This window comes from Danio rerio, chromosome 2, assembly GCF_049306965.1.
Source record: "Danio rerio strain Tuebingen ecotype United States chromosome 2, GRCz12tu, whole genome shotgun sequence".
Taxonomy (NCBI): domain Eukaryota; kingdom Metazoa; phylum Chordata; class Actinopteri; order Cypriniformes; family Danionidae; genus Danio; species Danio rerio.
The window spans coordinates 31,169,866-31,241,954 of record NC_133177.1 but is presented as its reverse complement, the minus strand read 5'-3'; the positions used below and the strand labels follow the sequence as shown (position 1 = coordinate 31,241,954).

General features: G+C 36.4%; 4 protein-coding genes across 6 annotated transcripts in view; 2 read left to right on the top strand and 2 right to left on the bottom strand.

The window, feature by feature from the left end:
• gad3 (glutamate decarboxylase 3) overlaps nucleotides 1-12,232 on the top strand; it is a 23,948-nt gene extending 11,716 nt beyond the window's left edge. The window contains exons 11-15 of one of the 2 annotated variants that reach the window (XM_073910245.1): nucleotides 2,523-2,601; nucleotides 5,591-5,740; nucleotides 6,658-6,765; nucleotides 6,926-7,015; nucleotides 10,216-12,232. In XM_073910245.1, coding sequence (XP_073766346.1) covers nucleotides 2,523-2,601; nucleotides 5,591-5,740; nucleotides 6,658-6,765; nucleotides 6,926-7,015; nucleotides 10,216-10,389 — 601 coding nt within the window. In that variant the 3' untranslated portion in view covers nucleotides 10,390-12,232. The remainder of the gene's footprint in view (nucleotides 1-2,522; nucleotides 2,602-5,590; nucleotides 5,741-6,657; nucleotides 6,766-6,925; nucleotides 7,016-10,215) is intronic. The other variant, NM_001089570.2, reaches the window with a different exon arrangement.
• A 5,619-nt stretch (nucleotides 12,233-17,851) lies between these two features.
• rnf152 (ring finger protein 152) lies at nucleotides 17,852-28,885 on the bottom strand. The gene is made up of 3 exons (NM_001014358.2): nucleotides 28,740-28,885; nucleotides 21,004-21,097; nucleotides 17,852-19,218 (listed from the first exon to the last, which is right to left on the bottom strand). The coding sequence occupies exon 3, from the start codon at nucleotides 18,977-18,979 to the stop codon at nucleotides 18,359-18,361; it is 621 nt and encodes a 206-aa protein (NP_001014380.2). The 5' UTR covers nucleotides 18,980-19,218; nucleotides 21,004-21,097; nucleotides 28,740-28,885; the 3' UTR covers nucleotides 17,852-18,358.
• Nucleotides 28,886-29,739: 854 nt separating this feature from the next.
• On the bottom strand, nucleotides 29,740-33,825 carry buc (bucky ball). Its single transcript, NM_001256780.1, is given in 7 exon segments — nucleotides 29,740-30,285; nucleotides 30,377-30,487; nucleotides 30,556-30,657; nucleotides 30,727-32,238; nucleotides 32,313-32,468; nucleotides 33,530-33,587; nucleotides 33,703-33,825. Coding segments are annotated over 6 exon segments (1,920 nt in total). The 5' UTR covers nucleotides 33,537-33,587; nucleotides 33,703-33,825; the 3' UTR covers nucleotides 29,740-30,253.
• A 324-nt stretch (nucleotides 33,826-34,149) lies between these two features.
• rnf31 (ring finger protein 31) lies at nucleotides 34,150-68,581 on the top strand. 2 transcript variants are annotated; one of them, XM_073926377.1, is made up of 23 exons: nucleotides 34,150-34,216; nucleotides 34,906-35,105; nucleotides 36,889-37,035; nucleotides 37,116-37,271; nucleotides 37,354-37,410; nucleotides 39,042-39,198; nucleotides 39,324-39,483; nucleotides 40,390-40,535; nucleotides 40,696-40,838; nucleotides 42,730-42,963; nucleotides 43,039-43,341; nucleotides 44,538-44,723; nucleotides 44,930-45,136; nucleotides 47,356-47,529; nucleotides 47,683-47,781; nucleotides 50,905-50,994; nucleotides 55,816-55,930; nucleotides 58,041-58,153; nucleotides 58,369-58,479; nucleotides 58,632-58,680; nucleotides 62,340-62,436; nucleotides 67,758-67,923; nucleotides 68,017-68,581. In XM_073926377.1, exons 2-23 carry the CDS (start codon nucleotides 34,908-34,910, stop codon nucleotides 68,065-68,067), a joined length of 3,159 nt encoding a protein of 1,052 aa, XP_073782478.1. In that variant the 5' UTR covers nucleotides 34,150-34,216; nucleotides 34,906-34,907; the 3' UTR covers nucleotides 68,068-68,581. The 2 variants fall into 2 exon arrangements, with proteins under 2 accessions (XP_073782478.1, XP_073782487.1); XM_073926386.1 differs by having other exon boundaries at nucleotides 34,150-34,382.
• The last annotated feature ends 3,508 nt before the right edge of the window (nucleotides 68,582-72,089 follow it).

The window sequence follows — 72,089 nt, the reverse complement described above, 5'->3', positions numbered from 1 at the left end:
CAGCATCCAAATGTTTCGACACTTAGCACACATTGGTTCTTCGACACTTAGACAGTAACAAATGAGTGCTAGAGTTTCCCAATTATTGAAACAAGTCAGGACTTTAAAAACTTCACTCAAATTCAAACTAGTGACTGGGCTTTGTTATATCATTACTGTTTGAAACATTTGGAGAATTCATTGGTTGTCTACTGACGTCAACCGGATTTCACTAGGACATACTCCTGGACTAGCATCTATGTTGTTCCTAGAACAACATTCCAATCAGCCAGTCAGAATTAAGGGATATATTTACCATTTATGCTAAGGTTAGGCTTACAGTCAGCCAATCAGAATTAAGGGATACGTTTGCCATTTATGTTAAGTTTAGGCTTACGGTTAACCAATCAGAATTAAGGGATACATTTACAATTTGTTAAGTTTAGGCTTACAGTTAGGGAACTATTATTCCCCTCTGATTTTGGGAATAATTTACAGTTATGGTTGGGTTTAGGGGTAGGTAACTGGTATATATTACATTTTGAACAAAAATGATGTTCCATGATTAACATACAGTGGGTGACACTTTAAAATGAGCATAGTGCAGTACAGTACAGTATAGTAGATGTTAATTCAGGAATGGGTCATAGTTGGCAAAATTATGACGTACCTCTGCTGAGGGAGGATCTGAGAAATACAATTATGTGGGTTCACCCAAACAAAGGTGTAATTGTAAATGTGCAGGCAAGGAAAAGTCTAAGTGAAGACACACATGTAGTTAGTAAAAAAAATCCAAAATAGGAACAAAAACACAGCAAATCCGGGCTAGACAAAGGATGCCTACTTAGTAACACTGACTGAAACAGTAGGGCTTACAGTGTATACACAAGCCTAACAAGGGACAGAGACAGCCATGTTTCCAACCACATATTTTTATGCACATTTTGGAATAATGTATAAAAATACTTAAAAATCCAAGACTGCACATACATTTTTAAAATGTGCATAAATAAACATGTGAACAACTAAATTTCAATCCAAAAATTTGATTTATGAACAAAACTTCAATTTTGCATAAAACATCTGAAAATAAAGCATTGTTTTCAGAACAAAGTGATTATTTCTTGATGAAATGGTGGCAAATATCAAAACACAAACAAAAAAAGCACTGTGTACCTTTTTTCTTATCTAATAAATGACTTGTGCCGAAAAGACGAAAAGCAATGAATGTGCAATGGCTTTTAGAGGCTACTTGGGAGCACACTCAAAACAGTTTGGGAGATAATAATAATACTGAACCACTTTGATGACAGATTTGGCTGAGGCAGAATGACCAAAACAACATTTAAGATGTTTTACAATGTGGTGGATTTGGTTTGGTTTGCATCATAACAAGCTTGTTTTTGTTACCAAATGAACTGTAAAAACAAAATAACACTATTCTTTGATGCACATACACCGTTATGTAAAAGTTATTATGTAATTGTGTCTACATCGTGGTTAAGGCACCTTTGTTTTATCTGAAAAAATGTTATCCTAGCAACTGGAGCAAAGAACATGGGTAACTATATGCATTAACAAGGGTGTGACACAGACAGCACAATGACTAAACATAAACAGTGGGGCAAGACAAAAACATAAAAGAATCCAAAAGCACATAACAGAGGACACACAGGGAAACCGGGAACATGACAAGAGGATTGTTCCAGTAAAACAATGTGGTCACCCCACATAATCAATGTCCAGCTCCAAATAAAAATGTAATTATAAAATGGATTAAAAGACTTTTGCAAATTGTCTGTCATGGAACAACAATAAAGAAAGTATCTGCATAATAAAAGGCAAACAAACTCTTTAGTATCTGTACAGTATTTGTCATTTTGTTATAACTTCATGTTCATATTCCATATGCTAGCTTTCTATTAACTTTCTACCTTTCTAGTCTAGCCCGGTACTATGAAGGTTTACTTAATATGTATTTACCGAACATGCCATTTATTTTTGCTTGTTCATATTTCTTACGCTACTATTTTATTAACCAGTTGGAATCATCAGTTGCTTTTAAATCTTGTTGCATAGGCTGCTCTATCTATCTGAAATGTCAGCAGTCGATTCTCTGGATGCTTTATTTCATTTTCTTTTAATCAACACAAAGTGCAGCCTTCGATGCCATTACATTTGGCGTTCTCCAGGATAATTCAAGTAATTTCTCTACAATTTTAGCTGCAAAAGGAGTGTGGTAAAAGCACGTTGACATTTACTCTGTGAGACAGTGTTAAAATGTGTAACCCACTCAACCCTCGTCAGACTAGAAACTTTCTTACTCTCATTTCCTTTGAACTGATTGTTGGTCAGAACCTGCAATTACGGCACTGCTCCTAGGATACATCTATCGTGTAACAGTTTCAGTCTAATGGATTCTACCTCCACTTTCACCCCGAAAAGCATTATACATTTTTAACTTAATACAATGGACTTAAAATTGATGGAATTAATTCCACGTCTAACTGCTGACATCCTGCTGTTCATATGCTTTCATCCAGAGCCCATTCTGTGACCTGGAACCCACACAAGATGATGGGCGTTCCACTGCAATGCTCCACCATTCTAGTCAAGAGGAAGGTGAGCTGGGCTGGACAGTTTAATATGTAATGTTAAGCTCAATAAATAAAGATTTAGTCACACTTAAGGCCATTCATAACAGTTTTTGGCATTAAAAACTGCTACTAGGATTTACTTAAGGCATGCAGTGAAAAATTAGTGATGAAAAAATGTGGATTTTATTTGGAACATAGAGACCACCGAGGTGGTACAGGAAGAGCAATTTTCTACATTTGTGTTCATTTATTTTAAATACCTTAAGTCATCATCTGAAGCATATTATTCGGAATTTGTACTGCTCTTGGTAGACTACATTGGTCATTATGTAAATTAGATGCTGTGTCTACTGATCAGTGCTTGTTTCCGTATTCTTTAATTTGCATATTGTCAGTAAATCAACCAGCAGAAATGTTTACTCTCATCAGTACCTTTATGAGAAACATTAATGGAAAAAAAATATTAATGATTTATTTAAAGCTGATGCACACTGTAATGCATTTCATAATGTTATGAATAATTATTACTAAAGATGAAGAAATATTTATTAACAACACAAACCATTTCATTCCAAGTGTATATGTGAAATGATGACTTTTTAAAAGTTTCTATAATTAGATCTAAAGTATTGTAGGGCTATGTGGTTGTTAGGGTGTTATATGTGATTGAAAGGTACTTTTCAGGGTTTTCTATGTGGTTGCTAAGCTGTAGCTATGGTGCTATGGTGATCTACTGATTTCTGGTATGATGTTAGGCTGTTGCGCGCAAGATGGCCTCGCTGCAGTTTGCAGCTTGAAGATGTAGGCGATCATCAACTAAGTGCAGACCATGTACCACCCACTAAGGTAATGCCCATTGCTACTGTGATGGTTTGGTTTAGGGTAGAGGGAGGTGTAGGCGATTGTCAACTATTTAGCGGATCTTGTACCGTCCACTAAGGTAGCCCCCATGCAACTGTGACAGTTGGGTTTAGAGTAGGGGAGGTGTAGGCGATTGTCAACTATGTAGTGGACCTTTTACCGCCCGCTAAGGTAGCGCCCATGCTACTGTGACAGTTGGGTTTAGGGTAAAGGAAAGTGTAGGCTGTTGTCCTTGTACCACCCACTAAGGTAGCGCCCATGCTACTGTAATGGTTGGGTTTAGGGTTGGGGAAAGTGTAGGCGATTGTCCTTGTACCACCCACTAAGGTAGCGCCCATACTACTGTGACGATTGGGTTTAGGGTAAAGGAAAGTGTAGGCAGTTGTTCTTGTACCACCCACTAAGGTAGCGCCCATACTACTGTGATGGTTGGGTTTAGGGTAGAGGAGGTGTAGGCAATCGTCCTTGTACCACCCACTAAGGTAGCATGTTAGGGGGAGGTGTAAGCGATTGTCCTTGTACTGCCCACTACGGTAGCACCCATGGTACTCTGATTGTTGGGTTTAGTGTAGGGGGAGGTGTGGGCGATCTTAAACTACATAGTGGACTTTCTACTGCACACCAACATAGCACCCATGCTACTGTGACGGTTGGATTTAGGGTAAGGGGGGTGTAGGCAATCGTCAACTATTTAGTGGACCTTTTAACGCCCACTAAGGTAGCGCCCATGCTACTGTGGCGATTGGGTTTAGGGTAGGGGGAGGTATAGGCGATCGTCAACTACATAGGGCCTACTCACACTATGCTATTCGTAACGTGCCTAGGCCCATTTCCCGGATCGTTTGAGAAGTGTAAATGCGCTGAATCGGGCTCAGGCACAGTTCACTTGGCCGGCCCTGGCCCGGTGGGAAGAAGTGTGCTTTGTGTTGGGAGGTTGGGCTTTGGCGCGATATATTTGTGTGTGAGTGCAAAACGCGCCTAAGACCAAAACTGAAAGCGAGTCATGACTTTTAAGGGACTGTTTGATATGGATTAATTAATCATCCTTACTGTACAAAGCATCGATGAAGTAAGCATGCCCAGGCCTGATTGTAATGTGAGTGAAGGCCGTCGGGGAAGACGGGAGGGGGGACAAGCGTGCTTTGGCCCAGTTCAAGGCATCTGTACATAATGTGAATACGCCCATAGTGGACATTGTACCGCCCACTAAGGTAGCGTCCATGCTACTGTGACGGTTGGGTTTAGGGTAGGGGGAGGTGTAGGCGAACGTCAACTACGTAGTGGACCTGGTCAACTACGTCATCAAGCAGAGAGCTGCAGCGAGGACTGTCTTGTTGCATGTGCTTAGGCCTACTGTTTGGTTGTTAGGTTGTCAACAATGGTTGATAGACAGTTACTATTTGGTTGTTGGGATATTATGGGTTGTTGTCAATATGGTTGCTAGATAGCTTGCTAGAGGTTTGGCAGTTGCTAGGCTGTTGCAGGTGGTTACCATGCCATTACAGCTGGTTGTAGGTGGTTGCTATGGTAGTAAGGTTAGTGGCTAAGTGGTTATTACTTAGATGTTCCTTTTAAGATGCTAATAATGCCAATTGGCTCTTACTGAGAACATACAACATTTAATTTCGAATGGACTTATCATTTGATCTTATGACTCATTACTGTAGATTTTAATGTCTTTAGATTTTAGCATTTTCATTTACAAGTAAAAAATCTTTCTCCTAGGACATGTTAACCGAAAGGTTTTTTAGATAACAATGTCTTACATGGCATTACTTGAAAACACCCTTTTGGGAAACTTTATTTGTAGTTTACTTGTTGGGTGAAAACAAAAATAAATAATTTACTCAAATAACTGTGATCCAAAGGACAAATCCTTCCTCGACTATATGTGTTTTACCTCAGTCAGTCATTCAGGATAGTTGCAGTCGAGTCTCTCAGTTTTGATAAATATGAATATCAGAACACAAGCTTGCAGAATTCACAGCTTGCAATACAATCAGAAAACCCAGGGATCCAAAGGCTTTGTCATGAACATTACAACTTGACAGCTAAGGACAATATAGGGACTTGTTCACTTTCACAACAGACTGCAAACAGTCATTGATGCCTGAGGAGTTATTGAAAACCATGGTTATATGCGCTGTTCTCAGGGCCTCCTGCAGCAGTGTAATCAGCTGTGTGCCGAATATCTCTTCCAACCTGACAAGCACTACGAAGTGTCCTACGACACTGGGGACAAAAGCATTCAGTGCGGACGACACGTGGATATCTTTAAACTGTGGCTCATGTGGAAGGCGAAGGTAACCACAGTGACCTTCATACATATGTACAGTACATATATAGAGAGTAAATGAACTACCAGTCAAACGTTTGGGGATCAGTAGGATTTTTAAATATTTTAAAATCAGCTTCTCCTGCTCACCAAGGCTGCATTTATTTAATCATAAATACAGTATAAATTGTACAATTGTGAAATGTTATTGCACTATAAAATAACTGTTCAAAAGTAGTTTCTAATTTTATTTAATAACTTATCCCAGTGATTTGAATGATAAATTTTTTTAGCTTCATTACTTCGGTCTTTAGAGTCACATGATTCTTCAGAAATTACTCTAATATTAATTATTATTATTATTTATAATAATAATTTTAATAATACTATTAATATAATTCTTATTAATGGTAATAGTAATAAAAGCAATAACGACTGGAGTAACAATTTGACACAAAAAGTAATAAATCAATGTTTAATAAATAATTATTTGACAATTTAAAATTTTTTGTTCAATTAATTGATTTTTTTACATTTAATAAATGCCGCCTTGATGAACAGAATATTTTTTAAAATTATTTTTAAAAATTAATGAATAAAAAAATAAATAAAAAATTACCCTAAACCCAACTGTCATTATTGATAAGCAATTTGTACAAAATTGTACAAATGACATCATACAAATTCATATGACTTAGCCAATAAATCAAAAAGTTATGAATTGCCGTGCAATGTTCATTTATCTGTTTACATCAAGATTTACCTGTTGAATTATCTGTTTATTTCTTTTTTGCATTTTTGCCAAAATATCCAAAGGCCCTGCAATGCATTACTAAGGCATCTGTTCAGTTTGTGGAAAAAACAGCACATTGAAGAACAACCCCCAAAGACATTTTTCTTTTCTTATAGTAAAAAAAAAAAAGATGTTGAATAAATTCTTTTTAGGGCTCCGAGGGTTTTGAATCACAGGTCAACCACTGCCTGGAGAATGCAGAGTATCTTTACTACAAGCTGAAGAGAAGAACAGATTTTCAGCTCGTCTTCAAGGGAAAAGTAAGTGGCGTGTTCCTGTGCACTTTCAGCCTATTAAGATGGAAATTGCTGAATGATTTGAACAGTTGTTAGAGGTCATGGTGAATTGCCATGGTGAATCTGTGTACCTGCTAACTGCACATTTCTTGACAAAGTTTAAAGATTTCCTCCATTTTTTCAGCCTGAACACAGTAATGTGTGCTTTTGGTATCTCCCCAAACGAGTGCAAAACATTCCTCTAGGCCCAGAGCGAGAGAAAGAACTTCATATGGTGAGTCAAGAAATAAAGCTTTTTTTTTCTTAGTTGCTACATTCAGGAAGTGTGTTCTATGTTTTGTGTGATAAATAGTGTGGTTAATTTAAAGTGCAAATGCTGCCAAGATTCTATCCCTGTTTGTGTGGGTTTTCTCTGAGTTCTCTGGTTTACCTCATATGTTTGTTAATGAGTGTGTATGGATGTTTCCAAGTGATGGGTTGCAGCTGGAAGGGCATCTGCTGCGTAAAACATATGCTGGATAAGTTGACGGTTCATTCCACTGTGGCAACCCCAGGTTAATAAAGGGACTAAGCCGAAAAGAAAATGAATGAATGAATGAATGAATGATGCTGGCAAGGTTAAAGTCTAGATAAGATACAGCTGCAGATACTCAATTAATAAAGCATAATATTTGTGACACTATACAACAATAATTAATATTTTGTTGGGTTTAGGGTTGGGATATTGGCAGAAATAAAAAAATACAATTACAAAATTATAAAATAAAATTGGGGTTATATATATATATATACGCAGTGGCGGAGTGGGTAGCATGTTCACCTCACAGCAAAAAGGTCGCTGGTTCAAGCCTCGGCTTAGTTGGCGTTTCTGTGTGGAGTTTGTATGTTCTCCCTGTGTTCGCGTGGGTTTCCTCCGGGTGCTCCGGTTTCCCGCACAGTCCAAAAACATGCAGTACAGGTAAATTGGGTAGGCTAAATTGTCCGTAGTGTATGAGTGTGCGTGTGTTTTTGAATGAGTGTGTGGATATTTCCCAGAGATGGGTTGCAGCTGGAAGGGCATCCGCTGAGTAAAAACTTGCTGGATGATTTGGCGGTTCATTCCACTGTGGCGACCACGGACTAATAAAGGGACTAAGCCGACAAGAAAATGAATGAATGAATAAAATACAATTGAATGGGTATTTTAAAAAATAATATGAATAATACTGTGTAGAATTACTTTTTTACATGTGAGGATTGGGTTTAGGGTTAAAGTAGACGTTAATAAAATACATTGAAATTTAATTGATATAAATAGTTCTTGTTGGTACTGGGTTGCAGCTGTAAAGGCATCCGCTGTGTAAATCATATGCTGGATAAGCTGATGGTTCATTCAGCTTTGGCGACCCCTAATTAATAAAGGGACTAAGCCGAAGGAAAATGAATGAATTAATGAAATAATTTTTGTTAACTTCCTGTCATAGCTGTATCACATCTAGCAATACCCCTGTAAAAGTGGGACCACTTCCAAATGGACTCTGGTAAATTTTCATGAAAATATACATGACTGTATTCAAGACAAAACAAGCTGAGGGCAAATATGAAGTAATGAAGTGGTATTGTGTCTAATTTACATTTCAGCCAATGAGCATTTTTCAAAACATTAAAAAAACAATTATAGTGCTCAGAATGTTCAAGTTACACTCTACATTTTAGAAAAAAAAGGTTTAATGGGAGTGTGGAACAAAACTGCATAACAGTGAAGAAGCTGCATCAGCAGTTCATATGCATCCAAATAGCAGCTCTGGTAATGAAAACATTTTATGGTATGAAGGTATGGGTCCAATTCTGGGCATGTACATGTAAGTTATTTGAAGAGTCCACAAAGAACACTAGAGCAGACGTAGACAAATTCCACATTCTATACATTTATTTTGCTCCTGCAAACTTCAAACTTGTGAAATGTTTTTCTGATTAACACATTTGTCATGTTCTGACAATAAACGTTTTAAAAGTCTGGTTTCGACAACTTTCACTCAGGAGCAAATATTTCAGGGACCTTTTTTTTTTACTCTTCCTTCACTGGTTTCAAATGTTTATGATGATTTTTTTTAATTCTGCTAAACACAGAAGAAGATATTCTGACGATGAGAAAAACAAATACTAAGTCAATGTTTACAGGTTAACAGCATTAATCAAAATGTAGTTTTGTGTTTAACAGAAGAAAGAAACTCATAAATGTTTGAAACAAGGGTAAGCAAATGATGACAGAGTTTCCATTGTTAGCTGAACTATCACATTACACATTTTATGAACTGTTATGAAACCATGTGTGCTATCTTGTTTGGATATATTGGTTTACAATAGAACTAACTGAAGAGCATCTGCTGTGTCGTGGGCTAAACGTGTACTGTACATAATGTTATTTTTTTTCAGTTGTAAAATTGTGCAGAGCATAAATGATTTTTAAGAGTTCCCACTTAGCTAATGATTGATAATAAAGTGTGTTTGGCATGCAGGAGAGAACCCTGAGCTCAGAAGATGCTCGAGCCCGGGGCTCCCTCCTGTTTGAAGGGAGAGAGGGGAGCTTGAGCTCAGGTAGGTCTGGAGAACTCCCCTGCTTGTTATGGATAATGACGAGTTAGGAATTGCTAAGAAAGATATAGTACGGTTGACTACGAGTTCATCTATGGTGCCAGTTTGGATTAGTCAATTCACTTATGTTGTTTGTCTTTGGATGGCGGGAGGAAACCAGGGAACCCAGGGGAAACCCACACGAGCACAGGGAGAGCATGTATATTTGTCAGAAACAGAAACGTCAGCTGAACCGGTGACATTTGCTGTGAGGTAACAGTGCTAACCACTGGGCCGCCGTGTCATCTTATCTAGGAAAAGAGAGGAGGAGTGGGGTGGAAGGGGGGATTCTTCAAGACGAAGATTTTTGAGGTGAGAAACTGGTAATTTATAGTGAATCAGGATTTATCTGATTGGTGCATCATGTGTTAGCTGACGCAGGACCAGCTGTGGTCAATCATAAGCATGTGATCCTCTCAAAATTAGTTTATAAATAAACCACACAAAGGAGTCAAAACACCAAAAGGAATTAATTTGTCTGTGAGCAAACACATTTGTAAAGTCCGTTTTGAACTGTAATTGGGAACACTGTCACTATAATGAGGAAAAAACAGGTATGCTTGAGAATTTTGTCCTTTTATGGTCATATCTTCTGACATCATGCCATGTTTTGTTAAGTCTTTGAAATGTGTAGCATTTATTTTTTTAATCAAACATTTCAATCAGTCTCAGTATACTTCAACAGTGTTCAAATGGCAGTGTTCACACTTGGTCAAACAAACTGCACTAACAGAGCAATCACACCAGAGTTCTTTTTTTAGACATCCAAAACTGCAGAGTGTGAACACAGCCCTAGGGATTCACAAACCTGCTTCTGTTATCTGCTTGTAGTTTACACACTGACCTTATGAATTCCCACAGGTGGCTCCGAAGATCAAGACAAAGATGATGGAGGAAGGATTCACCATGATTGGCTATCAGCCTTTGGAAGACAAAGTGAATTTCTTCCGTTGCGTTTTCTCCAACCCAGCGACACAGAGGGAAGACGTCGACTTCCTGCTGGATGAAATCGTCCGTCTGGGCTGTGAACTCTAGGAAGACACATTTCTTTTAAAAAATCACTCTTTTTATGTGTGAAAGTTAATGTATGTTAGAAAAATATTTATTTATTTAAGGCTGATGCCAGTTGTTATTGCATAATAAGAGTGTAGCATTAACATTTTACAATTTATTAATGAGACCAGATAACTCTAGAAAAAGACAAACCTGAGCAGTGAAAATATATATAGCAAAGCCAAAGTTTGTTTATAACTGAAAAAAATCTAAATGTAGAGATATTTTTCATACTTAAGTTATTGGCATAAAAGCTTATGGGGGGAATATTCAACATTTTTGAAGTGTCTCCATTGACATGATGCATCAAAAACTAGCACATTTTATTAATACATCTGCCAATGTCCATGTATAATAAGTATGACACCATCTTTCTAAAGTCAATTTTTCCGCCTGTATAAATTTCAGGTGAACATTCCCATTTTGACCTCTGTAAATATACATCCATGACATTCATATGTGCTTTCTTTCACCTGAATAAATATGATAATAATTACAATTCTTAGCCAATATCTAACTCCTGGCTGAGCTGACATGAAATGACCCATCTCTTTTCTTAGTTTATCTTTATATTAGCCATTATTAATAATTTAGACTTCATCTCAGTAAACAGTGTGCTGTACGTGATCTCTTTTACTAACATACCGTTTGACTGATGAACATCTGAACTAAATTTTCAATCAGATTTGAAAGGCATAAGGTAAAGCCACACTCACCAAAAGGAATAAATGATCACTGATTTTCTTTAAACTGACATACACTTTTAAGATGAAGCATCCACTCGATACGTGACTAAATTGCACCTGGTTTTAATCTAGAAGCACTGACTGAGTGACTTTTGAGGGGAAAAAGTGCACTCACTCATGTCTTGCTAAACTTGTCGATTAGCCCGTTTGTTTTGCAGTCTACTAGCGCCTCCTGCTGGCAGGATTGTTAACGGATGAAGCTTTCATGATAAATTTGTTTGAATATTAAAAAAAATAAATAAATAAATAAATGACACCCCTATAAATAAGTAGGGAAAGTGGTATATAAATATAGACTTAGATTTGATTTACATTACCTTAAAGCAGAATTTATGTAATAATTAAATGATTAGTGACAGACAAAACTGAATTTTAGAATAGGCCTAAATAAGATTAATATGAAGTAACATTTTTAAGTTACATTTAATTTTCATTTATTTTCTATTGAAGATATTTCACAAAACAAGGCCTATTGCAGACTAAATGATGCACTGAATTTTAATGAAAATCTAAAACATTGATACCTGATTTCTGTATAAAATATTTATATATTTTATGTTATTTATAATACTCGTTGTTTTTAACGATTTACTCTTTGTACAACACATCACATTACAACACATTAATTTTCCTTTGGCTTGTCCCTTTATTCATCAGGGGTCGCCACAGCAGAATTAACCACCAGCTTATCCAGAACGTTTTACACAGTCCCCTTTCAGCTGCAACCCAGTGCTGGAAAACACACGTACGCACGCATTCACACACATACTAGCCAATACTTTAGTCGCCTATATTACAGCATGTCTTTGGACTGTGGGGAAACCGGAGCAACCAGAGGAAACCCATGCAAACACGGAGAAATGCCAATTGATCCAGCCGGGACTCGAACCAGCGATCTTCTAACTGTGAGGTGACAGTGCTAACGTACTTGTGAAATAATGTATACGTACTTGTTTATAATGTAAACGTACTTGTTTATAATGTAAACGTGATTTAAAACATTTATTTATGTGTTTATTTGTATACCACCTGCTGCTGTTCAAGCTCCATTGGTAATAAAACCATATATCATGCAGGTCCCTCTGAATTTTCTTTCCCGCACGACCTGCTTGCTGGGATTAATTTGTCCTCTAGTCCACAAATGACATTTATGACTGGAAATCGTTCAAACCTGATTTTTATTTATTTATTTATTTATACCCACTTTATCTTGAGTCTTGCTTCTGACATTTTTTTAAATTGATTTATTTTTTATTTATTTTTTTGCCCCGTTATTTCCCCAAATATAAATTTCGAAGGCAGGTGACAAGATCCTTGCGCGGAGGATTTGTGAGCTGTGTGACTGTAAAGATGGATTGTTGTCAGTGTTGTGTGTTAATGGCCTGTTAAAGGATAGGTGATTTACTAAAGTTGGAGAAGAAAGCGAGCCGTGGCCCGTGGACAACAGTATCAATCATGTACAGTGCGGCCTGATGTCAGCAAACGCAGCACTTCTGTGAAGTTGACAGATGCAGGTTGAGGTAAATGAGGTGTGCTCTTTTGCCGTTTTTGGGGTAGAGCTCTAAAACTAAACATGCCAAGAGTACGTGGAAAAACACGCAAAACACCGCACACCTGTCTTCTTCTCGAGCATTTTAATGGCCATTTGTTTCCTGCTCCTGTTGCCGTAACAGATCCGGCTTTGATAATTGTGGGTTCATTTATTTAAGGGTTCAACCAAATATGAAAATTACCTCATTTACTCTCCTTCATGTTAAATCGTTAAATCTTTACGAGTTTCTTTTTTTATTCCATATAAAAACAAATATTCCATTGAAAAATGGTTTGCTGTCATGCATATGACATAATATAATTATTGCATATTTACATTTGATCAATTTCATAACGATGGCATTAAATATTAAGCTGTATTTTGACTTTGTTCTTATTTATGGAGTGTGTGATACACTGAACTGTCATTTTTATATTCAAGTTTTGTAAAAAAAAAAAAAAAAAAAAAATCCTCTTTGGCTGAAATATGAGTTTTCATATTACCTTTTATTCCAATGTCATAAAGCGTTTTTATACTGCAATTTTTTTTAACCTTTTTCTTCCTTAAATATCTTTTCATCAAGCTTTTGGTCATAATGTTGACTTTTAAATTAGACTGGTTTTCAGCCTGGATGGTGGCTTCTTTATGTTTTATTCTAGATATTTTGAGAAAGAATTATGACTAAACTGTTTAAAAAACAGTATATAATATATATATATATATATATATATATATATATATATATATATATATATATATATATATATATATATATATATATATTTATATATATATATATATATATATATATATATATATATATATATATATATATATATATATATATATACACATACACACACACATTGAAATAAAAAATAAAAACATTATTATGAGATAAAACAACAAAATTTAATCTAAAAAAGTCATAATTATGTCCATTGAATCTTATGAAGAATGTTTTTACTTTTTATATATCTCTTCGTAAGTCATAATTGTGACATCTTATGTCTTAAAATGTCATAGTTTCAAAATATTGACTTTTTAAATATAATTATGATTCAAAGCATGCACTTGATGTTGCCTAATTATGGTGTTACATCAGTACAGGAAATCACATGATCAAATGATTGTAGTATTCTGATTGGCTCCAACGAGCAAGAAAATGATTACATTTGCATTACTTTCCAAAGAAGTAAATATATATCAAGTGAGTCCTAATTTATTCTCTCTCTGAACTGGACTAGAAGCTTCATTGTTGAACTTTTTTGTTAATTAATTCCAAATAAATAGGGGAGAGTGGGGTAAGTTGTCACACTTTTCATACTTTCTAACTTCTACGGAGCACTACATCACAATATAATAAATGACATTCCTAATGAAAGAAGGAAGTCTCAGGCGCATATTTTGTATTCATTAAATTTTCATATCTTATCTCATTACGGGACTGTTGAATGGAGAATGTACACTTGTGAAAATTTGCCCCATCGGCAAGTAAGTTGTCACACTAGATTATCTGAAAATAAGAACACAACTGCTTTATTAATAATTGATTATTGATTTAAATTTTTTAATTCAAAGCAAAACTTGAAATATAAACAATCATACCAAGAGGGTTTGAAAAAACTCAAATGTTCTCTGGCTTGCTCATAGATCTATGATAACTGAAGATAATTTGCATAGCTTAACATCTGTTTAACATACAAACAAATTGATGCCCTGTCTGATTAAGGGCAGAGTTGGTGCTGGGGCATGGCATGGTAGAGTTCATGCTGGGACCTGGCAGGATAGAGTTTATGCTGGGGCCTGGCAGGGTGTTGGTGCCTGGCTGGACAGTGTTCTGAATACGGTGATCTGTGACGTAGGATGGTGCAAACTCGGTTTCCAGAAATACATTTCTGTTGTAAGGTTGAATCCTAGCCACCGTAAAGTCAGCCTGAATGTTCAGAGGGGTTGTAGCCACATAGGCAATGGCTTAAGTACTGCCTTAATTCACATGTGACAACTTGCCCCAAACTAACATCTGTGCTAATGTTGGCTAAATGTCAGAGTAAGCCCAACATAGCATATCAGCAAATGTTTCAAAAGACAATATCGTCTCATCTATTTTATGCAAAATAATAATTTTTAAAATCCACCCATAACAATGTTGTACTGTATACAATTTAAAGTGATTTGTTTTTACTTTTTTGGCCAAAAGATAAGAAAAGTGTGCAAACCTCACTTAAGAGCAATCTTGAACACACGTGAACAGGAGGTTGACTATAGAAGAGGAGTCACACAGTGGCTATTTGATTTTTAAGATAGCACCTGTAGTGTTGGAGTTATGAACATTGTGACAAATTACTTCGCTCTCCCCTACTTTTAACTATTTAAGATTACCACATCATTTTTTATTTTATTTTAATTTATTTATTTTTTTTGTCAAGTTTTGCTGGAAAAGAAATGATACAACATATTCTATTGTAATAATAATAATAACATATAACTAAACTTAACTTTATTATAGGTAACAGGAAAGCGAAAACGTCAAACATGTAAACTGAAAAGTACAGCATGTACAATGTGTTTTGTATTCTGCCTGTCATTTATAACATGATATTTGGGATCCTTCAAGTATGTTGATCTCTTACATTTCACATACTTTTTTTATATACAGTGCCTATAGAAAACCATCACACTCTGTAAAAATTTATACCTTTACTCACATATACTCTGCTTTCAAAAGACCTATCAACAACTGGGATAAAGTTGTTGAAAGGCGTCTACAAAAACATATCAAAGGCTGGAAAATTGATTTGAAATGTGAACTAATTCCAGGCTCTATGAAAAATAAAGTCATTTTTAAAGGGGTATAATGATTTTCTATATAGGCACTGTATAATGTGCAGTCATAAATCACACCTACAAAAAGTCATAAAAAACTGCATTGTGTCAGAGCTTTTAATGAGTTTTCATGGGCCTCTATAATGAAAAAAATCTAATCAAAATCAGTATAGAGTGAAATAACTTGTCACCATTAATAATGTCAGGGAAGCAAGAGTGTGATAACATGTTACTGAATTGATTGTATTCATTAAATTATAGTAAAAACTGTAATATTCTGAAATATCAGTGGAACAGATTTTAATTTATTTTTTATATTTAATTTAGTCCTGTGGTGGTAAAACTGAATTTTGTTTTACCATAATTCCTCTAGTCATCAGTGTCAACTGATCCTTAAAAAATCGTTGTAATATGCTGATTTAATACATAATTTATTCATATTTATTTGTTATTTTTAAAACGAGGAAAACCACACCTAATAACAGATCTAAAAATGATTGACTGACCACCATTGCAACTCACAGAAGTCATATTGGAAGATAAATTTAGAACCTCACAACATACATTAATAAAAGTATACATCCATCACTCTGTAGTTTTATAGACAGCCATTTTCTCCACATTTTAGTATTTGTAATTATTAGCAATATTGCAAACAATTAAGCTGCTGAATGTTTTAATGGGCAAGGTTTATTTTAAGGATTATTAAGCACCAAGAAATATAAACAATCAAATGGTTAGGATATTTATATTTTAAGATTAAATTATGTTAAATTTAAATGAAACACACACACACACCACATAAAACCTCTGTTTATTTAACCAAACCAATCAGAGAGGTTTTCATTCGTTTAATCAAAGACAAAGTCAAAACACACAGGTGAAAAAAAGAGAAAAATATATCATTACAGATTGATACCAATGCAAACAATGGTGGTATTTTAAAATAAAACATTTGAATAAAACACTTAAAAACAACCACTCATTTTGAAATACAACAACGAACATTATTCAAAGGCAGTGCAGCTACATTTAATGTTAATTCGTTTTTACATTTTAGTGTTCAGTCACAATCTGCACAACTGTCGATATCGCACAAGTCTAGTTTAGCATTAGAGACTATGTTAAATCGTCAGTTCACCCAAAATTTAAAACAATGTTACTAATTACTCACCCTTACATGTCATTCTTTGGTACAATATATTTTAGATGAAATCTGAGAGCTCCCTCATCCTGCATAGTCAGCAAGACTCATTCGCAGTCCAGAAATAAAACATCCTCAAAACAGACCATACGCCTTCAGTGGTTCAATCTGAATATTATCAAGCTGAGAAAATGTTCTGCCCACAAAAAAAAAATAAAAAATACGACTTTATTTTATGGTTCTTCTCCTCAATGCCAGTATAGGGCAACATGTTCACGTCTCTGATTACCTTAGATGCACTTGTGGTTTTGTTTGAAACTAAGAAATGTATACATCAGTGCACAGTACTCATCAGTGTGCACCCTTTACTGACAGTGAGGAGAAGAAACATGGTTAATGAAGTTATTTTTGTTTTATGTGAACACAAAAGTGTTATTGGAGCTTGATTATATTCTCAATGAATCACTGAAGGCATTTTTTCTGGACTTTGAACAAGTCTGGAAGCTTGCAGTCTAGGGCAGGGGTGTCCAAACTCGGTCCTGGAGGGCCGGTGTCCTGCTGGGTTTAGCTCCAACTTGCTTCAACACACCTGCCAGAAAGTTTCTAGTATATCAAGCAAGAGCTTGATTAGATGATTCGGGTGTGTTTGATTAGGGTTGAAGCTAAACTCTCCAGGACACTGGCCCTCCAGGAACGAGTGTGGACACCCCTGGTCTAGGGTGAGGGAGCCCTCAGATTTCAGTCAAATGATTTTAATTTGTTTTCCAAAGACAAACGAAGATCTCAGGGGTTTAGAACTGCGTACAGGTAAGTAATTAATAACATAATTTTCATGTTTTTGGTGAACTGACACTTTAAATTTCCCACAGGTAAATACAAAACATGCAAATACATGAAACCAGATTCTGAACATTAATTGAACAAATTCCTACTCCAAAAAGGAAGACTGAATGAGGGCTTATATCAACATTACCCAACCCGAGGTAATTAAACAAGCTTTAAATTTGTACAATCCCAACTGTACAAATTGATATGATTTAAAAAAAAATAAACTCCACACATTACTGGATGCGAGTAAAACACGAGTACAATGAGCCTGTACAAATGTATACGAGTAAGCCACATAACTTAAAATACTGTAGATATGAAAAACTGTCATGAGACTGGCTTGAAATACAATAGGCTGCATAGATCTTACTCCTCTTTTATTTTTGCTCATCTGTATACAGCAGGGGTATCCAAGCTCCATCCTGGAGGGCCGGTGTCCAGCAAAGTTTATTTCCAACCCCAATCAGACACACCTGGGCTAGCTAATCAAGTTCTTGCCTTCTAGAAACATCTTTGCAGGAGAGTTGAGGTAAGTTGGAGCTAAAATCTGCAGGACACTGGCCCTCCATGGACCAAGTTTGGACATCCCTGGTATAAAGCCACCACATCAGGCATGTCCAAGCTCAGTCCTTGAGGGCCGGTGTCCAGCAAATTTTAGTTCCAACCATAATCAGACACACCTGGGCTAGCTAATCAAGCTCTTACTAGGCTTTCTAAAAACAACTTGCCTCAACGCACCTGCAAGGATGGAGCTAAAATCTGCAGGGCACCGGCCATCCAGGACCGAGTTTAGAAACCCCTGCACTACATACACAAAGTACGATTTCAAGATAGAGCCCAAATGGATGGTCCATTTCAATAGGTTTTTCATCCTTCTCATCCGCAGGAAATAATAGTGAAGCGTTTGGACACGCAGGACATGTTATGCAACACGATACCCAACAGAAAGATCAAAATGAATGCCACAAGTAGAACAGTGCAAACCCCAGTCCATGCAGTAGTCTTAACCACCACCACCTCCTCCTCCATCCCATCCCCAAGACTGTCATGTCCTAGAACATGATTCTGTCCATCCGAGACATCAAACACACCGATGCTTTTAGGGCCAACATGGCAGGTTGGTTGTCCAGGCAGCGGTGTCCCATCGGTGTCCAGAGAGACAGGCAGAAGGTAGCATCCATTGTTGGGTAAATGTATAAAGATGGGTGTGTGTTCGGAAGATTGGGAAACACTGATAACAGAAAGTACTTCCGGGTCATCTGGGAGATGGGAGACTGAAAGGCCAATGGGGATCTGGGTCACGCAGCGACACCAGGGACAGCGAATCTCCCTCTGGCTGAGCCTCATCTGGCTCAAACACACGGAGCAGCAGGTATGCTGGCAGTGCAAGAGTTTGGGAAGGCGCCGTTGGCTGAAGTAGTTGAAACATATTTGACACTCAAGTTTGGAGCTCTGGGACAAGCTATCCATCGTCTTTAAATCGCGGCTGTTGCACATAAACAGAAGCGGTTTGCTTGCTTTAATGACAGTTTCCTTTCCGATTTGTGTTGCCAATCCACTTGTTAAGTCTGTCAGTTTCCTTTCTGATTTGTGTTGCCAATCCACTTGTTAAGTCTGCCAGTATCCTTTCCGACTTGTCGCCCATCCACTTGTTAAGTCTGTCAGTATCCTTTCCGATTTGTGCCGCCAATCCACTTGTTAAGTCTGTCAGTGATTTAATCTACGTCTGCTTCTGCCTGTGGAAGCGAGACAGGACGTTGCGTCAAAAACAGACTGCCAAGAATGTAAAATTTTTGGCTGATGCACAAGCAGGCAGAGGGGGTTAATTTATTCTGCGCTAGCTATGAGCTGGATCTAAACTCTTGTCAGGCCTGACTTAGATGTAGACGTCCGGGATAAGTAAACAAATCAGCTGGGATTAGGACTGTCCACAGTCACCCTGAGCCTAGACATTGATCGTGAAGCATGCTGAGGCTAATGCGGTCTTAGGAAATGCTTTTTTTTTTTTTTGCTTTCCACTTCTGAAATCCTTATTACAAGTCATTTTCAAGTGCTGTCTTGTTATAAAGAATAGAATCATGGAAGACAACAGGATCAATCTGGTCTCACACTACAGGAGTTTAAGCTGATTTATCTCTTATTTTGCCCTTTGACAATTTGGGTTAAAAAAAAAATCTGGTTCTGATGTTCAGCCCAAATCTTCAATCTGTTCACAGACACATTAGGTCAACTCTGATCATATCAAACATGCCTTAAACTAGGCTGACTTTGTCAATTATGGGTGATTATGTAATTATAAGTATGTGAGCCAATGTGAGACAAACAAGCTGTGCAAAGATGAAGAAAAAGCTTGTGAACATGGTTAGAGCAATGTACCACTACCAGAAACACACAAGATGTTTCTATTATCATATAACCTGCATAATCATATAAGTTAAAATTGTAAAACCAAAACTCCAAATTATAGCAAAAGCTTTTTTTTTTTTTTTTGGTAAATTGAAAACAATATTTTGTGAAACTGCAATAGAAAATTAATTACAGATCACAAGTCATATGTAAAACATTATGATATTATGCAATTGTTTGTAGAAACTGCCTGTTTTGGATGTGATTCAGAAGGTGCAATAAGGCACAGTAGCATTGCACAAACAAAAAAAAAAAAAAGTTGTTTTGTTCGTCTGGAAATTCTGGATTATTATTTTCATAACCTCCCACAAACACCTCACATGTGGCCGAAGGACTTTTTCTTTCAAGTAAGTTTACTATAAACATTTACGAAACATAGCAAGAAATTCTAACATAAGTTTTGTGCAATAATCTTTATTAGAAACGATTATATAGACTGGGAGCTCAGGATGAATTGTAACCATGTACCAAGTGAGTGAAGAAAACTGCTGGCATGCTAGCTAGCAATGTAAACATGACTTGCTGAAAGGTCAATGTTGATGATCTTGTGTGATATCAAGTGAGATTCTCCGTCTGACTTGATAATCTTTATAAAAAGAATCTCTTATTTTGTTTTTGTGCCATGAATTTGGAAATGTGTGCAAGTTTGAGATTTGAGGGAGGAATATCTGGGAATATTTTCTATATATGCTTGATGCAACCAGAAAAAAATAATACATTTTAAAAACTCCTGTAGTTTGATCCAGTCATAAATTTGATATACAACCAATATATTTAGTCTCTTTTGTTGACAGTCATATAATCATTACTGCTACTCTTGTATACATTCACTAAGCTATAGACGGTCAATGTGCTAGTCATATTACGAAGTTGCAGTCAAATAAATGCTGTTTTCATTAAAATATAATTTGCATGAAATTACATACATAAGCATACATTACTGTAATCGGAACCACACTATAGAGAATATAAAAAAATAAAACCATCATTTAAAAACTATTCTACTTGAATTGCAATGTTTCCAGTGGTACATAACAGCAGCATGAATCATACAAAAGACAAACAGCGCACTGTGATTATTTTTAGGCCTTATTGCTTCAAGGAGTGATTCTTACCATACGTTTAGCACAGGTCCAATCATGCAGTGAGCACAGCTGGAAATAAAGGGAGTCTAAAGGAATATTCTTCTCCATCTAACGTGAAATAACTCTGTTAAAAAAAAAAAAAAAAAAAGTACACAGATAAATGTATCTATCGTTGATGACAGCAAAAAGTCTAATAATAGTTTATATTGCAACAAACTGTAAAAAAAAAAAAAGGTGTACATAAATATCTATCTATCTATCTATCTATCTATCTATCTATCTATCTATCTATCTATCTATCTATCTATCTATCTATCTATCTATTTTGTATTAGTACATACTGGTGCAGTTTACAGTAAATCATCTGACACACTTTACCCCACAACTGCGTGGGCCACAGCCAAGCCACATTGGCTTTAAAATTATTCATTTAAAAATTCAGGTCAGTTTACTTTCCTTTATTTGCACGGCATTCTTTACAGTTTTGACAAAGTAATTTTTAATTTTAAGCTTTTATTTAATCATAGTAGTTCAGGGTTATTTGATGAACTGACACACATTTGCATTTTGGATATACAGTTTTTTTTCTTCACCTTGAAAAGCAGTTTGTAATATATTACGCCATTTGAAGGTCTACCAAAATGTATTTTTAATTTGAGAAATACATTTTCTTTAAGCTGCTCTGCTTAAAATATACATTATGTAGTGATGTAACGCATCACAGCTGATCTGTGATTCGTAAGGATCGCAACCCACGGTTCGGAACACACGTGGCCTGCGGATTAATACATCTTTTTACTGGTAGACCAAGCCTAAATTTGTAATGATCACAAAGAGATTGTCTCTCACATCATTCAAATCACATGTATCAAAGTATTTAGACTTTCCTGTAAAAAAATAAAATAAAAAATCGTGGTGGTTATTCAAGATGTGATGGGTTTCATTAAAGGTGTTTTCTGTCACTACTCGTTTATTCAGTGTAAGCTGCACGATTAATCTTTAAAAGTTCAGGATCTCAACACCCACGCAACAAATCATAAACTATGGTGATTTGCATATGTTTATTGTTCCTTTGAATCGCTGCATTTAAATCTGTGTTTGGAAAAACACAAAAATTAAGAGATTGAGTCTTTAGTCTATTCGGTTAGTTATGAAGTTACAAACAATCAATTAATACAGAAGTACTAGGAAAACAGCTTATAGTTTAGATAAAACCACTGATGTTTATGGTATAGATTCAAAATCACTGACATATGCATTTAACGACGGCCAAAAATGAAAGTTGTAGGCAGCAATTACATTATTTAACCACAACCAGCCATTAAAAATATGCCACTGAATAATTCATTAAAATGACACATCTAGCAATGAAACGGGACATTTTGTTAGTGAATAACTGAATCATTTATTGAAAATGAGACTCAAAATAAATTTGGGTAGTACAAATTATAATGCTAGATTTATACATTTAGTCTTTTCAGCAACAGTAGTACACCCCACGTAGTAAAGCCCACGAGTCAACTTTATCAAATGAAATGAGTGTAGTTAACTCAAAATTTACTGAAGGTTTTAAAAGAGTTTTTTAACTCCGTGTTGAAGGTAATGAGTTAATTAATAAATACCTCATTACTTCAACTTCAGTTCTCTTCATTTATCGGGTTTTACTGTGCTCAAATTGCTTTGTTTACTAAAATGGATTAAGTTCACATTACTCATTAGGATTAGTTTTTGAACATAAATGGTTTTTTGCAATTGTTTCCTCAAATGGTCTGAGTTACCTTAAATTTTTTGGTTTTACAGTGTAAAGCCTCCTTTCCACTGCACACGACAAACGTTAAGCGACAGACTGGAAGTCATTCATTTCCAATGGAGAGCAGTCTGGGAGCTGCGTGGAGTTCCGATCATCTCCGTATGTGAAAAATTCGGATCCGAATTGAGCTGTAGATCCGTTAAAATGTTTGAGCTCCTGCGACTAGACCGTACGTTACCGGCTGTGATGTATTCCAGTGTTGTACAAGCAGGTCCGTGCGCGCGGGATGAGAAATAGGAGTTTATTTGGTTATTTTTTTAATTATAAAAAAGTCTATATTAACAAAAAAATAAAATGTTTATAAATGCAAGTAAGAAAGTAATAAAAATATATATTTTTAATGTTGTCTCCAAATTCCCTCCAATACTTGTAGCGGTCTATGAGTTTCTAGTATTCATTCCTTCATTAAATCATGTAAACGCACAGAGAATAAAGGCTCTTTCTTTTGCACTCCTTTATTTCGGACACTGCGAGAACAGCTTCTCTCCCATGGTGCACGAAAACACTGAAAATACTGTGCGACTGCCACAAGGGGCCATATTCCAACAGTCGAGTCCAAAAGTCGTGTGCAGTGGAAAGGCGGCTTTACAGTAAATTTTTCAAAGTAATGAATATTTTACAAAAAATTTTTTTCAGCTGATTTTTTTTCCATTTTATTTGTAATCACAAACAGAACTTAGAAAAGATCTGATTCGTGACATAAAAAAAAAAAAAATTATGTGATCCGAACTGTGAGATTTGTGATCTGTTACACCACTAACATTTAGCATATATTTATACCATTTTAAATAGGTTTATAGTTTTTGGAATAAATTTAAATATAAAACAAAACACAGAAAATAAAGTTCAGTTCTGAGAAACTGATCATTTTTCTCATGTGTATCCCTCATTTTAAAATTTATCACATTAAAAATGTCTAAGAGATATTGCTACTTCCAAATAACACACAAAGTCATACAGTAAGGGAGTGACATACAACCCTTCACCTACTGACACATCTAGTACTCCTCCACCCCTGACTGCTGATCCTCTTCTGTTTTGTTCTGCTTTTCTCTGCATTATATTCCACTTCTCTTTATGCATTGTTTGTTTTGACTACATTTACTGTTTTATATTTACAGTAATTACAATGAATTTAAAGTGACCTTAAGTTTGGAAGAACGCTATATAAATAAAAATGCATTATCATTAGGTTTTCTTTCATCAATGTAACCCTTTACTTAGCATTGTTTTATCGGCATAGATTATTGCTTACCTCAATAGGCAGAATAACATACTTACAGGGAGTATTTATGTGTGCACACAATGAGAGCACAAATTTTCACTGCATGAAAAAAAAAAAAATCCCCTTACAAGCAACAGCAAAATGTGACCTAGTTTGGTTGAGCCTGCAGGCAAAATTTCAGAAACCTGCATGACACATGGATATTTGCATGCACCAAGCTGACCAGTGAATGAGAGTTCAAAACCCCTCGGGCGCTCATGCTTCCTTCTGACCTTAACCAATTCAGGACTTAAAAATATTTCTTAACCTTGTCTAAAATTTATTTGCTGCCATTTGGTTTTCCTTCGGGTACCGTACAGCTTATATGCATTTTAATTGCTTGGCTCAATGCTTGTCACCAAGGAAGTAATATTCAAAGCAAAATGAAGTGTGCAGGCTACAGCAATGTCAATCACCTGAAGCCAAGAATGAACAGTTGTCAAGTTACTGGTGTTAAATGACTTGTGTCCACATTCTCAGCACTTCTGACATCCTTTTGTTACACTTAAACCAGCAACGTAATGATTTTCTCATGTGGCCGTGGCTTACAAAACAAAACAGTTATCGGATTGTGCTCTTCTCTTTCAAGTTCAAAGGTTTACACCATGCAAGTAATAGCTCATATAAGTATAATTCCTCTCTCTGTCCCTTGAGGTGAAAAATAATTGATAATGCAATTAAGCCTGCTATTGTGGCGTGAATGGACGGACGCCTCTGGGGGGTTATCTGTTATTACGTTAAAATTATCTTGTGATGGAGAAGTGGAAATATTTCCTTTCTCTTAGGGATTTCCAATCATAACACATTAGAAGTAATCTCATACAATGACTTAATAGGGACTTATACAACTTTGAATTTACCAATAAATCAAAGAAGTTTTTTGTTAAATGGGAGAAGTTTGATGTTAAGTCATAATTATTTTACAATATATACTGTAGATATATATTTGTAATTGTGACACTTTTATTCTCCACAGTATTTGGGAAAAAACAGCATTCTACACTTACTAAAGGAATGTAACTGTAATAATAATAATAATAATAATAATAATAATAATAATAATATTAGGGCTGCACGGTGGCGCAGTATTGCTGTTGCCTCAAAGCAAGAAGGTTGCTGGTTCAAGCCTTGGCTGGGTCAGTTGTCATTTCTGTGTGGAGTTTGCATGTTCTCTCCATGTTCGCGTTGGTTTTCTTCGGGTGCTCCGGTTTACCCCACTAGTCCAAATACGTGTCCTACAGGTGAATTGGGTAAGCTAAATTGTTCGTAGTGTATGTGTGTAAATGAGTGTGTATGCTTGCTTCCCTGTGATGGGTTGCAGCTGGAAGAGCACCCGCTATACCCGGATAACCCGGATAAGTTGGTGGTTCATTCCGCTTTGGCGACCCCAGATTAATAAAGGGACTAAGCCGAAAAGAAAATAATAATAATAATAATTCCTAACATTTATATAGCACTTTTCTGGACTCTCAAAGTGCTTAACACATTTTTGCGGGGGAATCTCCTCATCCACCACCAGTGTGCAGCATCCACTTGGATGCCATGATGGCAGCCATATTGCACAACACACACCAGCTGATTGGTGGAGAGGAGACAGAGTGATGAAGCCAACAGACTGGGATTTTTAACAATCATAGAAAGTCAGGACCTTGGTTTAACAGCACATTTGAAAGACAGCACTCACTGAACAGTATAGAGCCCCCTTCATTATACTGGTTAGGACCCACACAGACTGCAGGTTGAGTGCCCCCTGCTGGCCTCAACAACACCAATTCTGGTAGCAACCTAGCTTTCCCATCCAGATAATGACCGGGCGCAACCCTGCTTAGCTTCAGTGGGGAACCATGTGAGAGTTGCAGAGAGCTAGCTGCTGGTTGTAAGGTAAATGTAATCCATTACAGATTAGGCATTAGCTGGTATGTGATTCTGGCGGCATGATACCTTGGATAAAAAAACATCATTGCTTCACAATATTGTGATCAGTGCTCTAAAATATCTGCTTTATAAATGTCTGGGTAAAAAAACTAACTTTTTTCCCTTTTGAACACAATTTATTTTATTTTGAGAAACATTTGAAATATTTTGGAACAGTAAACATGTCAGGCTAAATAATTCAATTGAACAGTTGACTTCTGCTGTCTTCATTAGTTTCAAAAACACAGATTTCTATACATGTTAAAATGGCATCTTTGGATATATTTTCTGCTGGAGATACTGTTCTACTAAAAAAAAAAATAATAATAATAATACTAATAATAATTACAATTGTACATCCACCAAAATTTTCTTTTATATACCGTTCCTATGGTGTTTCTAAAACCTTAACTTTTCCAAACCACAGTATACCTTGCAAACGGTAATCGTCTCTTTATAAATTTATATACATCACTATATAAACTCAGACAGCAATCAGTATTAAGTGTTTCTATGTGGCTTTAAACAGTAATGTACAACAAGGTGGCTATAGTGGAAAAAAGGCAAGTACTTGAGAATTCTGTACTTTTTGCCACAAGTTTCAGTCCACTTTTCAAAGAAACACTAGAGTTAGTTTGGAAGTGGGTCAAAACTCAAGCTTTCAGAGGTTTTGGTCTGCTTTTTTGGTGTGCATCAAGGCTCAAATTTCAGCATTCTAACATATTTTTATGAAACACACTTACAAACCAATTTTTAACTGTTTGTCTTTAACGACCCAAAACACTGAACACACACTTGATCTCATATAAGCCACCATCTGTATTTGTAAATAAAATCTAAGGCTACACATTTGAAATTGTGTAGTGTATTGCACTACAAATCTATTTCACTGTGATAGAGAAGTCAAAGTGTTCTATAGTTTTCCAGTTACAGTGAAAACCACTCCAGCTCAATTTCACATTGCATAATTTCCTTCAGCAATTCTGGTACAGCACACTAGGGAGAAAATGTGCCAATCTATTAAACATCCTGTGGGCAAAATTTACTAAATCATATGAAATACTTGAGAAGGTGTAACCTTGAGAAAATGTCCTCCGAGTTTTCACTTTTGTACATCAATCTCTCATTTTATGCTGAGCAAGCTGTCTTTCATCTGCCACATTTTGCTACCCAGATTGGAAATATTAGCTTTTTTTTTTTACTTTTGCCTTTAAAAAAAAAGGGGGGGGGGGGGGGGGGGGGGTCAAGAGCATGACTAAAGAAATGCAATGGGATTAGCAGACTAGATGCACCTCACGAGATATTACCAAATGTGAAACTATTTCTCAGCTATAAAGAAATATGGTGGAAGCTTTGCTGAGGTCACCTATTAGTCTGACGTCTTAAAAACGAAGACAATGAAACAACCAAATAACAAAATGTCAGCTGCATGCTAGAGCAGAGCATCAACCTGATGGATGCAGCTGAATCAGGGGATTTGTCAGAAAGGGGGTAAAGAAAAAGGGGGAAATGAAAAACGTCACTTAAAAACTGAAGCTCTGTGCCATTCTCAAGGGCAATGCGCTGACTATGGTGGGGAGGGGCGCTATTCAAGCATGTCCTTGGCCTTTACTTTTTGATGCCTTTTTTTCCCCCATGCAACATAGGATGTTTGTTACAGCTCAGCACCTCCAGCGTTAACCTGTGTAAACAATGCAGAAATGTGAAACATCCCAAGGTAGCACATAATTTATGCGGCAAAGTGCCACGATCTTCATTAGTGTTTAATTTTGTAATGAACCCACTGGACTTCAAGTGAGCAAGGTGTGTTTGTGACACAATCCAGATAAGCATTTAACTTTGTACAGAAATGTTGTCAGAACGGTTGTCAAATTAACAGAACCTTCACACTGATTAAAGTACAATGCTGATCATCAACACAAACCTGTGTTAATAAGAAACCAAATGTATAGGGAAAAGGTCTCTCGAATACTGAGTGGATCAAGCAGCGTCTGATAGCAAAGCCCCTGAGATGAGATAATGTAAGATAATATCTGAGGAATTTACTAATCGGATCCCAAGGACACAGTAAAGTCAAAAACACCCTCTGATGTCAATATTTCTGTTTATGTCAAATAACACAAACAGACCGTGAGACAAAGATTGAGGGATTTTATAGGGATAACCTAAATATTTTGGAATGTTTGACATGCACAGGCATTATCAGGGCAAGTATGTTTTTAAACATAGGCATATTTAGACTAGTTGTCATTGTCTGTGCCTTAACTTTCAGATGGCTGCAGCTTAACGTTTCTGGGTATGATGGGTGCTTTTAAAGTCCAGTACACCTGTGCCACTCAGAAATGCTGCCTAGGTAGGAAGCTTGCTAGTTGACATGCGGCCATTGTGGCGTGCCTCTAAACAATCAAAACAAGACTTGAACCGGAAAAGAGACATAAAGCTCTTTCCGCAAAGTAAAAGGGCACGTTATACTGTGCTACACTGATGGATAACACAGCAAACACAAAACTGGGGAGAATAAGTTAAACTTGCTCTGAACATAAACACGACGCGCTCTAATTAAGTTCAACGTTAAATTTCTAAATTGCACGCTGTATAAGAAAACGTAATGCAGCAAATATGCAACAAAACAACGGAAAATTGGCGCGTTGTAAACTGTTTAACGTGCGAGTACAGTCGAGAAAACCCCAGAGCAAACTTGATGCGAATGCACAGACATAAAACTCCAAGTAATTTAGGTGTTGTGTCTTTGAAAGGAGAAAGCGGAAAAAAACTCACCTTTTATGTCGATAATCTTCTTTCATCTATGACAATGGTGAACATCACATGCAAAGCAGCCTCATCTGTCATACTTCACTCTGCCTTCTTCAAAGGCTGCTGTACTGTAAACGCTCTGTTACTCCCACAGGGCAGCCAGTAGCGGGAGACGCTTGCGAATGGAACAGCCAATAAGGAACCCCGCTAATCAGCTTGCCACGCCCTTGAACCAGCGCTGGTCGAGTCAAAACAGGTCTGCTCGTTAAAGTGGTTTAAGACGGATTATATTGGTTACAAAACAAACACTTTCATGCCTTTCATTTTTCACTGAACAAAACATCTTAAATCACGTAATCCAAAATTAAATTTAGCAGAAAATATTAACCATATAAATTAGTTTTTATAGCTAGAAAGACTTTATAGGATTTAAAGTTGTGTTTTATGAAGTAGAACGTAGTATCACATGTTGAACAACATCCTGGTGTTAAATAAGTCAACTTGGTTTATGTATTGATGCAATATAAGATATGCCTATTCCATTCCTTTAGGTAAAATTAGATCTATATTTAGAGTAAGCCTTCACACAGACCATTTTAATGTCAAAGTAGTCAAGTGATAAGACCTATCATAATGGTAAAAATAAAATCAGCTATAGTAATAGTAGCCCACTTTTGTTTAACACATAAATTGTCTGTTACAGATTTTTGTCTGTTACTGTCTTTGCAATATTTTACTTATTTTAACCCTTACTAGTAAAGAGTTCAACAGGTTTCTTAGTTTTCATGATTACATTTGAGCCTGGAATTAACAAAGCACTATACAGTCTTCTAGCTGAGATGCTGGAATTATGTCAAGTCCACACTAACGATCTAGGGCTCAAATTAAGAGCAGATGTGATGCATAACTGTTGCAAACAATTATAGACACACCTTAATGTGGAGCTTTTTCCACTATAAAAAGAACAGTAGTGAAAACAAACTGGGACACATGTCAAGTGCAATGCGGAAACTTTAATGACACAACACTGTATAGCCAAATTTATTTTTCTGCATGTTAACATTACACTGATGTATAAAACAGCACAGTAATAAAAACAAAGACACATCTGAACTAAGAGGCCGAATAGCCAGATTGTCCACTTAATTTCCCCATCTTTCCCTGCATCACCCCTTGAACCAGCTGCATCTCCAATGACCAACATTCGAAATTGGTCTCAATGAGCCAGTCCTTGATTATGCAAAGAGCCCCTTTTTCAGAAATGATCTACACCTCCCAGATCAAGACACATTAGAAAGGCCTTGTAGGCATAGGTCAAGGTCTGGTACAGTGAGACCAGTTTCAGCATAATATTAAGATGAATGCACAGCACCCAAAAAAAGTTAACTTGAGCACTGGAAATGCAGCAAGGTGTACATCACTGTCATACCTTTCATTTACATACAGTCAAGAACAGTGTCCATGTGTACATTTATAGTGAAGTGCATTTTACACAAGTTTAGGGTAATACATTAAGTATTACAGCAGTGCATAATGGTTTAGTATCTTGAGCCTCTTTTCTTCATAGAACCTGAAGGAACAATTTGCACAAATAAGAACAAAGAAGAAAAAAAAAAAGAAAAAAAAAAAAAAAGTTTAACATTTTAAACTGCTCAACATACCTCTGCCCCTCTGGCAGTAGGTAAATTCGGTCTCATCATAGTCATTGTATTCACTTCTTGGCCTTTGCTGGTGGATTGATTTACAAGTCGACCTTCTCAATGGAGTTCTCCCTTTGGGGAGAAAAAAAAAAAAAATAAAACAAAAGCATACTTCACACAGAGACACACACATATCCTACCTTGATCCTGAGGTCCAGTAACTTGCCTCCAAGACCTCGGTTTGGCACCACAGCTCGCCCAATTCTCTTGGTCAGACACAACCCCCTCTCTCCATTGTTGCTCTAAAAATAATTTTGCATGAGCTGACCACCTCATGACAGCATTAAAATGCAAAAATACAAAAACCTTACCAATACAAGGCCTGCACAAGGCACCCTTTTGAATTCTCTTATCTGCTTTAGCCAGAGCACCATACTCCTCACAGCACTCTCCTTTGGGATGCACTCGAGCCTGCTCACGTAGATCACAGCTCTCCTGGCCTTCACAAAGCAGCTTCCTGTGTCTGTGTTTGGCACAATGATGCCCACAAGAGGGCAGCGCATGCCTACTGCAACACTTCCTTTTGGACACTCTTGGAGACTCGCAGTTGCTCCGAACCTCTGCTTCGAGGTCATAATCACAGTCTTGATCTGACATCTCATCCCTTTCAGGATGGCTGTGTTCGGCCATTTTACACATTCCTACCTCATCCTGCAAGGTCGAACCACAGCATGCACATGTTTTCTGGCAAACAGAGCAAGTTTTATCTACACTTGGGAGCTCTTTTCGGGAGCGAACTGGCATGTCACTGGCTTCTGCCAGCCTACCACCACCAACATAAACATGCCCTGGAACAACTTCGAGATCCTCTACATCAGTGGAGAACATTTCATCTCTGGAGGAGAGCTCATCTATGGATGGACTTAAGACACTCTGGCGCTCTTGGGTCACTTGTGGGTAGTAGCTGTAGGAATAAGCACTGCCAATTGAGGACAAATAGTTTTGTGGGGGCAACAGAGTGGATGGAGAATCAAAGTAGACAAGTGGGTCAATCTCTCGTTCAAGACTGAGGCCAGTTGTTGTCTTATTGCAGGGCAGGCGAAGGATTTGATATGGCAGGTCAAAGTCTTCAGAAAGACTTATAAGAGGCTCTATAACTGCAGCAGCATCCGCAGATGGGATATCCTGCTTCTGCTCATCACCTAGTTTCTCCAAATCGTGGCATTCTGTTGGATCTGCAATGCTTTGAACACCACTACAGAACACATTGCTAGTTGTACTCGCAGACATTTCATTTTGGCTGCATATTTCATCAGCAACAGTCTGTGGTTCATCTTCCTCATTGACATCTTTCTCCTCTTCCTCCTCCTCCTCATGGACAGAGGAACTGTCAAGGGGCAGCACATCTGAGAACACACATTCATCCAATCTACCCTGGCTAGACTCTGCATCATATGCTGAGTCACTGTAGGTTGTGGGCCTTGTGACCGGATCCTCCTTGCATTCTTTAGTGGCAACCTCCAAATTAGAGTCTTCGTTTAAACGGGTCAATTTCTCTCCCTGCACCACATCAGGGGTAGAAGAGACTACATTGTTGGGACCCTTGTCACTGCCTAGTTCACAGGCCTTCAGACTCTCAATTTTGTCTATCAGTTTGTTGACTGAATCACTAGGATCTGTTTGGACCTCAGAACAGGCAGTTTCCCGATGCATCCCAGCATTTTGAAAGTGGTGACGAACACGCAGATCATAGGATGCAACTGAGGGGTAGTGGGGGTTAATTCTTCTGTAATCAATTGGCTGCATGGGTGCATGTGGAATCACATAGCCAGGATACTGCATAAACTGATAAGGGGCCATATAGGGACGGCCAAAGTGCAAAGCTAGAACAAAAAGGTAAGAAAATTAAATAGTGTAAATCTACGACACGTAGCATTACCGCAAACAGATAACTTACCCGGCCCGGGAAAACCGTAATGGCCATATGGATTCATGGGCCACTGATACATGAAATAAGGCTGAGATGGTGGCTGAACATAGAAAAATGGTCTTGTGTGGTTTACTGGGTGGTGAGGTTGCCCAACTCCCATTGGTTGTGAATTGTTATTTATTCCTAAAAACAAATTCCACAATTTCAAATTAACTTATTTGCATTTTCACTGTTATCTATTGCTAATATTATTTTTGTGTTTTAGGTTAATTGCAGATAGTGCCAAAGTAATTGGTTAAAAAGTTTACATCAATAGATGTAAACATAAGTGTTATTTCTATAGTACATCAAGCAAGGGTAGATGAGGAACACAGAATTGGCACTGGAGTCAAATGTATGGATACCCTACTTCAGTAGTAGGGTGAATTTACGTAATCTGGGACACTTTTTAATTTTGACTTCAGCGGTCTATTTCAACATCTAACAAAGTACATGTGTCAAAAAAATAAAATAAACAAAAAGCTGTTTGATAATTTGGCACGTGCATTTTGGGCTGAAAAGTATGCCACATTTATGCATGCCAAACACAATTTTACCAATTAAAAAAAAAAAAAAAAAAAAAAAAAAAAAGGAGTGAGTGTGAGAGAGAGAGACACGTGTATGTGTGGGTTTGAGTATTTGTGAAGGTATTGAAGGGAGTGTGTGGTGGAAGTGCAAGTAAGTGTGTATGTGTGTGTAGAACTTTGTACATTTCATCTCTGTAGTCATTAAAATGATAAAGTCTATAAATGCATATTTTTCCCATTTGAAGACTGTCCCAGGTTACCCAAACCATGCTGTCCCAATTTGATAATGTGGGACAATTTATGACAGGTTTAAGTCCTTAACATTAATCTAGTCAGAATGCCAAGTCCTTGTCATCCAATTTTGATGGGAGCTTCCTGATTAACAAGGTTAAGTTTAGGTGTCCCAGATTACCCAAATTCACCATATAAAGTCCTCAAATTCAAACTGCAATTTGTGAACATTTAACAGACCAACCAAAATCAAATTAAACTTGTTCAAAGTCGCATCAAACACTTCTCTCCTGCCTTTGAGCGGATTTATCCTTTTAAAAACTACATACAAACACAAAGCTACATTTTTAAGGTGAATAGTTAATCTGAACCGTACACACAGAATCCCTAAAAACAAGCAAAAATGTATTCAACTGCTTTAGCAGAATAAAAGTTTCTGAAGATTACCTTCCATTTCCTACGAGGAGACGAAGAAAATCAGCACAGGATACAAAACACCGCAATACTAGATAAAGTACAAAACTTAGATTAGACCAAACAATGTCAGTACACGGTGTTGTGACTGCAATACTTCATTAATTCAGATGTAGAGTGTTTTGACGACAGCAGAAGTGACTAACCTTAGATGTGAAAGTGACAAAGTGGACTTAAATGTGTAATATAGAGCGAGAGCGACTAACTCTGTTAGCTACAGCTTTGCACTTTAGATTTATAGGTTTCGTCTGTTTCCAGAGATCCACATTAATGCAATCAAATGGCGGGCAACAGGTGTACCCAATTTATTCTACCCAACAGGCCTATCGCGTCGGATTATTATTATTATTATTATTATTATAGCAGTTTTAAGTTTGCATTTCACTTTTAAAATTATATTACAGTATTTGTAAAATATTCCCCAAATGTTTACTCATCAATCAAACTGCGCAGCATCTTTCTGTTTATAACACTTGTTTACATTCCTGTAACATTTCCTGTCATTCATTCTTTCAGTTGTTGCCATATTTACTCGTTTATCCATTTACAAGAACTGTTTTGTTGATGAACTGCAGTGTCCTCACAGCGCCTCTGTGCGGTGGTCACGTGTGTTTCAGGTTTACGTATGAGTGAATGAGAGAGCTGCACTGTCAGTACGCGGTGAGTATGTTAATATTTATCGACAGCTCCTGGAAAACGTCAAACAGATTACATAAATCACAGATTTAGCGATGACAAGTTTAGACATTTAACTGTAATGTCGCTGACGAGTTTTTGACGCTAACGTTATTTCCTAAGCGTTAGCCTGCTAGCTTCAATGGAAACGGTAACGTTAGAGGGTTTTTAGTATCCCTGTAACGCTAAATGGCAGACAAATAACAACAAAGACTGCAAAACACAAGTTTACCTAGCTATTTAACTAGAATTTTACTTTTAATTTTAAAGAACGAAGTAGCTAACAAGCTTCGTGTGAGTTGTTATGGTTTCACTTTCCATTCTCTGGATGGCTAGCATATTAGCTAACGTGTATTTATATATAAATACATTTATATAGGCCTTTTAAATGTAATGACAGTCGTTTAAATATATACAACGTTAACAGTAACAGCAACTAAACGAGAAAATTAGTCTTTTTGTTTGATAAGAACGTGAATAAATGTTCTGTTGACTTGTTTAAGCTTCAAACAAAAAATCAATAACCCACCTTGTGTAATACCACCACATATACTAAATAAAGTTAACAATGAGTCAAACTACAATGAAGTTCTTTTGTGCCCTAGTGCTTCGACATGAGAAACAATGATCTTAATAGATGTAGGCCCTTTGTGACTTTTGTCTTTCACTTTCAGCTATGGCCTCTCTCACTGATCAGCTGGAGGAGGTGAGGGTGAATGCGGAGGGCAGTTTATCTTCTCCAAGTTCTGCCCAGGAGATGAGGGCAGGGGTGGAAGCTATGGCCAACATCCCCCTTCCACCCTCCAGCAAGTATCGCTGTATAGCTGCCGAAGTCATGTTGACAGAGAACGGTAGTGGCAATAACAGGAAGGAGGTAAGAGCTGGCGTAATGATTCATTTTCTTCAGAAGTTCAAAGAGTGTGTGATTATAGGGTAGGACTAGGAAGGAAACTTAACGTTATATAGGAACTATATAGTTGCACTAAAGGAAGTATCCCTGAAGATTGAGTGTGACCAATGCAGGGATAGCATTTTTTTTTCCTTTAGCTTAGTCCTTTTATTAATCAGGGGTTGCCACAGCATAATAAACCACCAAGTTATCCAGCAGTTTAGCTTATTCAGTTCACCTATAATGCATGTCTTCAGACCTGAAGATTGAGTGTGACTAATGTGGGGTATAGTAATTAGAGGGATTTGTATTTAAAAGAAGATACAGATTTAAAAGATGAGTCCACCTAAAACGTCAGTTGGAATCATAAACTTTTGTTTGTCTGCATTTATCAAAATATGTTCTAATAATACGTTTCTTATAAGAAGTCATATACAGTAGGTTTGAAATGATGTGAGGCTGAGTAATGGCTACTTTCATTTTAGGTGGACTATCCATTTAAAAGATTGTAGTTTACTTTTTTGTTTTGCTTCAGTAGAATATGAAAGATTTGTTTACACTACAACATTGTTGTGTTAGTTAATGATAGTTAATGAAATTAAAGCTGTTCGGTGTTAGTTTATGTTAACTCAAGTTGCATTTACTTATGTTAACAACAATTGATTTAGATCTTAATCATGTATTAGTAAATGCTGAATGATGATTAATAAATGATGCACAAGTATTGTTCATAATTTGTTTATTTTAGTAAATACATTAATCAATAGAGCAGGGTGTTTAATCGAAAAGTAATCAAAATTGAAATTTAGAACCTATAATCATTCAAAATTTTCCAGGTTAATTTTTAAAATTGGGAGTCACGGTGGAGCAGTGGGTAGCATAATCACCTCACAGGAAGAAGGTTGCTGGTTCGAGCCTCGGCTGGGTCAGTTGGCATTTCTGTGTGGAGTCTGCATTGTTCTTCCCATGTTTGCATGGGTTTCCTCCGGGTGCTTCGATTTCCCCATAAGTCCAAAGACATGCGGTACAGATGAGTTGAGTAAGCTAAATTGGGCGTAGTGTGTGAGTGTAAATGAGAGTGTATGGATGTTTCCCAGTGATGGGTTGCAGCTGAAAGGGCATCCACTGCGTAAAACATATGCTGGATAAGTTGGTGGTTCATTCCGCTGTGGCGACCCCTGATTAATAAAGGGACTGAGCCAGAAAAAAATGAATGAATTCATTTTCTTAAATTACTTTCCCTACCGTGTGTGGAGTCACTGTTTTTGTTTGTTGGGATCCACACTCTTGGTCAAAAATATAAAAATATGCATTAATACCGCAAGTTTATTTAATGTGGGTTTAGTGATTATCCTGTCATCTTTCAATTGACTGTCAATCATTTATCATTTAAATTAGAGCAAGACCTGTCTAAAACATATGCTACCAAATTTTGTCATTTTACACTGCAAAAAAATGTGTTTTAGAGTATGTTGGAAGGCCCGAAAGCAGCATCAAGTCTATTAAATATTGGATGGGTCACAGTTGACAGTTGCGTTTCTCTTCATATGTAGTGGAATGTATGGAGTTAAATAGGTCATGTGAATAAATGGTGTCAACTTAACATATTATATAGCACTGGGTAATCTTTCACAGCTTCTTCAGAAGTTTCCACTAATTTGTATGCACACAAAATTAAGTCTCAGTTCATTTTTATCCACTGATGTTGTTTCTGGGTTGTAAGGTCCACACTGTTTTGTTGTGCATTAATTTGTCTTGTTTGTTTTAGTCCCTAGCCCTTCTGCAGAAACTTTCTACTGCTCTTAACATTTTGGAGAAGTATGGCTCCAATCTTACCAACCCCAGCAGACCTAAGTACTGGCGAACAGTAAAGTACAACAATCCTGTCTTCAGGACCACCGTAGACTCTATTCAGGTGTGGCGGATGAGATTTGTGATGCTTTTTTTTTTTTGCATATAAATCTGTGTTTACATTAAACTGTCTTTCTCTTTCAGGGTGGCAGAGCAGTACTTAACCTGTACGGCTACACCAATCAGCAGCAGGATGGCTTAAGCTTTCCTGATGATGTTGTTGAGCCAGATGTTGGCAAGGTGGCGTCAGTAACTCTTGAGGTCATGTGTCTTCGAATGGAGCTGGACATGCTAACCAAGGTCTGAAACTGTAAAGTACAAGCAATCAGTGGGTCTATTACAAATAAATCATGAACTCAAACCGTCTGTTTCTCTCCTGTAGGGCACCCATCCTCATCCAGAGTTTTTTGAAAGACTTATTCCCTCTCTCACCGTGCAGGTAATGCTTTTTTTAATTGATTGATTTATTTTCTAAACCATTCTTCATTTAAAATTAACCTTAACATTACTTACAATATACTCCTCATTTGGCCACATAGTATACAAGTGAAATTTTATTATTAAGTACATCAATAAATAAGGTTTTAGCTAAAACTATGGTCTATAGCAGGAGAATTAGTTTGGCATGGGGGCCGGTTTATGAAAAGCATCCCAGTCGAAGGGCCGGAGAGATATAACTTGCTATATGAGTGATGACATAACAGCATATAAGAGCCAATATGCTGTAGATTTTTGCACCCACGTTGGCTTTTTCTACATTAAAATGTTGATGTATTTTGAAACTACATAATATCAGTGACATTGTACAATAGACTTTTTTTTTTTTTTTTTTTACAAACATTCAAATGTATTTCAGAGCACAACAAAAGCAGTGCATTGCTGAAGTAGGCTTCTTCTACATTCAGATACATTCATATGTTATGTTTTGAACTGCATAACAATTAGGAATACAACAGTAATATATTTTGGTTGTACAATTATATAGTCTGAAGAATAATCATGGTTTCACTGTTATCACGTCTATTGTAAATTCAAGCTTCATGTTAGGTAGGTAGCTATTTAGATTAACTGTTGTTGCCATCTGCATTCATTCATTTATTTTCTTGTCAGCTTAGTCCCTTTATTAATCCGGGGTCGCCACAGCGGAATGAACCGTCAACTTATCCAGCAGGTTTTACGCAGCGGATGCCCTTCCAGCTGCAACCCATCTCTGGGAAACATCCACACACACATTCACACACACACACTACTGACAATTTAGCCTACCCAATTCAACTGTACCGCATGTCTTTGGACTGTGAGGGAAACCGGAGCACCCGGAGCATACATAATTATTTTAATAATAATTCGTGAAACATATATTTTGTTTACATTGCACTGAAAGGCACGCACAACTCTCAAATGTGGGATGTTTTCTACTGCGTGCGCCCAGAAAGACACAAGCGTGTCGCTCCGCTGGCTCCCACATATTGTCATATATACTTTCATTAGAAAAAACAAACTTGCAAGCGTAAAAGACGTGATATGGGAACGGCCGCTGCTATAGTTAATCCTGTGTGCGTGCGTATTAGCCTCTGTGTACTTCAAACTTAAAACTGGCGCACAGGCAACTTGGCATTTTGCAGCGGTTTCGTTTCATTCCGTGCAACAGAAATGCGGCTTAGAGAAGACTTTACGATTAGTAAACTGTGGCCAATTAAAGCGCCGTTGATAGTAAAATTGGCTAATTGTTGCATCCCTATTAACGATATCAGTGCATTGTACAAATAGCCTTTTCTACAAACATGTTTTCGGCTGCCCGCAACACTCGCTTATGATGATTCAAGCTCTGTGCAGCCTTTACCTGCAGCTCGTGCTGTTATTGAAGACGCACGCAACTTCATAACTATAGCGGCCGTTTAACTAAATTTATTTTTGATGTCTTTGTCACACTGTTTGGACGGCCGGAACAAAGTGCATCGGGGGCCAGATTCGGCCCGCGGGCCGCCAATTGAATAGCCCTGGTCTATAGTCAATGGCTACCAGCATTCTGAGTGTCTAAAACCCCCTTTTTATGCAATGTCTCTACAGGAGGAAGAGGGACTCAGCACAGATGCAGTTGTCTTTGCTCCTAGTGAGAAAGTATGGGATAAACAAACTCCTTCACCTCTGTCTAGTCCTCCTCAGGCTAAATCCCCTTTCAGTCCAGCTCTCTCTCTCTCTTCTCTGGCCCCCTCTACACAAACAGGTAAAATCATCATGTTCAGCATACCACCTCTTATCTTTTAAGGACTATCTGAATTTGTCAGTGGCTACTATTAGGTTTTCCTTCTTCTTTCCAGTTCATTCCATTGATTTTCTGTTACTCTGCAGAGAACTGCACCATATGTGGCATCTTTCCAGTGTCCGCTCACTGTCCCACTTGTACCCAGAAGCTTTGCACAGAATGTGACAGACTCTATCACTCTCATTCTGGACGATCTACACACATAAGAATCCCTGTGACTTCCTCAAGACCCACAAAGCGACTCAGGTTAGCACTGCTGATCTAAAAGATTGAGAGAACATGTTTGGGTATATTTATAGGGATAGATGATATGAACTTAACAATATTTTCTGGTACTTCTTGCGATAACAGTTTTGTTATTACGATACTGTGTTTTTAAAAAGTATTAATTTTCATATATATTATTTAAATATTAACAGTGTTACATTTATTTATATATATATATATATATATATATATATATATATATATATATATATATATATATATATATATTTTTTTTTTTTTTTTTTTTTTTGTGATCATGATTTTCAAAAGTAATGCATCAATTTGTCCCATTTGTCTAGTCTCCACATACAGTTTGATAGAGCGATTTGATCCCGAAGTGCTTCTCGTGACGTCACACTTAACAAGAGGATTACTGCAGGGCAGAAAACCGATTAATGGATCAAACATGATACGATAAACAAATGCTTGCTCCAATATAGGATTACATGTGTTCTTCAAGCCATACTGGGTATTTTATAAGCATAAAGTATATTTCTAATGTAATTCTAATTGACACTCTCTTGATTGCAGTATTGAATACTCAAAAACAGCATGATTTGTTCTTCATTCTGTGATAATAAACCATGTCTGGTCACAAAATTGTTATTTTAAACACTCGACTGATGTTAGGAAGTTAATTTAGAGTGAAAGTATGGCAGTAATCTTCTTTTTGTAAACAGACTTAAACACACAACTAGCACATACATTCTACTGTAATATTTCACATTACATTGACGATTATAGGTTTTATCAGTATTAATATAATAAGTGAAATGTATTTATCGTGGGGAGAATCTACTGGTATATTACAAATGATAAGATATCACCCATCCCTAGTACATTACTTTGTTTAATAAGTTTGGACGTCTTTGTTTATATCTTTAGCTCATCACTGTCAACATGGCAGTGTTCATACTGCACTACAGTAAATTCGATGCTGCAGGTTTTGTGTGAAACCTGCGATCGCCCCCGTTTGTCCTCTGCTGCTCCATCACTACAGGAGGAGTCATCACAGCCCTCTACAATATCTGGTTTGTCTGTATTCCACCTTTTTCCTCACTAATACACCGTTACACCACTGCTTGACCTTTTGAAATGTCCAATTGGTAATTCAAAGCGACAAAACAAAGTCTAAATTTATTTGTCATTGTAATAATTCAGTTTTTTTTTGTTGCATCTTTTGTCAATTAGAGTGGCAGTGTAAAAGCTGCACAGTGGTGAATGCAGGTAGCAGTATTTTATGTGAGGTTTGCGAACGACCTCGTCTGGCCACCAGACCACCTGCTGTACCCCCACGAGCAACCCCTTCCTCCTCAGCACTAATGGACAGCCAGGTGACTCCTACTCCTAGATTTTAAATACGATGTGTATCATTTTTGTGCCAGTAAATCAAGTCACTTTTGATTTTTATATAGTGTTTTTGTAACAAGGACAATTTCAAAACCGAGTCACAGTAACAAACAAACAAAAAAAAAGTATTAATAGCTGTTTCCCTCTAATGTAAATAAATGTTTCATAAATTATTTGCAAATAAAACTGTATCAATCCTATGCATTCAAAAGAATGAAATTGACACTTTCTGGCAACCTGGGACAATAATGAATAGTAGAAATGAAATGTGCTGTAGGACTTTCTTCCTACTTTAAAAAATGACCGCCCTTTCAGAATGAACAAAAGACAAACATCATATTACATTGTCGTTTTAAATTGTGTTGAGCTTCAAAGGCAGATTCCTGATGTTTGGGAACAGTCTTCTTTGACAACTAAAGCAATTTTTGCACATTATTTTGATGACTGACTTTTTCATTTTAGAAAGATTGAACTAATATTTGAGATTGTGTTCAATGAGATCTGCTGGTTTGTCCAGTTATCCTCTTAAATAATCTGCTGAGACAAGTTGAGACAAATTCATGTCAGTGTTATTGGTTTAATGCGTTTCCCCATTTTTTTATTTTATGTCCTCTACGTCCTTCCTCCATGTATTGTGTAGAAATATGTTGAAACTGGCTTCCGTTTGAAGCAAATACTAATTCTGTTGTAAAGTAACTCCCAAAGATAATTGTCTCAGCTTGCCTGAACTCGGGTTTGCTGAGTAAGTTTTGGGATTAAAAACCAAATAATCCAACCTGGTTAAGATCTGATTAAGTGATTTCACAATGCTTAATATGAACTTTCTCTGTGTTTTTATTTATTTATTTATTTATTTTTTCGTGATTATGGATTTGGTAATTAACTCTTGTTTGTTAATTTGGACTGAATGCTGCTGAATGTGTAACATGCGCAATCAACCTAAACAGCCTATTACATGAAATGTAAGAGAGCCCATTTGGTTCATTTGTCACGAGAGAGAAATTATTAACCACAACAGAAAACTTTGAATAAAAATGCTTTGTGTAAAACGCTTTTGGAGCAAAAATGTTGCCCATGGACTGGGAATGGTTTTATTACATTAGATATCTTTTTCACTTTTCTCATAATTGATTGGTCCAATTTGTATTAGCCATGTAGTGTAAGTTAAGACAATGGAACCTGATTGAAACCTACACATCTTATTGTGCCCACCTAAAAATGAGCTTTAACTGAATGGAAACATCTTTGTAAAAACCCTTGCTTTGTGCAACAGGCCTACAGTATGGTCAGTTCTGCTCTAACAAGGGGCCTGTACCATGAAAGTGGATTGCCTAGCCATCTAGTTTCAGTTTAGTTTGCACCAATCTTGTTTTTAGGTAAAAGGCTGCTCAACTTTAATCACGCTTTGTTGCCATAGTATTATGGAGTAGCTGAGCTCCTTTTATGGAACCTAAATCCCAGAATTGGTGCAAACTAAACTGGATAGCCAGCTAATCTGGCTTTATGGTTTAAGCCCCACTCTACAGAAAGCAAAAGTGTCATTATCGGTCCCAATTCAGTTCATTCTTGATTTTGTTCTGTTCAGTGTCAATGTAAATCAGAAAAAAAGCAGTTCTACAGTGGTCACAGTGTCATCATCATCCAACAAAGTTCAGTTCAAGATTTGTTTTTCTCCAATAGTGTCAGTGCAACTGAATTGATTTAATTAACGATTAACATACTGTGAACTGTTGCAAAACCATCTGAACATTCCATTTAGTAAATGTTTTTAAAACATACAATGAATCAACATACTTGTGCTGCTAATCATATGCAGATTTACAATGCAAACATCTCATTTTGAATCAAGTCGACTTTTTCTCTTCTGTCATTCAGTGGATATGCCAGTTTTGTACATACGTCAACCGGACACCATCGACCGTATGTGACATGTGTTGTCTATCAAGACCAGAGCCTTCCATATCACCCTCTAAGCCCCTCCCACTATCACCAGTCAAGGACCTTCTACCTCCTGCAGCCACAACCAAAGCCACGCCCACTGAAGACCCTGATTTAAAGCGACAGAGACTGATGAAGGAGGACGGGCTCAAACTTATTCAGCTCATTCGAGTAAGTCTGATATATTTATTGTCATTGTGGCTTAGGCACCATCAGAACTTATTAAGCATCCTTATATTTTCTCAGGAGGGAGAGAAGAAAGGAGTGAGCCCAGAGGAGGTTTACACCAGCATGCGAGTGTCAGGAAACAGTAACGTAACGCCGTATGATTGGCTGAAGACAGAGCTTCCTCATGTGCTTGATGAGATCTGTGTGATGGCTGCATCGTGTCAGCAGGAGCCCAACGGTTCAGGGGGGAACAATGGCCACGATGGACTAAAGGGCAACCCTGTGCCCCTGTCCAGAGCGGAAGCTAAACGTGCCTGGCTGGCAGCAGGGGGCGATAATGAAAAGGCCGTCAGACAGGCTCTCAGAGACCGCAGAGTTAAAGTGAGTTCTACATTCAGTCCCAGCAAAGAAAGCTCCCGATGGACCATGTGGCTTTAATTTAGGAGGAATTTATTTGTTTCTTCTAGACTTTCCAAAATAGGCAGTTATATAACTTTAATAGGCTACTATTAAAGTCGGGGGGAAATGGACTGCAAAAAAGCTGCGTTTCAGCCAAGCTTAAAGTAATGATATTTTGTTAAGATTTCATACAATAGTTGTAATAATATTAAATCAATGTTATCGCTGTTCTAGTAAACATACGTTTGCTGTTCAAAGTTAAAATAGAATATACAGGTAAAAATTATCATTTTAATTTTATTGAATCAACTGAAACTGCGTGTTTATTTATGCATACACTTTCATTAAAATACTTTTACTATCATCAAAGGCACACTTAAAGTGAATCTTTAAAATGACTAATATTATATTATTATAATAATAATAATTGTTATTACTAAATTATAATATTTGACATTACTGTATATTATTATATTAATTGATGAATCTTTTTAAGATCTCAAAATGAATATCTGTAATTTATGCTTGACAAAATAACTTTTCATTTTTCATTCAGTACAGACCATGGGTGTCCAAACTCGGTCCTGGAGGGCCGGTGTTCTAGAGAATTTAGCTCTGACCCTAATCAAACACATCTGAATCAGCTAATCAAGCTCTTACTAGATACAGTACTAGAAACTTCCTTGCAGGTGTGTTGAAGCAAGTTGAAGATAAACTCTCCAGGACACCGGCCCTCCAGGACCGAGTTTGGGTTTTGAGGGATTTAAACAAAAACAATGGTCCCAACACAATTTCTGTTTTATATTTTTAATTTACATAGCTTTAGAGAATCAAAAAAGAGCCATATATTGATAAATAATGTTATGATAGCTCTATTAACATTAGGTTATTATTGAATTGCCTCTTGTTACAGTTATGAAAAAAATTTTCATGGGCCAATGACATCACATTGAAGTGGTCTACAGTGTTTTACTTTATTTTATTTTGAAAAAAATGTTGTTGAATTTTATCATTTCAATTTTAATATTTTAATATTTATTATTACATAACCTGATACTATTTATTGACTTATCAGTATCAGCCAATTCTTGATAGTATTGATGCATTCCTAGTAAATGTAAAAAAAATCATTCAGTTTAAAATTCAATTGTATAATTTTGCTTGATTTTGTTTGTTAGGTAAAAGAGCTTGGCTCTTTGGGCTTTAATGATGCAACCCGCTGTGAAGAAGCACTGAGGCAGAGTGGAGGCGATGTAAGGGGGGCTCTAGTCCTGCTGCAGCGCCCTTTGCTGGAGCCCTTCCATCAGCGCATGTGGAGCGAAGAACCAGAGCCCCCCATCGACATCAACCACCCAGATAAACAGGTGAACGCCCTTTAACCTTAATGCAGCTTTCTCTGAGACACTGCAGTACTTTCACATTGCAATTCAAAACAGTCTTTGCTTTTTAGTCTGTATCATATTTTGTGTGATATATTTTTTCCTGGCTGCCAAAGATATTGATGGTGGTCAGGGTTGAATTGAATGTAATGTTATTAAACATAACCTGGGTTTTCTTATCTTTTGTTTAGCATGTTTGCCGTAGGCTGCTAGCAGTGTTTGATCTGCCCAGCTGGGGGCGCTGTGAGCTGATTTTGTCTTTGCTACGGGACCCTGCAGCCAATTACACACTGGAAGACGTGGTTCAGGCTGTGCGTGAATCACCTGACCGAGACTTCATTCGGCGCGTGCTGAACAAAGAATGCCCCATCTGCCTGTCAGTTTTTCCCCACAGCAAGGTACTTTGCGTCAGCTGCTTCAAATCTTGCACTTTTTATGTGGGTCTCATTACCTTGTATGTCCTCGTACTGTTAAAAAAAAGATTTCCCCTAGAAATCATCATCAAGCTCTCATTTACTTGCCATCGAGTTGTCTACAGCTGTATGACGTACAGGTCACTAACATACAGTAGGTCACTTTTTTGCACTTGTATATCCTTCATACTGAAGGATTGTGGATCATTATTTCAACATGGTATTTGATATTTAAGACATACAGGTAGATGCTTGTATCTAATGAGCATTTTATGTCAAATCTTTTTTCTAAATTTAATTTGTTGTTAAAATGGTTGTGTTAGACCTCATCTGGTGGATAAAGTGATGTGATTTTTTTAACATTATATATATATATATATATATATATATATATATATATATATATATATATATATATATATATATATATATTGAATAAGAAACTAATGTCGTCGTGGCGGGAATGAATTTTGGTGTGGCACCCCACCAGGGAAGAATGATTGTAGTAGAAATATATATATATATTTCTACTACAATCATTCTTCCCTGGCGGGGCGCCACACCAAAATTCATTCCCGCCACGACGACATTAGTTTCTTATTTAAAATCTTCTGTTGTTGCTGTTATTTTCTTTTATAGTGGCTTATAATAACACCAAAATGTATTAAAATGTAAGTATAATATAATTCAGCAAACTTTTCTGTAATCGCAGTAGTGCTGTGCATTATTTGTTTAGCCTTTTAAGGTTATATGCAGACTGGCAAACTGACTGACAGGCATGCAAATACGACATAGCTTACAGTTATGATAAGCACAGTTCATCATACAGTTTCCATAATTATACTTTATTTATAGATAAAGGTCTATTGTTCTGCATACAATTACTACTATCTTGCTTGAGTTTATGGCCATTTCACTTTACTTCAGGATGCATCAATGCCATTCTGTAGGTCTGTTGGAGAAATTTCAGGTCCGTAGCCTTTTATTTATCAAATAGGGGATCTTTTTGCAGTTCTATGCCCCATTTTCTATTTAACCATAAGATTTAAATACTCTATTGTAGTGACATTTTAAGCAGTATTTCTTTTTTGCTGGATTAGCTCTGCGGATATCATCATAACCACACTATTTGATGTACTAAAATATTTCCTAAAGATTTGCAAAAAAGAAAAACGAAAATCAAAACTTGTTTTTAAAATACAAATTTATTACATCATATATCATTAGGAAAAAATAGGAATCTGTTTAAGTTTTAATATAAAAACTGTAGTCTATTGTCATTTATTAGACCATTTATTTATCAGATTAAAAATCTGACCAGTACATTCAACTGTCCTTAGTCAGAATTTGGCCATTTCAATCAAAAAATTATAAAACATGATAATAATAATATAATGTAGAGCTTCAGGAGCTCTTTTTATAGATTTTTTTTTATCCATTTGAAAAATCATGGCTAACATTTAATTTGGTTCACTTTTGGTGCTTCACACATTTTTACTTCATTTTAGTTTACATGTTATGTAATGTTAAAAACAATACATCAGCAAGAAATGACTTCTTTAACATCAGATTATAAAATTAAAATAATTGTTATCATTAGCCAAAACTGATTAGGTAAAGTCATGCTAAAGCGACAGCCAACAGAGGATTCTGCTTGGTCTTAAATCCTTTTTCAATAGGCTATTTTCACTGTTTACAAAGGCATAGCATTCAAAATAGAACAAATGAGCTCATGTACGGGACAAATTCTGGACCTTTGTCAGTGAGGGGTGGGTCTTCCAGGCCACTTAGATCCCGCTGGCTACATGCAAGTATGTAAGTATGCATGTATGCATGTATGTATGTATATATATATATATATATATATATATATATATATATATATATATATATATATATATATATATATATATATATATATATATATATATATATATATATACATATATATATACATATATATATACATATATATATACATACATACATATATATATATATATATATATATATATATATATATATATATATACACACACACAACAGTAAAGTCATACATGTTTTCTTACAACATGACTAACGGTGACTGAAAAGACTGAAGACTCATTTTAACAATCCCTATATGCAAACATGTTGTGAATCTTCCTGAGTCAGGATTACGATTTTTATTTTACAGTTTCTTTACTTTTAACTGTCTTTCTCAGATGCGGTCTCTGACATCATGCCAGTGCTCAGTGTGCTGTGGATGTTTCCAGCAGCATTTTACCATAGCGGTGAGAGACAAACACATCAGAGACATGGTGTGTCCTGTCTGCACAGAGCCTGACATCAACGACCCAGAGCACCTTAACAGCTACTTCTCTACACTGGACATACAGGTACTGCACAAGAGCCAAAAATACAACAGTAAAGATGACCAGCGCTGTACTGCTTCATGATTATACCAGGGTATAACTGGACTTAAAGCTTCTCACCATAATGTCTGAAGTAATCTTTTGTGCATTTGCGTTTGTGTGTTTCTGACTGGCCAGCTCAGGGATTGTCTTGAACAAGAGGTGTACGAGCTCTTCCACAAGAAGCTAACTGAGCAGGCTCTCATCAAGGACCCAAAGTTTCTGTGGTGCAGTCATGTGAGTGATCCCTCACATCTGCTTGTTACGTTTTGATGGATGAAATGCTGTTTTAGGCTTCCAAGCCTCTACTTATTGGAATCTCACTTGCAGCCGCTATTACTGACCACTGTTAAGTTATACCACACATTAAAGAGATACTTTGAGAAAAACAGATGCCAAAATGTTAACCACTTATAAAAGGTAAATCATCTTGTGATCATCTGAGATTATTGCAGAACACAGTTGAAGGCAAAATTGTTAGCTCTCTTCATTTAAATTCTTGCTCAAATATGTTTAACAGAGCAAGGAAATTTTCACAACCTATTATATTATATTTTTTCTTCTGGAGAAAGTATTTAAGTTTGGCATGAAATAAAAGCAGGTTTTAAATTTGTAAAAAAAATTTTAAAGGGTACATATTTGACCTCTTTTACAATATTCGGAGACACTTTGGTGTCTCCAGTAAGTGTCTGTAAAGGTTTATCTCAAAATACCCATCAGATTATTTATTATATAATGTAGAATACACCTTAACTCTTTATCTTACCCCTGCCCCTCGTTTTGCGTGTTCACGTTAAGGGGTAGGGGTGTCCCAGTTCTTTTTAGGTTGAAGGCGTAGAATCAAGGGGAAGGGCTAAATAGCCCTTGAAACTAAAATTTTTCAGGGTACGAAAATTTCCCAGAATACACCAGCTATAATTGCAGAATTACTGCACAAATTAGTATTTTTTAATTATTATTACAATTTTTTACTACAAACAAACATATGTTTTAATACATTCATAACGGTGTTCGTGTTTTACCATCATGCTTTAAAAAAACAAAAGTTAAAATAAAAAATGCTATCTGCTATCTATAATACATAATAATAACTTCTTTATAGCTGCGCCACAACATTGACTGTTGAGAGACAGACACGGATGAAGCTGAAAGAAGGTCACTAGTTTAAAATATCAAGTAAGTTTATTTGATGTATCTGTGGTGGAATCTATTCAAGCTTTTCTGATACGATGAGTCACACATGAATGTTGTCTGCAGTACACTCTCACACACGCGTGCACACACACACATATGCGCGTTTACTGACACCATGCGATCGTGGTGATTATATCGGTTAAGAATTTTATAGCGATTTTACTGTCTTTATTACAAACATGAGAGTTGGACCATATGTTTTAATCCCAGTTTCTTTGCAAAAAATGTTCTTTGGACATGTGTACAGTGGTCCGTTGTTATTCGTGGCAGTTACATTCTAAAAATGACCCACAATAGACAAAAGTAGTCCTTTTTATTTTTTACAATTATTATAGATGTTTTTGGGGCTGTCTCACTACACGCTTTGTAAACTTTTCTCAGACAGGCATTAACATTTTCACACTTTCCCCCCTTGTTTAAACATTTAATGTTCAAGCCTTCGAAAAATATGTAGAAGGAAACCAAAGATCAAAAACATTTGGTCTTTATTTTTTAATTCTGTAATGGTGCCCTAAAGCCACGTAACTTCTGGACATGCTAAAGGAAGGTAGAAGTTCAACTTTTTGTGCGATGGTTAGCATGTTTCTTTGTCTTTTGGGTGCTACCGCAGGTGCCTTTGAGGGTGCAGAACGTTTCGTCGACACTGTAAAAATAAATTTGCAAACATACAGTACAGCACTTCAAAGTCACACTGCTAACGATCAAAGATTTTTGTAAATTTGGCAAGCTGAAAGCATTCTGAACTGTACAGGAGACACAGCAAGGAGAAGATTGATTGACAGTGGTCTACAGCCAGTCAGGACACAGAATACAATGCGCTGTCGAAAAAAGCATGTCAAATTACACAAAAAAAAAAATCCAGAAAATTGCGAGACTACGAAAAGTGAACTGCGTTATAGCGAGGGATCACTGTATACATGTTATTATAGAGACATGGCACCTGTCAATTAATTCGGCGGGCGGGGAAAACTGCACTCCTACATCATGTTATGCTGGGCCTCAAAATCACATTGGATCCTATTTTAACGTCAGGAAATAAAAAAAAGAGACTTGTTATAAACACTTTATATCACCCCAATAAGACCGTGGACCCACTTTACCTATACACACAATTCTGTCCAAACAGCTTACAAAAGATGATTTTCACAGCTGCCCTTTAAAGATCGATTTTATCCCCTTAACATTTTTTGATTGACTACAGAAACGGAAATTAATGTTGTCCAATGTTTTTTCTAATTAAACTAGCTCTCCTAGTTAACTTAAGTAACCTAGTTAAACCTTTAAATATTGTAAAATAATTACCAAAATATGATATAATTTCATCATAACAAAAAAAACTAAATAATGTAATTATTGGAAATTAAAATTAAAACGGATGTTTAAAAATGTGTCCATTTATATGTGAATGTGTATATATACACTACCAGTGAAAAGTTTGGGGTCCGTTCTGTTTTTTACATGTTTTTATTATTATTATTATTTTTTTTAATAAAATTATTCTGTTTGTCATGAAGGCATTTTTTAAATGCAAAAAAGTTAAGTTAAATACTTATTTATTAAATGTTTATTTATTACTTATTGTATGTAGTTACTAATGAAATTATTACTCCAGTCATTATTGCTTTGTTTACTATTACTATTAATAATAATAATAACAATAATAATTAATATTAGAGAGATTTCTAAAGGATCATGTGACTCCGCTTCAGTACTCCAGTCTTCATTCAAATCACTGAAACTTTGAAAGTTATGGTATAGTGCAATAACATTTCACATTTTTACAATTTGTACTGTATTTTTGATTTAATAAACGCAGCCTTGGTGAGCCGGAGAAGCTTATTTTAAAACATTTAAAAATCTTACTGAACCCAAACTTTTGACCGTAATGTAAATTATGTTTAACAAAAATTTTACATTTTGTTTAAAAAAAAACTGCTAAACATCACTTTACAAATATTTTAAAAGAATTACATTTTCACAGCAGCAGGGCTAAGAATGTTGCCTTCAGTTGTGTAGTAGTACTATTTGTCATTAGCTTTTGGCATCTGATAGATCATTTGTGGACCCAGAACCTTAACAAATGGAATCAACAGCTTTCGACAGTGATATGAAAAGCAGTGTCTTTAAGTTTGCTGCTTGTGCATCACTCTCTTCTCTTTGCCACAGTGCTCATATGGCTTCATCTATGACGACGATCAACTCAAGGTCACCTGTAGCCAGTGCAGGAAAAGCTTTTGTGCTCAGTGCAAAAAAACAGTAAGTGTTTTGTTTTTTCCCCTGAAAGCATGAAACAGATCTGCAGTGAGTGTTTGGGAGTAAATTACTAGTGACACTCTTAAAGAAATCGCCATCCTCTGCGTACAGTATATGACTTTCTTTTTCAGGTGGACACAGTTGAAGTAGTTTTATCTTGGATCTTAAAAGCTGTATAATGGTGTTGGGTAGGGGTGCTTTATTTAAAGTTTTAAAAAGTCCATTGTAAAATTAACCCACAATCTCCAAGGGAGTTAACACATGTATTATGAAGAAATTGATATGTTTCTGTAACAAAAAATAGTTAACACTAACAAATCATTGACTACTGGTGGCTGGCAGATTTTTTACATTATGGCTGACCTTTGAGATGACATAAGATGCGTTCAAAGTGAAAACTTTAGTCAGTGACTGAATAAAGAGAACTAAATGAGGGTATGTTACGGTCCCTAAATTAAATAAGACTCGTGACCAAAAGACAACGTAACATAATAAACAACGGCCAAAGTTCTCCAGCTAAATTATTTATTAACATAACATAACCAACAAAACAATCCAAATTGACAAGAGATGGGGAGCCCAACAACATAATAAAGAACAACCAAACAAACCTAAAGCAGGTTGGAGGTCCCCACTCCAAACAAATATCAAAAGGAAAGCATAAAGGAGAACACAACAATAAAGCCGTCAAAGACTGTGGTGACGTGGAGGAATGAGGCCGTAGAAGTCCGCTTCCGTTCGTTTTAAAGGCCTGACGCCACCAGATTAACCAATAGAAAACTGAAAAGGGAAAAGGACAAACAAGATCAATTGAAAGTAATTATTAAGGGCAAAAGTGAACGCCACACTCAACAGGGTAACTAAACTAATTGACAGTGGAGAACGATATGTTAAAATATCTGAGGATTTCACTGGAAGAGAAGAAGAGCTCGAGTCACATCTGTGTTTGTTATTTGAACATCATTAAATATCGATCCAAGAAGTTGTCATCAATGAGCATTCAGCAGCCATCATAAGTCTGTGATTATAAACTGTGATTAAGTTTATAATTTTAAAAATGAGAAATGTTTTTTGTTACAAAATATCATCAAACCACTTCATAAGACAAACGTCACACTAGTTAGTTTTATGATGTATCTATTCACATTTAGAAGCTTGAAAAAAGGGCCACCATACTCAATACAGCATGGAAGAGCCAGGATTAAGTTTAAAACTACTCTGAGGACGTGCTCACACTAGGCACAGTTGGCTTGAACCATGCCAAAGCGCACTTGTCCCACTGCATTTTCCAAACCGGAGCACGCTTGCATCATTGATGATGCACTTGTTCAGTTTGACAGGAAGACAAGCCCTCTCGCTCAGTACAGTGGAGATTGGGATGCAGTGACGCAGTCAAATATTTTGCCGAACAGATCCACCACTTTTGACGCTCATTAATTATCATGCATTAGGAGTTTTGCTGAAGGTGCAGCTGACAGTTTTTAATAACTATGACATTTCGCTTTCATTGAAAAGTAAGAATGATTCATAAATTTAGATGAAACTGTTCCTTGAAAGTGAAATTGCGTCTTCAGTTTTGTGCTCATGCTTCAAGGCAGACCAACTGAAATGCGTCTGGGGCCGATTTGAAGCACTTACACTTGTCAAACAAACTGGGAAACACTCCCACGCACGGTTCGGATAGCCTAGTGTGAGAGCACCCTGACTGTGTTTATCTGAATAAAGAAATTGATACACAGAGGCTGACTTAAGGCTGAGTAAATTATGGGGTAATTTTCATTTTTGGGTGATCTGTGCCTCTAACTCTGTGGGTTTTTCAGTTGCATGATAGAAGTAAACCGATTCGAATTAGTGTCTCCTTTCCAATACTACAGTATATTTTTCATTGAAATCAAGACAAGCTGTAAATGCGCAATGACAGAGAAACTTTCAGTCTAGTAAATTGTTTATTCAAAACATATCTTATTTAGGTGTATTAATGAAAATTCTGATTCAGTCTAATGACTTGTTAATCCACAAAGAAATGTCTTAAATATACAGTGCCTATAGAAAATCATCATACCCCGTTTGTAATAATGACTGTATTTGTCATACAGCCTGAAATCACATCACATTCCAAACAACTTTTTCAGCGTTTGTAATGTTTTTGTAGCCTTCTCCTAACTTTGTCCCTCAGATTTTTTTAAATTACAGGATGTAATGGGGGTAAAGGTATAGATTTTTAGAGCGTATGATGACTGTATGACTTACTGTATGTGTAATGACAGAAAGAGAGCTTCATTCTGGCAAGTCATTAATCTGAATCTATTTTATATGTATGTGTGATAATAAAAAAAGAGTTTCATTCTGGGGAATTATCTTTATGAAACAAACTCTTGCATATGTACGTAGAATGATTGAAATCCTGTTTATTCTGGTGAATCGCTCATCCAAAACAAACATTCTCTACTGTTGGTGTAACAACAAAAAATAATTAATTTAATCTGAAACAACTTTTCTCATATATATGTGCAGCAACAGAAGCCTGATTCCTTCTAGTGAAATTTTTTTATCTGAAAAGAACTCTTTTATATCCATGTGTAATAACATGAAGTCTGATTCATTCAAGTCAGTTGTGCGTTAGAAGTGAACACGCTTATATGTATATGTAATGAAGGAAGCCTAATGCATTCCAGCAAATCATACATATGAAATTGAACTATCCCGTATGTATGTGTGTGCACTGAAAGCATTCCTGATTAAATCTGGTGAATCATTAATCTAAAACAACCTCATTCATTTTTCAAAAGAAAAATCTAATTTATTTTAGTGCATCTGAACTGACCAATATCTATATATGCATGTGGAGATTATTTCTGCCTAATTTTCTTTACGATCCAAACAGATTTGCGAAAAAGATTACTAATTTTCCTCCCTATGCATCTCAGTTCTATTATATATTTAGTGCAATAGTTAAATGCTTTTATTTCTTACAGTAGAATGTTTATAATCATTGGATGTTTTACAGTATGTCTTTATTATTTTTGCATATATATTTGTTAGTCTTTCATTCCATCAGCTTAAATGTACAGTATTTTTGTTGCTTGAAGCACTTTCACAACACAAAAAGATGTCAATTGAGTGTGGAATCACAGGAGTTGTCATCTTCATTATTATATCCTATAATGCTGCAGCAGAAATCATGTTCATGGATGAGCTAATATATTCAAAACTAATTAGGATGGTAGTATGAAGCAAAGTAAGACTGAAAGCTGTTGAAAGGAGAGTGCTGAAGCCAATGTTGATAGCACAAAAGCAGCAGAGCTTTTATTACACCACAGTCAGCTGCTTAAGGTTCTTCCAGTTGAGATCATTTGAGGAAGAAGCAGGGCTTTTTATCTAACTAAATACATTTTAGGACTTCTGTTATAATGCTGCTGTATGCAGTGTAATAAAACAAACTTTTCAGTCTGTGACTCTTAACCTCCACTGTCCACTGAAGTGGTTATAAACATGCAAACGTTGCGCACAACTGTGCACACACAGCAATACAACTATATAAACAAGCATATTGAAAACACACAAAAAAAGATGCAACAGTCTAACAGCCATATAATTTTTTTTATCATTTATTTATTGGTTTAATTTAATATTAACTTCCATCTAATGGGACTGGTGGGCACAATGTTTACTGCATAAGTTTATTCTATGTCATGATTTTTATTTATTTCTTTATTTTATCTTTTAAAAAAGCTTTAATTTTTTTGTTGTGTACATGAGTGTCGTAAAGGTATCAAAGTTTACCATAGTGCCGTAAAATCAATCTGCCGCTACTGGCGCTATTGATGTGTCATTAATATATTTGGCAAACACTCCAAGGGTCGCTATCCAAAGAAAAAAAATTTTAATTAAGCAAGTATGTATTTATGTAGCGCATTTATTATTGTGTGTGGCCATACACTCAAAGCGCTTCACAATCATGAGCGGGGTCTCATCACACCACCACCAGTGTGCAGCATCCACTTGAATAATATGACGGCAGCCACAGGACAATGGCGCCAGTGTGCTCACCACACACCAGCTATAGGGGGAGTGATAGAGCCAATTCAGTGGATGAGGATGTTTGGGAGGCCAGTAAGGGCTGATGGAGGGAATTTGGCCAGGACAATGGGGTTACACCTATACTCTTTATGAGAAGTGCCATGGGATTTTTTCAATGACCACAGAGGGTTTAACATCTCATCCGAAAGACAGTGTCCACTGACAGTATAGTGTCCCCTTCACTTTACTAGGACATTAGGACTCTCATAGACTGCAGGTTGAGCACCCCCTGCTGGCCTCACTAATACCACTTCCAACAGCAAAGGAAAAAAATGAAAGGCTGATGGCTTTCTATTTGGATGTGGTTGTTTTTTATGTAACTATTAAATACTATTTTTATCTTCTGTTGGTTATGGATAAAATATGGTAATTCTAATAGTTAATAAACTAATTAGATTTTTTCAAATTAGCAAAACGTTTCCGTTTTCTATAAAGCCAAACCAGAAATTAAAGATGTATGACATTAACATGGCATTAACATTAACATAGTCCATGTCACTAGTTAAAACTGGCTACTTTTCTGTATTCTTTTCTTTATTATTTTTTCAAACCTGGGCTGTTGTAAGCACATTATTCAGCAAAATATCTAACATTGTCATAGTGTTTTTTTTTTTTTTTTTTATATTTTAATGATTGAATCTCACATATCATGCCTTTGACCAAAACAAAAAACAAAAACTAATGTTTCATTGAATGAAGATGTGAATATCTTCTTCACTCTGTATGTGTTTTCTGTATCTGCAGTGGGAGCCACAGCACATGGGTCTTTCGTGTGAGCAATTCCAGCTATGGAAGCGAGAGAATGACCCTGAATACCAGAGGCAGGGTTTGGCCGGATACCTGCGTGACAACGGCATCAGTGAGTCACCTTTTGGTCTGCTCTAGAAGATTGTCAAACCTGTACTTTCAGTCTCTTATTACACAGCTAACAGTACCTTCACTGCCGCCCGCACCACTTTGACTAACAGATTTCATCCCGACAGAATTAACCTTAGGAAACATGTTGCCTTCTCATGCGATCTGTTTATTTGTTTTGTTATGTAATGTTTGGGTTTGGCCCAAAACCAAATGAAATATTAATGCTGGGTTTTTATAACTCGCCGACATTCTTATTCTGACTTATTCACACCTCGAAAGAGAGTGAGGAAGGGAGATTACTGATTACACAGAAGCTTCACTTAAGGCTCTCTCTCTTTCACTCTGTTTTCCTGAATCTACAGCTGTCAATTTATCGGTCTGAAATGTTCATCTATAGAAAGTAAGGTCTTATTATTATTATTATTATTATTATTATTATTATTATTATATGTATTAATTTTACATACTCTTTTTTTTATACTAAACTATCACTTTTATTAAGATAAGTATGTAAATATAAATGAAATATAAATAAAAGTAATTTTTCTTAAAACATTACATAGAAATAGTACAGGGTTAGGTAGATTAGGTGACACAGTGTCGCAGTGGGTAGCGCGATCACCTCACAGCAAAGAGGTCGCTGATTCAAGCCCCGGCTGGGTCAGTTGGCATTCTGTTTGGAGTTTTCATGTTCTTCCCGTGTTCTTGTGGGTTTTGTCCGGGTGCTCCGGTTTCTCCCACAGTCCAAAGACTTGCGCTTATAATATCAATAAGCTAAATTGGCTGTAGTGTGTGTGTTGGATTTGTGAGTGTATGGGTGTTTTCCAGTGTTGGGTTGCGGCTGGAAGAGCATCTGCTGCGTAAAACGTGCTTGATAAGTTGGCGATTCATTCCATTCTGGCACAAAAAAAAGTAAAAAAAAAAAAATTAATGAATGGATGAATAAATATGATTAAATAAGATAAACAATAAAAGATTGAAATTTTGTTTAAAATAAGTTTCAAAGATTGAAAACATTACTTAAACAATTGAAAACCCAATAGAATTTTTTTTAATTACAAATAATATTTTAGACCCATTTATAACTTAATCATATTTAAGTATATGCTTAAAAATGACTATACTAATTACTTAACTAAAAATCATCATAGACTTATTAATTCTCAAATATGTTGAAATAAGATTCAAATAAATAAATGATGTTGATTTAGTTTGAAATGAATACATATTTTAATCAAATTTGTAGCGTTAATTTCTTTTTCAAATAATATTTTAAATACATAATTTTTCATATAATATTTTAAGCCTATTTATAATTTAATAATAGCATTTATGTTTCTCATTTAGACACAGTGACTTTAGAAAAGATACTGCATAGTTGCCTTTTACATTTTACGATGGGATCCTTCATATCATATTTGGGAGTCTGTAGCATCTAAAAAATTGAAAGCCCCAGATGAATTCAACTATTCCCTCCAGTGTTTTGTATTTTGTTAAAGAGGTAAATCTAATTTCTTTGCAGCGTAAGGATCATTTGTTTTAGTTTTGTGTTGCCATGTCTATGTCCATGTCTTATCTTTCATCAGCACTCTCTGATTTAAAAATAAACTTTCTGATTCTCCTTAATTCCTACACATATAGCTTACTTTCAACAGTAACCATTTGATTATAGCCGCGACAGCAGACAAATACTAACACAGTTTTTAAATTATGTTTTTATGTTTATATAACGGCAGCTCAGTGGTTAGTACTGCCACCTCACAGCAAGAAGGGGTGCTGGTTCGAGTATCCAGTTGGCATTTCTGTTTGAATTTTGCATGTTCTCCCCATGTTTGTGTGGGTTTCCTTCGGGTGCTCCGGTTTCCCCCACAGTCCAAAGACATGAACTATAGGTGAATTGGATTAACTAAATTGGCTGTAATGAAATGTGTTTCCCAGTGCTGGGTTGTGGCTGGAAGGGCATCCGCTGCATTCCAGAATAGTTGGCGGTTCATGCCTCTGTGGTGACCCCTGATAAATAAGGGACTAACCCAAAGGAAATGACTGAATGTTTATATTATATGACAAAGTTCTGTTCTTCTAAGGAGTGTTTTATTCGTGTCTTTCTGTAGCTTGTCCTAACTGTAGGTTCCAGTATGCTCTGGCCAGGGGCGGCTGCATGCACTTCAGCTGTTCTCAGTGCAGATATCAGTTCTGCAGTGGATGTAACAACCCCTTCCACACAGTGAGTTCCTTTCTCTTCTTGTTGTCGAAGGATTATTTGTGTCTATTTGTAGCTCCATGCGCATGCTATACGGCGCTCCACACGACTGTGATATTCAGTTTTGAAGCCAGCTACGAACATGGCTAAAAGTAGCATCTTTCTCCAAAGCACAGATTCTTCGCTCCTTTTTATTCATCCTCTTTCCCTCACACTTTTGCTCACTCCTTCTCTGGCAGACATGTGCAGTGAACCAGTGTACTGTGACAGGTCTGCATGCCCATCACCCCAGAGACTGCCTCTTCTACCTCCGAGACTGGGAGCCTGCAAGGCTTCAGGCCTTACTGCAGGTACACGCACACACACGCACGCACACACACACACTTCCTCCTACACAGCCACGCTCACAGCACTCGTGTGCCAGGGTTGGTTGTGAAATATCACTTCTCATTGCCATCCTTTTATTTCAGAAACTTGTTTAAACGTCATTTTGTGTCCACAGAAAAAAGGGGTGAACTACAATACTGAAACTGCACCAGGAGCACAGACTGGTACGTGTTTATTTGTAAGAATGATAAAAGTTTAATGCGATAGTTCATCCAAAAATGAAAAAAAATGTAATCATTTACTCTTCTGTTGAATTCAAAACGTATACTGAAGAATAATAGAAAAAAACAGCCATTAGCTATGCTTCCATTCAAAAACGTGAATTAAATGAATGCGCAAAACTGGATATTTCATAAAAGACGTGTGAATAAAGCAGCAAGAGAAGCTGCGTGAATCTTTTTTTATTTAATAATGACATTCACCTCAGAAGATGATGCCGACACACAATGAAGGTTTGAAGTGGCGTTTAAAGGTGTAAGACGTGGAGCACAGGCGCTCTTGACAGTTCTGGTGGTAATTAATAATATAATAACACTAATATTGAAACTGTTAAGGCATTTTAGAATGATCAAAACAACATTTCAGATGTTTTACAATGCGGTCAGCCTGCTGGTTTGTCCATTCACACATACTTTTATCATTACATGATTTCTTATAACAAAATCACATGACCTTTTTAATGCGCAAACTGGAGTTTGGGAAAAGTGTTTCCATCATAGTTTATATGCATTTTTACCTATCAAATGAAAAGTTCATCCTACTCAGGTATGTGCATACGTTTTTTTAATGTGCATTTTCAAAATGTGCGCGCATCTTGGCGTTTCCATCAACCATTTTTTATGCGCATATCCAAAATGCGCATAAAAATAGTTGGATGGAAACATAGCTGTCGACTTCCATAGTATTTCTTGTTCCAACTATGGATGTCAACGGCTGCTTTTTCCAAACATGCTTCAGATTTTTATTTTTTGTTTTGTGTTCAATAAAAGAATGAAATTCAAAAAGGTTTAAAACCAGTTGAGTGTGAGTTAATGGTGAGAAAATGTTCATTTTTGGTTGAACTATTCCTTTAAGGCTTATTCTCATCAGGAATGACAACTGTGATACGATGTCCACACTAATAATATTCTGTTTACTGTGAGCATGCACTGCACTGTTGTTGTTTGCTGCTTTAATTGCTTGTACTCTTGAAATTTGTTTAGATTCTGTTTGATGTTTTTATCAGTCATGTGAAAAATAGGTTTTGGAAAGTGATTTCAAGGAACTGTGGCTCTACTTTTTTATTTATTAGTATTATTACTTTAGACTATAGCCCCTTTCACACATACAGACCTTTCCCGAAAATTGCTGGTAATTTTTTCAACCGGTAAATTCGTTCTGGCCATTTTCCGGAAAGAGAAGTTGTAACATTACCGGTAATTTGCCGGAATGCTGCACTGTGTGAACGCAAAAGGAAGATTGCCGGAAAGAGCGCGTGCATGTCTAGAACGTGCTGACGTGAGACGTCTGCTTTAGCCAATCAGAACAGTCAGACGCATTCACGTCCGCGCGGTTTATGAGAATAAAAGCCTTTAGAGCTTTTGCGCGTGCATGTCTAGAACGTGCTGACGTGAGACGTCTGCTTTAGCCAATCAGAACAGTCAGACGCATTCACGTCCGCGCGGTTTATGAGAATAAAAGCCTTTAAATATTTTTCCAGACACATTTAGCTGCTAGAAATTAGTCATATAACGTTTATATATTCATCTTAATGCCAACCGTGTAATTAATTATCGATAAGATGCTTATGATAAGCCATTGTTTGTTTACCTTCAAGCTTTGCGTGTGCCCATGAAACAGCCCATTAGCGCCAGCACACACACGTTTCATGTACATCTCGACATGCGAAAGTGTTTCTGTACATGTTTTCATCGAAGTTGTTCACAATACTGATCCATCCACAGAGTTTGTGATGTAATCAAATGTTTACAAACATAAGCGCAGCCGTTTAGAGGTCATTTCTGGTTAATGATGTCAGAATTTACCGGTATTTTGGAATGGATGTGTCAATGCTCTTTTCCGGAAAAATTCCGTAACGTCCTCGCCTGTGTGAACAGCGCTTTTTTGTATTTACCGGTAAAGTCGTTCCGGAAATTTTCCGGATATTTACCGGTATCACTGTGTGAAAGGGGCTATTGTCGCCTCATAGCAAGAAGGTTGCTGGTTTGAGTCCATACTGGGCCGGGTTTCCCCCACAGTCCAAAAACATGCGCTATAGGTGCATTAAATAAACAAAATGGTCTGTAGTGTATGTGTGTAAATTAGTGTGTATGAGTGTTTCCCAGTACTCGGGTGGAAGGGCATCCGCTGCATAGAACATATGCTGGAATAGTTGTCGGATCATTCCACTGTGTTGACCTTTGAAATAGAGACTAAGCCAAAGAAAAATTATTAAATGTCTTTTGGACATTTTGATTTCTAAAAAAAAAAAAATGATATGTTTCTTATGAATATTATCCACCTTTTCCCATGATGCTTTGTGTAAATCAGGGGAATAACTTCTGCCAAACTATAAACAATCAGATAAGTGTTTAAAAAATAACGGGAAATTAACTTTCAGCAGACCAGGAAAGCCCTAAAAACTTGAGACAAGTATGTTTGGGGCAATATTATGGATATTTTTAATATTGATGTACTGTATAGCTGCGGTTCCCAACAGGGGCTTCCCCGGCCCACAAGGGGACCTCAGCAAGTTCGGTGGGGATTCGTATCATATTTTAAAAACTTTTTTAGCAGTGTACAATTAGGGGAATGATCACGTTGTCTTAGTTAATTTTATTCTCTGGCTGACTTGTAATTTGTCCTCCACAAAAAAGACGGTCTCTGATTCTTCTTCAGTAGTTAAGTGTAATGACCCAAGCATGCTGGACCCAGGTGAGGATGCTCCAAACATTTTGGGTCACAGCTCTAGCAATACGGGAAACACAAAATGACCTAAAAATAAAAATTGTTTTTATTCCATTTTTTTAAGCAAAGAGTCCCTGACCCAGCCACAGTGCCTTATCTGCACCAAAGTTCTTGTTAGTGAATGCATGAGGCCATCCAAATTAGACTGTCGCAGGCAAATAAACGTTGGGAAACCAATGCTGTATGGAATACAAAGAGAACATATATTGTTTAGGAACAAAAAAGCAGTAAACTACAAGAAGATTTGACCCTTTAAAAAACTGAATGGGTCATTCACATGAATATGGAAACACAAAGCCAAATGTGCATCTCACACACTTTATACTGTGTATGGATTATTTATTTATCATATGAACTGATATGTTTAAGTTCTTTTGAGACTGAAGTTCTCCAAAATAGAAGTGGATTGTCCTTGGTGTGAAAGAGCCTTTATTAATTTAGTTAATTCTGACTGTGTAGCCACTAGCCATCTTATCGGTCTTATCTGCTTCTATAATCTGTCTGTCTGCGTCTGTCTCTTCATCTAATTTGTCTGTCTCCGTCTTAAAGTCTAGTTTGCTTCCAATTTTGCGCTTTATCTCAATTGCCCAGTGGAACAAAATTGCTTTTACTGTAATCAAAGCCTAAAAGCTGGACATCATAAAGCAAAGCACTGTTTTCCAACTAAAACTGCCATCCAATTACAGCTTCTCAGACCCAAAGCTATATTTGTACCATGAAATCATCGTGAAACACACACATACACCTACTCCATGCAGCTTTAGTTCACACTTTGATCCACTTTTTTCTCTTTCCTGAAAATATCTCCCTCGAAAACACTCTGCCTCTCCCCAGTGCATCTTTTGCTTTTATTTATTTATTTACTTTTTTGCGTCAGGTGTGTGTGGAGTGATCGAGCAGAAAGATGAAGGGCCTCGTCCGACCGATTCTCCGTGTGGTGCTCAGACTCAGCCGGGCCAGGCGGGACTCTGCGAGTGAGTGACTTCACTGTTATCATGTTGACTGCTCCCTGTACGCTCCAATCTCTCAAATGCATATCAGTGTTTTTTGTTATTTGTGTTGTTTTGCTTTTCCGGGATCAGAAAGAATACCTGAGTACTTGAAAATGACAGCACAATGACATGATTTAAATGATCGAAATGCAGTTACAACAAACAAACATGTCAAAACTGAGACTTCACCATTCATTTTGCTGTCAGCTATAACAGTTTTGGCAGGAACTGATCAAATTGAGGAATTGTTTGAATAAAGGGGCAATGATGTAGAGCACGGGTCACCAAACTTGTTCCTGGAGGGCCGATGTCCTTCAGATTTTAGCTCCAACCTCTAATCAAACACACCTGAACAAGCTAATCAAGGTTTTACTATGTATACTTGAAACACCCAGGCAGGTGTGTAAAGGCAAGTTGGAGCTAAACCCTGCAGGGACACTGGCCCTCCAGGACCGAGATTGGTGACCCCTGATGTAGAGGTAGGGCTTTATAATTTTTAAGCAATCATTTTGAAGCTTGCTTTCAATCGTTTTATTTATTTATTATTTTGGCTAACAAGATAGTTTTAAGTTGAAAAGACTTAAATGCAGTAGTAACTCATTGATACTAAAATAACACTGCTACCTAAGTTGTTTATGCATATGTAAGATCTGTAGAGTCCCAAAGACTAAAATTTCAAAGCCAAATTTAATATATATATATATATATATATATATATATATATATATATATATTAAGGGTGGAGCCGAACCCGAATACAGTTTTCGGAAAGGCACGAATAGCGTGTTTTTACGAATACTTGATTCGAACAAATACTTGAAAAATTATTTGTATTCGGGAGCAAGAAAAACACTATATCAAAAAGCAGCGTTTCCTCATGAGACCACAGTGCATGCCCGCGTGAGTGAGTGAGTGAGTGAGAGAGAGAGAGAGAGAGAGACAAAACGCGCCAAAGCCCGAAACTGAAAGCGAGACGTGACTTTTAAGGGGTTGTTTCATATGGATTTATTAATCATTCTTACTGTTCAGTGATCGCAAACTGCCGTAGTTTATTAAAGACGCAAACCTCTCACTGCACGTCAGCTGCGCGCCTTCAGCAGACCTCCTCATTCCTGCAGCACGAGAGCTTTATGATTGTTTATGCGCGCCAAAAGTGGCGGATCTGTCCGGTAAAATATCTGACTGCGTGTCACCGCATCCCTAAGGACTGTTTGGCGAAATATTTGACTGCATGTCACTGCATAACAAACGACTGAAAGGATATAACTAGAGAACTCTCCACTGTGCTGCTGGGTGAGAGCGTATGGCAAGCCGTTTTAGCATTTAAACCTTGTTCAGACTATCCATAAATATATTTAGAGATATCTCTAATTATATTTTGACTTGTCATAATTATAATTCGACTAGTCAGATTGGAAATATCTGCAAATATATTATGATAGACTAGTCATATTCCTCCATTGACTTCCATTGAAAAATATTTGCAGATATCTCTAAATAAGTTGACTAGTCACAATTGTAATTAGAGATATCTCTAAATGAATTTTGACTAGTCAAAAATCCAATTCAAGATATCTACAACTGTAATTAGACTTTTAGTAAATTAATTAGAGATATCTTCAAATATATTTGTAAATATCTCTAAATATGATGAATTAAAGATATCTCTAAATGTATTATGACTAGTAAAAACTCAGAGATATCAATTACAATTGTTACTAGTCAAAATTCATCTGATTTCGTACTAGTACAATTGTAATTGCAGATATGTCTAATTGTCATTCTGAGTAGTGGAATTATAATTATGACTAGTCAAAATATAATTAGAGATATCTCTAATATATTTATGGAGTCAGAACAAAGATTTAAATGCTAAAAAGGCTTGCCATAAAGAGCGCTTCTCACTGAACAGAGCACCGCGCAACCTTCTATGTAATGTATTATCACATGCACTAAAAGCATCCTAAAAGCATCAACACAGCCATATTCTGCCCCAGCAAGTCAGTTTCAAACATAAAAAAACAAACAAACAAACTTTGTGTCTTTTTTTGTGGCTGGCAGATGATAATAGCAGGGCTGTATCTTTTAGTATTATATAGAATACTTTTGTTCTGCCAGATCTCCCGGGCAGGGTTTTATTTAGATTTATTTAGTTAATTTTAGTTTTTGGAATTCTGTCCATTGGAAAAAAGTTCTTTCAGAAGAAGAACAGTTTTTTGAAGTATTATTTGTTTTTATTCTGTCTATTCAGTGTCCTTCAACAAGAACGGTGGTGGTGGGGTTCATAATATTCACAATGGTATTTTATTAGTTGTTGGTTTAACCATGGATGAGATAATGGCTTCTATGTTATTTTCTTTTCAATGACATTTCTTATCACATGTTCAAAAACAACAGCCAATATTGCATATCTTTAATTTATATAATGGGTATAATTAAACAATACTTTCACTATAACGTAAATTAGAAGTGTAATAGAAAAAATATATATTTTTGCACCATTTTGAATTTTACTCGAATACAAATACAAATACTTTTCCCCCCTCAACAAATACAAATACAAATACCGGCTGCTCCGCACATCCCTAATATATATACATACATACATATATATATATATATATATATATATATATATATATATATATATATATATATATATATATACATACATATATATATATATATATATATATATATATATATATATATATATATACATATATATATATATATATATATATATATATATATATATATATATATATATATATATATATATATATATATATATATATATATATATACACACACGTGTATATATACATGTTAATATGTGTGTATATATACATGTTAATATGTATGTATATATACATGTATATATGTATGTATGTATATATGTATATATATAAACTTTTTGTTCTTTAACTTGTAGTATTGTTGCTGCCCCCACTGTGTTGTGGTAGAGGCTGTGTTTCATAATGAAAGCAAAACTACTTAGCTTGTAAAATACAACAAAACTAAATTTGGATAAAAATAAAACAACAAGATAACATTATTATCGATCAATTTGGACATGCTTTTAAACTATCATTTTTGCGTTTAGCTAGAGTGAAAGCTGTCTTCTGAACTCGGGTACGCACCAACGAACTGTACCCGGGTCCGGCTGAAAGAGGTGGTTTGGGGTTGGTTCGTGTGAACTCTGGTCCAGTTCACTTCTGGTATGAGTGCAATCGTACCAAATAACAGAAGTGAACGGAAGTAATGGTTTTCATAATGTTCATTCGTGTGTGTGTTTGTCTGTGTATCACGTACTGTACCTTGCTGACAAGTGGGACTGGGCCAGGGCAAACACAGTGATAATGTCTGCTAGTCTTCTCCAAAAACAGCTTCTGCAGACATAACGTTATGTTCTAAACATTTTTATATTTTTCTGGCAGATGGGCGCGAGTTGCTTTCTGTATGTCCAAAACCGAAAGATTCAGAAAAAGCAGATCGACTGCGATGTGTGCATGACTTTTTGTTTTTGCTTTCGTGGCCATCACCTAGCCACAGCCATACACAACAGCAGCTAAACGAAGCAAGCGTACCGGGGTTCAGAAGGAAAAAAACAAAGTGTGAACACAAACCAGGCGAGAAGGTGGCAAGGAGGGGCAATCAAACTTTGGTTAAGTCCAGGCAATTGAAGCAAGTTTGAATGCACCCCAGATTCAAGATTGAATTGATAGGGGCATAGAATTTCTGTCACATGCTTGGTGTATTTGGCCAATCACAACGCACTGAAAGTCTGGCCAATCAGAGTGTACTATTTATACTTCAAAATGGCGTAGAATAGTGCATAAGAATGCGATTTGGGAAGCAACTTGAGCTTTGTTATGGATATGTTAAACATTACTATACTGTAAGGAATACAAAGAGAACATATTATTTAGGAACCAAAAAAAAAGTAAACTCCAAGAAGCTTTGACCCTTTTAAAAAGAATTGAAATGGTTAGGGGCACCACAGTGGCTCAGTGGTTAGCACTGTTGCCTCACAGCAAAAAGGTTGCTGGTTCAAGTCCGGCTGGGTCAGTTGGCATTACTGTGTGTATTGCGCTTTTTAGAACACTGAAGCTGCTTTCCAAATGGCAAAATATACACTACGCACTTATGCACTTACACAATCGAGCATAGTATATGTATGTAGTGTCATCCCAAATAGAACACTAACTTTTTTCACAATCCAAAATAAAAAGTCAAGTAATCCAACATCAGTGCCCGAAAGCTCTGCCCATTTCGCTATGTGAGCAAAGCTGCAAGTGTTGAGTGTGTGAAGTGTCCAACATTTCACACATGATTTTAACAGTTGAATAACAGCATCATTCGGGTATTTAAAGTGCACTTATTCTTTTTAGAATTTCAGTGTGAATGCACTACTTACACTATTCATACTACAAAATGGCATAGAATAGTGCATAAGTATGCGATTTGGGGCGCACCTTAAGCATTGTAAAAATCATAGTTTTTCAGGAAGTTGTGGCTGAGATTATAACAATAAAGTACAGTATATGGAATTTTTTATCTTAAACCATGTAAACTAGGCATGCTGTGATCAGCCAATAATCACGTTACGACTAGATTGGTACTCACTAATCTGGCTGATCTTGAGAACGGATCGTAAGTGTTTGTTTATGACTTTAAAAGCAGAGGAAGATGCACATGCACTCCTGAGTTATACATCAGCAGCGCTACAGCACATGAGCAGTGTTTCCAAATTGCATTGTTAGTCATCTTACCATATCTGTTTTCTCTATGATTGTTTGTAAAGCTGCTTCCAACCATTACATGTTTGTAACATCCTTAACTTATTCTCTTAGGTAAGGCGAGATCTCATACTTTGAGGGAAAATGTGCTTATGCAATGGCAAAGTTATATACTGCTTGAAGCATCAAAATCGGTACTCTGTATCGGCCGATCTCCATGACAAGGATTGCACTCAGTATTGGCTGCAAAAATCTTGATCGGAGCATCCCTAAACACAGTACCATAAACTAAATACACACAATGAGGTTCTTTTATAGCAACAATATGTGACCTTTTTAAATCAAAATGCATTTAAATAAAACTTTGGGACAATGCTGTAACATTAGGTCTGTACATGCAAAAATGCAATAAACATTTGATCATGTCACGGTTATTGTGTGTGCAATTTCAGCATGAGCAAATGTGAATTGAGAAAGGGATAGTTCACCCTATAAGGTTGATATCTATGTTCAAGACAAGACAAAATCAAGATCCTTCATCCTACTTTTTTTGTTTTTCAGTAAGCATTATCGAGAGTACCTGGTCAGCCTCATAAATGGCCATTCAATTGATCCGGCTCTTCTTTTCACAATGGACGAGCTAACAGTAGCCTGCAGGAGATACCATGTGGACATCACACTGCTGGATAGAGAAGATGAACAAACACACTTTAGCAGACTGCTTAAGGTGAGTTGACACGGTCTTTTCTTCAGTCCCTGACCTCGTTTTTTGTCCTGCTATCAAACTGCTTTCTTTTTTTTTTACCTCTCTTGCCTGCAGAAACTCATGGATGACGTGCCTCTGGGTGACAAGGTCCTTCGCAAGAAGTGAAGACATTTTTACTATGTTCATTTAACCTGTGCTGACTATTTTAACCCTGTGCGCCTGCAGCTCCGCTTAATGATGTGAGCTGTGAGGACGACAGAATGTTAAACAGTGCTTCCCTATTCCCAATGTGATGTAGTTGCACACATTTGCACAATGCAGACACTGTATGCTTTCATCTTCTTCTCAAAGGTTTTGTGGTTGAAAACTCGTTCTTTTTATTAATCATGTTTTATTTTAATCAAATAGCATTATAGCTTGACGATTTAAAAAATGACACATTTTGTATTACATTTAATGGATTAAATTGTCAACATCAGCATTTTAAATGGTTTTACAAGTGAAGTTTTCTTTTCATTTTTCATTATTAGTTTTACCAAATTAAACTAAAAACTACATTGCAGATTTATACGATGATCGGTGTCAAATGATGTACAATCAAAGTAAATAATGGCATGATGTTTTAATTGTGGCTCAATCTGTATATACATATGTAATTAAACATAATTTATAAAAAGTTTAATCTAGTGAGTTTGCGTTTCAAAAAGAACTACATTTTTAATAACCACTAGAAAGATCAGCCAGTAAAACCAGTAGTCACTCACTACACACACACACACACACACACACGCAGGCACAAACAAACTGAAGTAGGGTTGCACGATGTTGGAAAAATCCAAGTGGTGCTCACTGCAGAGCCATTTGGGCAGAGCTGAGCTCCAGCGAGGGGAAGCTTGAGCTCTCGCTCCTCCTTTCTTGCACTTCTTCTACGAGTGATGTCACTGGGGGTTGGGGTTAGAGGGTGGGATGGGTGTACGCATTAAAACAGCTTATAGGAGGAGGAGCGAAAGCTCAAGCTCCCCCTCGCTGGAGCTCAGCTCTGCCCAAATGGCTCTGCAGCGAGTAGTGTCTCGAAAAATCTGATATTGCAATATTTTATTTTTCTGTGAAAATATTGCAATATGATTACAGTTTCAGAAGAGAGTTTGAATAGCACTATTTGATGGTTTTTTGTAGTCTAACAGTATTTAGGTAGAGAAATTGAATAATCACAATGCGAAAAAAAAAATCTTTTCTTACTTTGTTTTGTCTTGTTTCTAGTCCAAATATCAAAAAAGAAATTCTTAGAACAAGTACAAAAAAATTGTTTAGTTTTCACCGTCAAAAGAAATAAGTGTAGATTAAGAGTTTTTTACTTGTTTTCAGGAAATTATCTGCAAGTGGAATAAGGGAAATAATCTTGTTTTTCGCTTTGAAATGTAGATATTTGGACTGGAAACAAAGACAAAAAAATTCTAAGATTTATTTATTTATTTATTTTTTGCATAAATCATTTAAAATCCATAAAAATAAAGGATTAAATACAATTCTGTAGCTCCTGGTCAACTATATTCAGACTTCAATTTTAAGAAAACACATGCAATTACAAAAAAAAAAAAAAAACGGAAAATTAAGAAACAATTTTCATGAGTTTGACAGCTCATGTATTGCAAATTCTCACAGCACAACTGAAGAAACGCGCTGCATTTTGTCACAACACAAATAACTGAAGAAACGAGCTGCATGTTGTCATTCATCCATTCATTCTTTTTCTTTTCGGCTTAGTCTATTTATTAATCAGGGTCATGGATGTGTTATTATGCCATGACTCTTGTTCAGTGAAGTTGTTAGTGGTCTTTGAAATGCGATTTTTTTTATTTATTTTTTTTTATATATCCTGATTACATGATTCTGTTGTCTTTTGTAAATTATTAGCTTAATTAATGATGAACCGAAATGTTGCTTTAATAAAGCTGCTTGTGTCGTGACTAAATGCATCCCGTTTCTTCAGTTGTTTGTGTTTTGGGAATTTGCAACACATGAGCTGTCAAAGTGATGAAGATCGTTTCTAAATTTGCTGATGTTTTTGTAATTGCATGTGTTCTCTTAAATTGCATCACGTTAAGCTCTGTCGGCCATCATAGTTTTGTTTTCAACTAAATTCTGTTTTGTACACACATTGTCCAGTAGTTTACGGGGGATAAAAACCACATCATCTCTGCTCTAGGGCTGAGTGATTAATCACAACTTTTCATGTGCATTTTGTCAGGAAAGCTGGTTCTAAGAAACCTCCAGCATGTGCGGTCAGATGGAGCAGGGTTTACTGCACAACAGTTGTAGTCTAAGTCCCTTTCCTATCTAAACCAATGGAGGAATTCTAAAATCTCTAACTGCTTGCTGAACTCACAATTAAATTGCATATTTCAAATCAGCAGTGACTTGTCACATCACTGTTGTTGCTTAAGCTCTAATTGAATAAAAAAAAAAATCTAATGTTCCGTTTTCTCCAGCCACTGCGCATGTGCAATGATTGGTCCAATCTCCTTTATGTCTTCTTCTATGTTACCATAGAACACTGACCCTGACACCGTGACATTGAAAGGGCACATTATGTAATGGGATGTGCTGTGATGTTTTTTCTTCTGTTAAAATCACCACAGGCACACAGTAGTCGACAAACTACAGGGTTTGCCATAAAACACAAGCAAATGTGTACAGACAAAATCACTAGGCTATCAAAACAAAGCCTAAACAAAATAGCATTCCTTTCAGTGCCCTCAGTGCTCAAATTCACTCATTCATTTACTCCTTTAACTGGATTATTCAGTATTAGTGTACTAATGTAGGGAATATTGACTGAGGTTACAGATCTTGTTACAAAAAAGGACAAGTCAGTCAGGGTGTCCGCTGGCTCTTAAAATGTCTTAAATTTCAAAGACTAAATTTTAGGCCTTAAAAAGTCCTAAATACACTGAAATATTTTGTTGTAGGTTTTAAACGGGTCCTAATTTTTCCATCCAATCGATCAATCACCAACAATACATCTCAATAAAATCTTATCTTTTATATTTAAATGTTTTATTGCAAAAAGATGCAATTTACAAGAGCCATTAGACATTTTTATAGCAAATTCCGCAATCGGGCAGAGACAACTAAAAACAATAATTTGATTCCTCAAGATAATACATAAAAAAAAACCTGTATAAGACTAAAATGTAATTCTTAATGGTCTTAAAAGGGCCTTAAAAGTCTTAAATTTGACTTGATGAAACCTGTAGAAACCCTGATACTTAACTTAAACCCAACCCCTTTAACCTGTATTTAAACCACACATTAAAGCATTGCAATCTACATTTTTACCTCCATAAATGGTGTGCACTGCTATGGTGACGTCATTCATTCAACACTGCATTTATCCTTCCACCCAGTCGTGTCAAGGTTGCCTGAGATTGGAGGCCTTAAAACACATTTTCCTCATCTCAGTCTGTAAAAGTCTTAAAGCCGTTTACAGTGGGGTGGTAGTCAGGGAAACCACTGATCAGATGCTATTTTTAGTCGGAGGACATTTGTTCAGCCAGACATTCCTGAATTTATGAATTTCATTTTTGATCATGGAGGAGCACAGGCCAGTTTGAGCAGAAATTATGGGCACACGTAATGAGAAAGTCGATGATGTTTTTTAAGAGGTCATTATTCTCTGCAATGAGAATTACATGGACTGTGAAGTTTTATGATGCTGATTGGTCACACATCCAGTGGATGGGATTTTTAACTTTACGCTATTTGTTGCATTAAATCTGCCTTATCACTAATCACTTATATACAGTAATGTGAAATAATATTTCATTATTATTATTTTATCTGAGCTTCAGCACTGTATGGTTCACTCAGCTGTGAGCTATTGTATTTCCTATCAGGATATACGATATTTAACAAGCCCCTTATTTAGCTCTAATGAGGGTGTAACACACACCGCTTGCAGCATAACAAGGTAAGATATAAATGATATTCAGTTGACTTTGCATGACATCTTTCAAGTGTTTCTTATATTAACTAATGTACAATCCAAATTGAGTTGTAATCTGTGTTTTAGGCTGGTTTTGTCTTGTTCAGCATATTGATTGGCTCTGCAAAAAGAACTGACATAATAAGAAATGCATGATGGGATACAGTGACAGAGGAAACCCCATGAGGAGCCGAGGACAGAC

Bases quoted from the DNA above. Each gene is read 5' to 3' on its own strand.
- rnf31 (XM_073926377.1), top strand. From the start codon at position 34,908: ATGGCCTCTCTCACTGATCAGCTGGAGGAGGTGAGGGTGAATGCGGAG. The intron at 39,484-40,389 runs GTTAGCACTGCT...TTATATCTTTAG, and splicing joins AGACCCACAAAGCGACTCAG to CTCATCACTGTCAACATGGC. The intron at 45,137-47,355 runs GTACTTTGCGTC...TGTCTTTCTCAG, and splicing joins CAGTTTTTCCCCACAGCAAG to ATGCGGTCTCTGACATCATG.
- rnf152 (NM_001014358.2), bottom strand. From the start codon at position 18,979: ATGTGCAACAGCCGCGATTTAAAGACGATGGATAGCTTGTCCCAGAGC.